Below are 63,780 nucleotides of genomic sequence, written 5' to 3'. Positions count from 1 at the left end.
AGAGAGAAAGAGAGAGAAGGAGACTTTCATTTAAATTGCTGCAAAGAGGGGCGCCTGGGTGGCGCAGTCGGTTAAGCGTCCGACTTCAGCCAGGTCACGATCTCGCAGTCCGGGAGTTCGAGCCCCGCGTCAGGCCCTGGGCTGATGGCTCAGAGCCTGGAGCCTGTTTCCGATTCTGTGTCTCCCTCTCTCTCTGCCCCTCCCCCGTTCATGCTCTGTCTCTCTCTGTCCTAAAAATAAATAAACGTTGGAAAAAAAAATTAAAAAAAAAATAAAAATTAAATTGCTGCAAAGATTTAACAGCTTTTAGACACTGAGGAATTTCTCTTTTATGATAAACCCGCAACACTCTTGTCAATGACATTTAAGTGCACTCGTATTTGAGTAGCGGTAACGAGGTTAAAAATGTTCAACAGACTGACATTATATTAAACTTTTATCCATTAAATTCAACAGATGTTTACCAAGTTTCTACCGTGCACAAGGCACGATACTTGGTAAGATTCCGTGGGGAAGAAAAAAGAGGTACATATAATCCCTTAAAGAGGTGAACATCAGGAATGCTGCCAGGACAGGTAACTGAGCCTGAGACACAGTATAAGCTCCAGAAGAGACAACAAGTGCTGTGCAACCCACGAAGGAAAAAGAGGTTACATCTTGTGGAAACTCATTAGAACATCTATTCTTTGATTTCACATGCCAACCTGCTGGCCACGGTGACTCGGAATATGTAGCGACAGGTGCCTTGAGCAAGTACACAAAAACAATGGGTTTAAAAAATATATTAATGGTAATTAAATAAATGAAAACAACAGAAGGCAGTGGCAATTTAACCTAAGTTTATAGACATTTTATCTTTTTCAAGTTTATTTATTTTGACAGGGAAAGAGAACGCATGTGTGTGGGTGAGCAGGGGAGGGGCAGAGAGAGAGAGAGAGAGAGAGAGAGAGAATCCCAAGCAGGCTCTACACTCCCCTCTGACTTGGGGCTCCGCTCTCATGACACGAGACCATGGCCCGAGCTGAAATCAAGAGTCAGACGCTTAAGTGACTGAGCCCCAAGGCGCTTCATAAATTTGTAGACGTTTTAATATTGCACATTTAACAAGGTAGGTTTTAGGGAAAACATTAGCATAATTTTATCATCATACCAGTTGTTTCCATTTGTGTATCTTAGGTATTTGTACATATTTAAGATGCGCAATTCTGGGAAGAGCACTTTTCTTCAATGCATAGAAAGGAGAAGAGTTCATGTCAGAGCGTGAGCATGAGCACGGCCTGTGTGACACACGCACATCTCCTACTTAACCTACGTTAACCAGGTTTCCTAACCCGGGAAATGAGAAATAACAATGAGTAATAAAGCCTATTTCATGGGTGGTTGAGAGGATGAAGTGAAACGCTCTAGGGAATTGACAGCAGCTGTCACAAAGTAAGGGCTCAAGAAACAGCGGCTTTTTTTTTAACTTTTTTTTTTTAACGTTGATTTATTTTTGAGACAGAGAGAGACAGAACATGAACGGGGGAGGGTCAGAGAGAGAGAGGGAGACACAGAATCTGAAGCAGGCTCCAGGCTCTGAGCTGTCAGCACAGAGCCTGACGCGGGGCTTGAACTCACGAACCACAAGATCATGACCTGAGCCGAAGTTGGACGCTTAACCGACTGAGCCACCCAGGCGCCCCAAGAAACAGCGGCTCTTAAAACCATCTTCCTCATTTTGCTTCCTACCTCATCCCCAGTTCTCCCCCATCACCAAAAGCCTTTATATTCGTACGATATTGGTTTGAAAGACCAAGAAACAGACAGACGAACTCCAAAGACATGAAAACCGGGAGACCACACAGCATCTCCTGAAAGTCTGGCACGAGGATGAGCAGACACAGGCTCCAAAGGCTGACAGCTGTGTCCCGGTCCTGCTGCTGCGGGCGTCAGAGCCACTGACGTGGGACAAGGACGGTACCTGCTTCCCTTGACCTGGAAGCATCAGGAGTCAGAGACACAATGGCTTCTGCCCTCGCACCCCCCTGCGGAAGATGGCCTAGGAGCACCGGGCAGCCTAGGGAGTCACCTCTTTGCCCGACCAGAAGCATGGAGCAGGGGCCACGGCAGGAATGGCAGGAATAGCATGAAGCACACCGGAATCGCATCGCGACGGCTCTGTAACCTACACTGTTCCCGGGACTGAAGCCCGCAGTGTAAGGCAGAACCTGCACATTCAGTCAAAGCGGAGCAGCAGCAGGCTCGGGCAGACAGGCTCCAGGGATCCTCACCTAATCACCAAACACCCAGGAGACAAGAAAAACATCACCTCTCGTGCCCCAAACCAGGAGAGGCCCAATGGAAAGAAGACAAGACACTCAACCGGTGGCAATAATGAGGTGAACCAGATGTTCGGGTTATCCAACAAGGATATCAAAAGTGCTTCCGGAATCAGTGATAAATTCTCTCGAAAACAATGGAAAAAATGGAAAATCTCTGCGGACAGAAGTTTTGCAAAAGAACCAGGTAGAAATTCCACGACTGAAAAAGCACATTCACCAAAATAAAAAAGCTTGCTGGAGAGTCTCCCTAGTGACGAACACAGAAGAGACTCGGGGACAACAGCAATCTAGGGAGCTAACTAACATCTGTATCATCACAATCTCCGAAGGAGATGGGGGGAGTGTGGGGGATTGAGAAAATACTGGAGGAGTGATTGAAAAATCCGTAGGTATTACAGCTATCGCCTCTGACAACCGAGATAAAATGGCACCACCTTGCATAAAACGTAGGCCATCTGCATCTTAGCATTCCTTCAACCCCTCTCTCTTCATGCTACGGTCATTGTAATCTACCTGCGTACAGTATGACTCTTGCAGGACAATGTTATATTGCAGTCCCATGTAAAGAAACCACAAGAATATATGAAATACTTTGTGTTCTAGGTATTTGCCTTTTCAGGTTCTTAACGATTTGCATTTCCGTCTGGCATCATGTCAACAACCAAGGGCACAGTTACTCTCGCTGCTCTAAAGTCCTCATTTGCTAATTCCCACATCTCAGTCATTGTGGCATCGGTCTTGGTTGGTTGTCTTCTCTCTGAAACTGGGTCACGTTATTCTGGTTCCTCTTATGTTGCATAATTTGGATGGAATCCTAAATATTACACGGAGGTGGGTCTGGATTTGGAATATTCCTCCGGAGAAGGCTGATGTGTCGGTCTCAGCAGGCCGCTAATTTGGTCAGACTCAAACTGCAGATTCTCTTAGGCAATGGATTAAATCTTGGTTGGGTTCTCGAATCCTCAGCTGTTCTGTGTTCAGTCGGCCCCCACCCACGAGTGCGGTTCAGGGGTCAGGCGAGGACAAGGGCAGAGCTGAAGCACAAAACTTGGGGCTCGCCATCTCAGATCTCTCCTATTCCCTTTTCCAGGGGCCGTGGTTGGCCACAATGACCGTGGCCTCTTCAGGCCCCCTTTCTGCCAGCCTTTGGCCTGCCCACTGGGTACTGATTTTGTTCTGCCCTCAGGAAAAAAAACTAAAGAAAGAAAAACGGGAGGTTACCTCCAGCTGGTCTCCCCTTCCAAGTCTTACATCAATCCAGAATCTGCCTGCTTTCGTTCACTCTCCAGTGTTGTCTGATTGTGGGCGGAATCTATTGATCAGGTTGTCCAGAATCTAGAGCTGGGCTCAGTTACAGCTTGCTCCGCAATGGAAGCATAAACCTCCTCGAGGTTTTGAGGGGAAATTTAGTCAAAACTCAAAATGAGGTTTGAACGAGTGCCATTTTTCAAGCATTCTTTCCAAATAAGACCCTGTTTTGCTTATCCATTTGGTTCATGGATGCTTCCCGGTACCATTTTCTTCATATACATCCTGTATATTTCTTATTAGAGAGTATCACATTGTATCAGACTGAAATTGTCATTTAAAAATTTCCTTTGTAATGTTTATTTTTGAGAATGAGAGAGAGAGAGAGAGAGAGAGAGAGAGAGCGAGCATGAGTGGGGTAGGGGCAGAGAGAGAGGGAGACACAGAATCGGAAGACGGCTCCAGGCTCCCGGCTGTCAGCACAGAGCCTGATGGGGGGGCTCGAACTCACAGACCTTGAGATCATGACCTGAGCTGAAGTTGGACGAAGTCTGAGCACCCAGGCGCCCCTGGTTGTGTTTCATTTGCCTGGACTTCCTTGGCATTAATTTGCTAATTTATGGAAGCCTCATTTGAGAGGTGCCTTTCCCTCCCTGTGGCACAAAGAATCCACAGCTTTTTTTCCCGAACGCACAACACTGTGTACTTCACTTCAGATCAGTTGAGATCACCTGTGGTCCAGCTCAGTTCCCGGTCTGCCTTGTGGTCACTGTCCCGTTCAGTTCTTCAGGTAGGATCACTGATTTTAGGTTGGTTCCAAATCTGTGTCTTCAGCATAGAGCTCAAACGCTGGCAACATGATACCTTATGTTCCGCCCTTGCTGATTTCATATGCTGATGATTCTCAAAACTCTGCACGGACAATTTAGTGACAGAATGGGAGACGGGTTCAAGCTATCTTCTCTGCTGTCCTTTTTTTTTTTTTTTTTTTTTTTTAATGTTTGAGAGAGAGAGAGACAGAGACAGAGAATCCCAAGCAGGCTCTGTGATGTCAGCCCAGAGCCCAACAAAGGGCTGGATCCCATTAACCATGAGATCATGACCTGGGCCAAAATCAAGAGTCAGATGCTTAGCCAACTGAGCCACCCAGGAGCCCATCTTTTTTTTTTTTTTTTTTTTTTTTTTAAGTAGGCTTCACACCCGATGTGGGGCTTGAACTCACAACCCTGAGATCAAAACCAAAGCTGAGATCAACAGTCAGACAATTAACTGACTGAGCCACCCAGGCACCCTTGTCCTTTTCTTTATAAAAAATCTTTTTACTAGACTGAATCAGCTCTGAATGGAATTTCCCACAAACATGCAGAAATAACCTAACATTGAAGTTTTCTTTAATTATATAGTTACCTGCACTAAATTTGGGGGGATAAAATAAGGGAGAGAAACTAAAATGAGAAATAAAAAAATAAAAGCACAGTATTAAGCTTTATAAATGGATTTATTTTTAAAAATTAATTTCAGATATTAAAATCAATCAGAAACATTTAAATCAACTTCTCTTTTAAAGATATACAGACTACTTCTTCTGTTCATTATATTCTGAATCTCCATAAGTTTCCATGAAAATGTATTAAGCTATCCAAGTATTTGGCTTATCTCTAATGTCTAAGAGGAACTTGATGCTATTGAAAAGAATACAAAAATATTCTTTTCCAGAGGTGATCTCATCTTAAATTTCATTTACGAAAACAAGAAGTCCCTTTAATCATATGCTATGAAGAGTGGCAATCCTTGAGAAAATGACTCATTGCAGACAAAATAATTAGCTATTTCACTGGACTACATAATCCTCTCCAAAAAAAAAAAAACCAAACAAACAAACAAAAAAAACCAATCAATGCTTCCCCAAAGAAGTTACGAGAGACCAAGAGCACACTAAAAATTCTTTATTGTCATTATTAAATGCATTATATAAACATGATAAGTGGAATATACTATACATTCGATGGAACACATATAGCCTTTATCAGGGTAAAAAAAATACATAGCCAAGAATGGAAAGCAGCATACATTAAAAAAAAAAGTGAACAGCTCTCATATATTACTGTCACTATACAATGTGCCAGGATGTTCTACAACCTTTCTATTAAACAAAAGGGAACTAAACATTATGGATGGTTTAAAGGAGTTAAATGCCAGATATTCCACACACAGAAGGAGAAAATATTAGCATCCTGGAATCATCTTTATTCCTGGTCCATTTTCTGCCCACTGGAAAAAATTGCACTGTTTTGCCTTCCCAAGAGGACACACGAAAAAATTCTTTCCGTTATTGGGTCCAATCTTCAACACCGTTCTCATGATAGAGCGTTTGCCATGGTTGCAGCATGGGAAGGACAGATCCGCCCACTACAGGGTTAAAACAGAAGGATTGGGAAGTTTGGATGCAGGTTAGAAACACGTACAGCCTAAGCCTGGGTGCATCTGGTTAGCGCAGCCCGTGTTCCCTGCCACTGTTAATCTGACATTGGAAAATAGACAGAAGTCATTAGTGCTTGCCCTTGAAAAAAGCTTACATCCCGTACGAAGCATCTCTCCTGCAAATTTGCTTGAATCACACAAAAAACTGCCAAAATGCTCAGCTTCTCTTTGTCTACAGACATGTTTACAGGGGTTCTCTTGCTTTACCGAAAATAATTGAGAACGATCAGCATCTTGCTGTAAAGCCATCACCAGTGCTTCTGCTATGTTAAACCGATTAAGATCAAAGATTTGTTATGATTTTAATACTCAACTTCCTTCTTTCATCTCTTAGGAATAAAAAGAATCCAATACAGAATTACATGGATGAATTTAGGCAGATTCCATTGTATTACTCTTATAAACGTTGGCCTCAAGGGAACTATAAAGCAGGCTGTAATATTATTAATTTTCTACCTAGTATTTTTTCCATTGTATCTACGAAAGCTCCTTGAGGGAATGTTGTCAGTTCAGCAGGATGCAGTCACTGCTCATGCAGGGGTTCAGACCCAGTCATTATCCAGTTTTCCTTGGAAAATTCCTTAGGAAGGTACCGCACTGAAGACAGAGGTTTTCAAGCTCAGTAAGCCCAATCAGAAAATTTTTGCTCCAGCACTGAGACAGATCAGTATTTGCTGTTATGCACCAGATGTAGCAGTTGGTTGGAGAAATATGTATTTAAACATTGAAACCACAGTCAGCATAGTGAGAGACTCACATTCTGAGAAACACAGAAGGTGAGTCGGAGGAAGACGGACTCCAGACTCTAGGGTCCTGTCCTGTCTTCACTTCCAGGGACACGCTCCCAGAATGGCAAGGGGGGAGGAATCGCCCTACATCTAAATTGTTATTGTGCAAGCTTGTGCGATAGGATTCACTACGTTTACTGTAAATCCAAGGTTTGTCTGTGATTTTTCCCCGTGTACTTCTCCCCAGGGCATACACCAAAGGCTCTGTGGAAGGGAGGAAAAACACGTTTGTGTCCTGAATTATTCGCCACCTGCGTAAATCACTCAAGTCCCTTTCTACCTTTATAAACCAAGGACCACACATCTGCACCTGTGGTTACACACGGGCTACACCAGAATCATCTAACGGCTATTATTTGATTAGTTTTTCAGTTTCTCATGAAGCTCCTTGAGTTTTCTGTTCTTCAACATTCAGGCTTTAGACTGAATGTCAGTGTGGCTCTTTAAAATTTAAAGGTGAACAAATTAAATAAATAAAACTTAAAGGTGAAAGCGGAAAACAAGATCGCTACTCATTACATCTTAATAATGGAAGCATGTGATGACAGTACAGCGAGCTTGAAAAAATCTTACACGTACTTGGAAAAATCCGCACTGCGCTTGTCTAGGTAGAGGACAAGCGTAAAACTGCCTGCCCTTGTTTTCGCCATCCTTCTGCACAACTCGTAGAACACACAGGAGCTTGTGTTTACCGCAGCGAGGACTGCCAGCATTTAATGCACAGGTACCATCTGTCATGTTAATTCCAAGTTCACTGTAACGACAGGTTACAAAGTTACTACAGCCCAACAGCGCTAAAGGGATAATCCCCACCACCTTCCCCTGCATTAGAATTCTGCTTGTACAGGGGGTACCCGGCTGCCTCCGTCGGTTAACTGTCAGACTTCAGCTCAGGTCATGATCTCATGGTCTGTGGGTTCGAGCCCCACATGAGGCTCTGTGTTGTCATGACAGCTCAGAGCTTGGAGCCTGTTTCAGAAATCTGTGTCTTCTTCTCTCTGTGCCCCTCCTGGACTCACGCTCTCTTTCTCTCTCTCTCTCTCTCTCTCAAAAAATAAACATAAAAAAAAAAAAAAAAAGAATTCTGCTTGTACAAAGACAAGGTGCCAAAAAGGGGACCAGGGTCAATGGCAGGTCATTCCACACACTGCTACCACATCTGTTTAATTCCTGTTTTTTCTCAGGTAATCCTAACTTACCTCCAAAGCCACCTGTGCACCCAAAGCATGCAATTAAAATTTCTGAACAGCTGAAATGTGTACCCAGCACACCTACTTTCCTTAGTGTTTATTTGTGATAACTGGTTCTTCCCTTACTCAGTAGTATAGGGTGGCCACATTCATTTCCTCTAAAATATTCTCAAGTTCAGTAGCTCCCCAGCCCCCAAAGCAACTAGAATGACAGTCTTCTCTAATTATTTCCTCATCGGTAGCAAGCTCTTGTGGATGGCTGTGACAAGGCCAAAAAGATCACTCTTTCTATCGTCCATTTTAAAGACAATTTTCTACACTTTTCTTTGATCAAGGCTACTATAATAGTTGCAGTCATATTTCAGCAAGGCCTGGGCTGCCTGGCAGAGAAGAAATGTGTATTTTGTCAAGCCAGTAGGGAAGCTTTATTCTCCCCCACAATTAGGATCAACTGTATCTGGAGGTTATTCCCGCATACAGGGGACGAAGGTCAGAAGCCGGACTTCTACTGGTATCGTAGAAGCAAATTTTCTCTTAGAAAAAGAGCTTCATGGGTATTTTAACCTTTTTATATTCTGCATATTTTTATAATGCCTTTATGAGAGTTAGTCTCTTTAATAAACCAGTTGAAGAGAAACAGAGCTCACATTAATTGAAGAAGTCGTTTTTTTTTTAATTTTTTTTTCAACATTTATTTATTTTTGAGACAGAGAGAGACAGAGCATGAATGGGGGAGGGGCAGATAGAGAGGGAAACACAGAATAGAAAGCAGGCTCCAGGCTCTGAGCCATCAGCCCAGAGCCTGACACGGGGCTCGAACTCACGGTTCACGAGATCGTGACCTGAGCTGAAGTCGGACACTCAAGCGACTGAGCCACCCAGGTGCCCCCAGAAGTCCTTCTTAATATCACTATTTTAAAACTTTTTAATGATAAAAAAAAATTCATCCTTTCTTATTTTTTTGGTTAAAATATCATCCTTAAATAATCTTTAGAAATACCTAAAAATTATAAACAGTTCTCATTTCTTGCTTCCTAAACTACATACTTTATTTATTTTTTAAATTTTTTGAGTTCATTTATTTATTTTGAGAGAGAGAAAGAGAGAGCAAGCACAGGCAGGGGAGGGGCACAGAGAGGGAGAGACAGAATCTCAAGCAGGATCTGCACTGTCAGCTCAGAGCCTGACACGGGGTTCGAACTCACGAACCACAAGATCAGGACCTGGGCTGAGACAGAGTCGGACGCTTAACCAACTGAGCCACCCAGGCACCCCCTAAAGTACATTCTTCATATACATGTTCCAGTAATGATGCTTCAAGGCCTATGTAAGTGAAATGTTCAGAGTTTGAGGTATTTTTTCTTTCCATTTTCACTGAGACACAGCTGACATAGAAGAGATATTTTATTTGTGATGAAACTGGTTTAAACTCCTCCGTAAGACAGACGCTTAAGTAAATTGCTTTAAATTGAGTCAAATATTCTGAGGGTAGTCTCCGAAGCTGTTCATGCAGTAGGCATTGCTAAGGAAATCATTACCGTTAAGTTTTGCCAGCAACTGTTTTGTTTGTACGTCCGTCAGGGTGGAGGACAGTTGCTTCTACTTTAGAATCCTAGGTATTAACATCCAGAAAGAGCAAAGCTGGAAGGCAACAGGATCTTCTTTTCCAGACTCCCTCCATTTTTCTGATGCCCCTTCCAAAAGAGGGTATATTAAAATTTTAACTTCAAGAGAAGCTAAATATCTAGGTGGTTGCAGAGAAGTCAAGAAACATCAAAAACGCAAGGCCGCCTGGGTGGCTCAGGCGGTTAAGCGTCTGACATTGGCTCAGGTCGTGATCTCACTACTCATGAGTTCAAGCCCCGAGTCGGGCTCTGCGCTGACGGCTCAGAGCCTGGGGCCTGCTTGGAATTGTGTCTCCCTCTCTCTCTCTGCCCCTCTCCCACTCACGCTCAGTCTCTGTCTCTCAAAAATAAATACGTTAAAAAAAAATTTAAAAAAAAAAAAAAAAAAGAAATACTGAAACCAAAGCAAGTGGATCATAAATGTGCTTTTAAAGAAACTGTCAAGAGAAAGAAAAAAAGGTAAAGAATATTGATAGGAGTGAAGTGATGCTCTCTTATAAAAAAAAAAATACACACTTTTAAACAGTTTTCTACATTATTATGGAAATGGCTGTCTTAGATAACAATTAGTTGAACACTTCCAAACCATCTGCTTCAACCTAGAAATCTCCAGAGTTCCATACAGCCAAGAGAGGTTTAAACTCTCTTTCCTAGTAAAGCTTTCCTGGGGAGGGGCAAAGTGGAAGGGTGGAAGGTAGGATTCAGTTGGGGATAAAAGGCTCCAGGGGTCCCCTCTGGCTCCTCATTTCTGTCTTTCATTCCATTTTCTTCCTTGGTATAAAGCTAAAGAAAAACAACAGCCATAAGCTCTCTTATCCCTGGCACTCAGGGTATGGGCTGCTGACTGGAAGCATCGGCATCACCTGGGAGAGCCTGAGAAACACAGAATTAGGGGAGCCTGGGAGGCTCAGCCTGCGAAGCGTCCGACTCTTGGTTTCAGCTCAGGTCATGATCTCACAGTTTGTGGGATCGAGCCCCTTGTCAGACTCAGCACTGGTAGTGTGGCAGAGTCTGCTTGTGATTCTCTCTCTCTCTGTCTCTCTGCTCCTCCCCCCTTCTTTCTCTCTCTCAAAATAAATAAATAAATTTAAAAAAGAAAAAGTAAAGGAAATACAGAATTATCCACCCTGCTCCAGATCGCCTGCTGAATTAGAATCTGCATGTTAACAAGATTCCCAGGTGATTCGTATGCACATTGAGTAGCGAAGCTCTGAGTGAACATAACCGAGATATTGATGCCACCTGTGATCTCATCAACTCTAAATATGCACAGCTAATCTTAATTTTATGATAGAAAACATTATCCAGGATAATTAAATGTTCTGACGAATCGAGGACTTCCTGGTTCCTCTTTGTTTCCATCATTAAGAACTTTGTAAACTGTAGCAGAACATTTTCTCAGGTAAATTTAGCATAAGAAGAGTTTAACTTATTTTATAATTAGGACCATCACTTTGAACATTAATAGACTATAAATGGTCTGTTAATGGATCGGGGTTGACAAATGTTTTCAGATAGCACATATTTTCGGCCTGTGGGTCTAACAGTCTCCGTTGCAACTACTCAATTCCGTCTGATATTGTAGCATGAAAAGCGGCCAAGGAAACTATGGAAACCAATGGGAATGGAATGTGTTCCGATAAAACTTTATTTATAAAATCAGGTGGGAGGCTGGATTTGGCTCTGCCAACCGTAGTTTCCTAAAGTAAGTCATTTGAACTGAGCAGCGCTTGATGCATAATAGGTTTTCAATAAATATTTGTTAATGAATACATAAATAACACTGAAGACAGATCAGATAAAAACTCTTCTCAAGAGAGAATACATCACCACGCACAACTGTGTAATTTTAAAATGGATAGGTTTTCAATGCTCAATTCATCATGGCTTAACTAATTTTACAGACAGGGTGATTCTTTATAATAAAACCACTGTCTACATTTTTTTGAACCCTTCAGTCTCACCAAATGTAGATTTTGTAGCTCAGTGGCATTTCAAGAATGAAAACAAACACAGGGAGGTAAAATGACTCATCCTAGCTGGCCCCAGGTGGTTCTCTTGGGGATCGAATACCCTGAAGGTTACAGGAAGCATGAAGAAGGGGTGTGTCCCTGGTGTCAGAGGTGGCACTGCCAACCTTGATGTAGCAGACGTGAGAAAATGGCAGTGATTCTGCCGGTTTCATTTCCTCACCCAAGCAAACCTCTGCACCAGCTCAGGAGAAACCTTCACCCAAACAAACACATGGATTCTCTGAATATGTACCACTGTGTTGTGCTCTGTATTTACACTAATTGGATCAAAGACTTTAAACTGTTTCTAGCAGGTACTCTGAACTGCTAAAAAACTGGTTCGACCATCTAATTCATAATCCGGTCACTGGATAAAACTCCGGTATATCCAAAGACCAATCCGAAAATATGCCTCGTCAACAGAGCATGTATCATGTAGTGATGGGATCAGTAATTAAGAGAACAAAAGGCGAATTAATTACCATATAATTATTAAAGAAAAAAAAATAAACTGCCTATAAATTCTCTGAGTGGACCACCTGTTTCCACGTATTATGTTGTGAGCTTCTGCTGGGCATCTTGTCCACAAGATGAACACTGAAGCTGCCAGACAAGGAGAAAAATGAAATAAATGACAGTAATTTGCAATTTATTCCTTGTAAAGTAGCTGGGTGCAGAAGGGCTGCTGGGTGAATGTATTTCATCACTTGACATTTATTCCTGCTAGTTGATCTTGATTGATTTTAGAGTCTCAGTCCTGGGGTTCTTATATTCAACACATACATAGGCTGCGGCGTTTCTAAGTAATGTTATGCACTGTGATTAATCATATGACCCTATTACTAATGGCTTATGAAGAAATCATTTAAATTTAAGGTTACAGTAATGTTTTTTTAAATCCCTAATTCATTAGTTAAATTGTCTAAGATTTTCTACAAAGCACTAAGGAAACAAAAATATGCCAAGATATTTCATCTGAGTACAAAGAATGCCACAACACTAAAATGATCACATCTACATCTTTGCTCTTAAGCTACAGAAAAGACTTAACAAATGACTTTCTTACAGGATGGTCTCCCAACTCATGCTCCAGACCCTACCTCCTCCGTGACCTCTGATTAGGGCTCATTAGATGTTAATTGGGATTAAAATGTAAAGTTAGTCCTGATCCAGTCATTTAAATGCTTGGCCTCCATAGCTTAATTCAAACATCTGTCATTTCTTAGTATTATGGACACAAGTTAAAACAGATATTATAAATGACTGTGAATGAGATTTTTTGAGAGACGGTCAAGGAGAAATCATCACGACTAACCTATGGCAAATTTAGTGTCGGGAGAGGAAACTGGAGACAAAATCATGTACTGACCACACACCGCCTCAGAAATCTGTTAGCAAGTAAGCTCGAACGAAGGGTTCCGAGAGTCTGGTCTGGGCCTGCACATCAAGTGGCCCCTGGTGGTGCGGCCCAAGGGAAGAACCTTCCCCTCAGCCAGGACACAGCCCATCGGTGGAGAAGCCAGTGACACAAATCCCGCCTGCGATCGCATGAAATCCCATGCACACCAACTCTCCCTCCGCCTCTCTCCCACTGGCAAGACAACACCCACGGGAAGGAAACGCTCCAACTTCGCTTCATTTAAAAACGCAGGGTGTACGGCACCTGCTTTCTGAAGGAAAAAGGAAAACACAGCTTGAAAAAGACGACTGTGGAGACATGTCTCTCTCTGATGGAGGCCCAAGAGCAGGTGGCCAGAGTAGAGAAGCCCCAGATAAAGACCTACACGAGAGAGTGTGGACAGGTAGTTCTAGGTGCTGCCGTAATCACAGAAGGGGGACATCGTTTAGTAAAATTTCTCTATCTCCAGCGACAGCCATCGGGAGGCTGCTTCTAGATGGGAAGGTCAGAGTCTCAAAACCTACCTGGTCTGCCTGTATTCACGAATTTGCAATGACAACTTCTCAAGTTCAGCTACAACTGTGGCACCCACGCTCTCTGGGCCTTCGTGGCTGAAACACACACCATCCCACACGGCTGGAATACAGCCACCTTCTTCGGCAGCAATGCTGCTCAAAGTATCTCCTCTCTCTCTCTTTAGAAGACACATACTAAACTCTCATGACTAATAGTCTCCCTTTCGGAAGAACTATCTTTCTTTGGAAGGAAATATAAAAAAAATGCAGGGGCACCTGGGTGGCTCAGTTGGCTAAGTTTCTGACTTCGGCTCAGGTCATGATCTCACAGCATGTGAGTTCTAGCCCCACTTTGGGCTCTGTGCTGACAGCCTGCTTCGGATTCTGTGTCCCCCTCTCTCTCTGCCCTCCACTTCGCATTCTGTCTCTCTCTCAAACATTAAAATTTTTTTTTAAATAATGCTAACAGTGGTAATTGCTATCGGGTGGTATTTTTCTTTATACTTTCCAGTATTTTCCAAATATTCTGTACTGAACACGTACATGGTTACAGTCAGAATAAAGTAACTTTGGGGGTGCCTGGGTGGCTGAGTTGGTTAAGAGTCAGACCCTTGATTTTGGCTGAGGTTGTGATTTTGCGGTTTTGTGAGTTTGAGCCCCACGTCGGGCTCTGCACTGACAACTAGGAGCCTACTTGAGATTCTCTCCGTCTCTCTGCCCCTCCCCAACTCGTGCTGTCTCTCTCTCTCAAAATGAATAAACTTAAAAAAAAAAAAAAAAAAAGAACTTTTTACAGAGAGATGTAGAAGATTCTGTTTTTCATTCTCTTCCCTTCCCTAACATCATAAGCTAGAGAAAACATGGGAAGGAGATGGCTATAGTCATCTTTCCGGGTTTGATTCACCTTCCCAAAACCAATGCAGCTTCCTTAGCAGGGGCCGACTCTTCTGCCTTCTCAAAACTTAATGCAAATACCTTCAAGATCAAGGTTAGAGGTATCATACCTGTTGGAAAATCCAGGGCTACCGCTTTTGAGGTCTGGTGATGAGGAGTGGGTTGTTTTTAACTTTTTATAGGCTGGACTAAATAATGTGGACTGAGAACAGGCCGTAGGTGATCCGTTTACTCTGTTAGATGGTTGAGTTCTATGGTTTGCTCTCTCCTTGGAAGGGTGCAGTGGATCCCTAAAACACACATCAGTCGGAGGAGAGTTTTGAAATTCTCTATCTAGCATCCCACTTTGGCTTGTTTCTCCTTCCAAAGCACTGGATTTATTGCTGAAATCAGTCAAGACAAGGGTTGTAGTTCCAAATACTGTTCTCCTGTTGACCTTCACCTCTGTACTTGGTTTTCCAAAACTATTACAAGGATACTTCACTAAGCTGTCAAACACAATAGAATTGTCTTCACTGTTGATTACTGAATCTGGAAGGAGAGAGAAATGATACTTCAGAGTTCCTAGAAGTGTGATAATATATCGACTATTTGAAACATCTTTTAAAAAAAATTTTTTTTTTTTACATTTATTTATTTTTGAGAAACAGAGTGAGACAAAGCGTGAGTGGGGGAGGGGCAGAGAGAGAAGGAGACACAGAATCCCAAGCAGGCTCCAGGCTCTGAGCTGTCAGCGCAGAGCCCGATGCGGGGCTCGAACCCACGAACCTCAAGATCATGACCTGGGCCAAAGTCGGATGCTCAACCGACTGAGCCACCCAGGTGCCCCGAAACATCTTTTTATATCGTTAAAACTTTTAGTTCACTTATGATGGTGAAGGCATAGAACTATCAACACAGTTAGTTTGGACAATTCAGGATTAACTTCTCGTTAGGAAATAAAGTGTCATAGAAAGGGCAATATTTCACCAACTCCTAGCAGCGCAGAGGTGGCTTTAACAGAGATTTATATTTGCTTGTTATTATTTTTTACCATCTAAAAGTCATTCGGCTACCAATTTTGTTCCTATTAGGCAACACAATAAAGCAGTGGTAATTAAGGGATGGTATATAGATCGGCAGTTAGCGGCCTGTCTCTGGATTATCAGGAATGTCTCTGTGAATGACACGTAATGGGAAAGGCTTACTGAAATTAAACAAAGATGAATTACAAAGACCTGACATTAATTAAAAATGTTTCTTTTTTAAAAATATAATTTATTGTCAAACTGGCTAACATACAGCGTGCTCTTGGTTTTGGGGACAGATTTCTGTGGTTCATCACTTACATACAACACCCAGTGCTGATCCCAACAAGGGCCCTCCTCAGTGCCCATCACCCATTTTCCCCTTTCTGTGAATGGCACATAATGGGAAAGCCTTATTAAAATTGGACAAAGATGAATTACAAAGACTTGACACTAATTAAAAATGCTTCAACAAAGCATCCTAGCATTTTGGAATCCATACTATGTTCTAAATTGTAGTCTTTCGTACTCAGAAAAATAACAAGAAAATAGTTAATGGGATGCAGAGAGGCGTTTCAGAATGTTGGAATGAATGAGGAGGCCTCAGACTGTGGTCTTCTGAGGGCTCTGTGCTGAAAGATACTGAACGGGGGGGGGGGGGGGGGGGGGGGGGGAGTGGATAGAAAGAGGAGGCGTGGTCCCTTCCAGCAACGCTGTGTTCTCGCCCAGAGAACAAAACACCCTGTGACAGCGACCACAATGTGGGGTCCATAAGTCAAGAATGAACTTTCTCATCTCTAATTGAAGGGAGAGAGAACACTTTGAGAACACAATAGAAACTGCATCAATGAGCTGGTTCCTAATCACGGGTTCGCTCTGAGGTTTTACATTCTCTGAACGCATGAAATTGTGAGCTGTAAAAAGAGTTATTTTGAAGGATTTCAATGAAATCAGTACAATTGTCTGGGTAAAGATTTTAATAACAAGGGGTAGGAAGGATAAAGAAGAGAAAAAATTCAGCATTTTTCTGTTCCACCTGCAAAGATATTCTTACAGAAATCCTCCCTTTCAGTTTATGAAGTGCTTGGACTGAATAACAAACTCAAAAGTTGCTGAAATCTGCATAAAACAAAGCTTTATTGAATAATTCATTAGAAATAGTAGAGAACAGATGTGATCATCTCAGTTTTTTGAGATACAAAGGCACATACTCTTTTAGCACAAGCATGTTTTCACTCCTCGTTTAAGAAAAAAAAAAGGACTGAACAGAATATTAGCATGGTTTACATGCAAAGGCTGGCAATTCCTTTAAACCTTGCAGAAAGAAAGCATTTTACTTAGGAAATATCAAGATGGAACAAGATATATAGCTTTGTATAATTAGCCGCCTTTGAACTCAAAATCAAAATTCAGTCTTACCGATAGGTCTTGAAGTCAGGCAAGCATCACAAGCCTTCGAAGACGGCCTGTTTATGAGCGTGCAGACCACACACGTCCACTGCTCTTCGGATTTCCGAGCCACATGGTCCCCTCTGCTGGATGGCCAGGTGACCGTAGTGTTTCTCCTTGGCAGCGTGCTACCAGAAAATTTTGTAACGTTAACCATTACCACTCTTACGGTTGCCTTGTTCCTATACATTCAGGGTATTTTAGAAACTCTTACAGAAACATTAACACCCAAATGTGTACAAGCCCTAACTATCTCAGAATAAAATGTTTCCGCTTGCGTCCCGCTGACTGCTATTAAAGACAGAAATAACAATAAATGTTTTTGTTTACAGTCAGAGCTGTGGTTTTGTTTTTTTAAAACCCTCTAAGAACATTTGACATAACCACTAGGAAGCATTTCTCAAATAATGTTTTAAGTAAGCGGCACTCTTCCCAAACCAACCTAAGATATCTCTGTTCAACCCAATTGGTGGGTGGGGATGAAGCAAAGACTTGGGCAGAAATTAGAACGTGGAAAGCAGAACGAGAAACATTTTACACTTCCTTCATGTCCAGGTCTCTCCAGAATTTCTCAACATTATCCACTAAGAACTACACCAAATAGCTGATCTGTAACGAAGAAAAAGATCCCCAGCCTCGGCGTACTTTCCTTCAGGTAAATCTGTTTCATGTTAGATATCTAATAATAGATTAGTAAGAAAACAGTAAAACCAACCCTGATTTTTGGACACAAAAGTGAATCGTGATTTCCCAACTGGAGTTCCTGACTGGTTATTTGTCGTTACACAAAATGCCTTCAAAAGCTCTGATAAAGTCCTACTCTTAAACACATCGTGCCGGGACGCCTGAGGGGCTCAGTCGGTTGAGCGTCCGACTTGGGCTCAGGTCACCATCTCATGGTTCACGACCTCGGGCCCCACGTCACGCTCTCTGCTGTCAGCTCAGAGCCCGCTTCAGATCCTCTGTCCCCCCCTGTCTCTCCCCCTCTCCCGCTCACTCTCTTTCTCAGTCTCTTGCTTTCTAAATAAATGAATAAATACACTTACAAAACAACAGCACTCCATTCTGTAGAGCATGTCACGTGGGTAAACACCATGGAAGCATCACAGGTCCCTTTATTCCCAACATTAATACAGAAAAAGCTCTTTTGGTAAAAGCCACGGTGCCTTACATCTCACAACACAAGTTCTTTGACTCCCAGAGGTACCTGGTCTCCTGTAACATTTTGCTCCTTACATATAATTACACCAGTTGTTGAATTCACCCTTGTCTGGTGAAATAACAAACAACATAAGCAAATCTGGAAATCAGACACATGTCACTGTGGCCCTTTGATGTTTACTGACTTTTTTCTTATTCCTATGGAATACCAGACCTTCCACAGAATTTGCTTCACCTAACTCCTGCCCTCCTCCCAACTTACTCTGAAAGGCAGCAAGACGTATTTATTCATAATTAAATAAACACAATTTAAGTAATCCTCAGATTTTCAACAAGCTCCAATTTTTCACCTCTCTTATCTTCTAGCCTATAGATTTCACTAACCATAAGCATATATTCACTGTGACCTACACACGGCAGCTTTGGAAGCATTTTTCCCCTTACTGCTCCACTGTTAATCACTACCGAGAAATTCTTTCCAATCCCCACTTGGATGTGCAACAGGAATTTCCAATTTCATGTAGTAGCGGACTGCGGAACGGTGTCCTGAAGGCATCGCATCATAATGCCAGGAACCTGTAAAGGTGAATTTACAAAGAGGACCTTTGCAGATGTCCTCTTGACATGGGGGAGATTACCCTGGATTATCTGGGTGGTCCCTTACTCCAAACACAAGTGTCCTTGGAAGAGAGAGGCAGAGGCAATCTGATGCCCATGCAAGAGAAGGCGATGTGACCAGAGAGGCAGAGACTGGAGTGACGCAAACCACAAGCGAAGGAAGCCGGGCAACGGCCGGAGGCTGGAAAAGGCAGTGGGTTCTCCTCTAGCGCCTCTGGAGGGAACACAGCCCTGCCCACACCTGTGGCCCCAGTGAAACTGCTGTTGAGCCTCTGGCATCCACAAGTGGGCGAGAATACATTTCAGTTGCTTTAAACTATCAGGTTTGTGGTAGTTTGTTATGGCAACCACAGGAAGCTAGTGCAAATAAAACGTATGATCACTTCCCCAGCCCCAACACACACACACACACACACACACACACACACACACACACACACACTCCTTTGCAACTGCCAGTCTGTCTCATCTCAGTAAACGCCATCACTGTGCACTCCACCCGTCAGGCCAAACACCCTCAAGAAGTCATTCCTAACACTTCTTACCCTCACATCCCACATCCAGTGCACCAGCAAATCGCGTAGGCTCCGCTCCAGGGGCAGACGTACCCTGAAGCCCAAGAAGCTTCCACAGCTCAGTGTGTTCTCCTCTAGGGACCGGAGTGGGGACCGGGAACAACGCAAGCAGGAACCCCAGCTGCCTGCCGGGGGCCGACAGCACCCTCGGCGGTGTCTGCCCCAGGGTTCTTGGTAGGCAAGGCCCGTGCCCCGCCAGCACTATCCCGCACCTGCCCGGTGCCAGGGACCACGTGCCCTGGTGGCGTCGGGAGTGCTGCACCGTCTCGACTTTCAGGAGAAGGACCTGAGACAGCCCGCCCATCCTTCGCTCAAGGGCCAGGGTGACCCAGGCTGCGAGGCCATTCACCACGCGCACCACCCTACCACCAGCCCAGGACCAGCCTGGAAGAGGTGAGACGTCAGAGGCAGCCGAGGGAGAGCCGAGGGCTGGCTGTCTCCTCCAAGGTCCTCGGGCCACCAGCATCAGCATCGTGTGGGAACTTGTCTGACACCCAGACTCTCAGGCCAGGTCCTCCCCGGGCCTTCGACTTCGGGGCCGAGGCCCAGCCATCTGTGCGGACAGCCCTCCACAAAACTGTGGTGCACACGGACGTTTTAGGAACCGTCGCTCCGAGGGCCTCCCCACAGACAGCAAGTAGCGCTTGAGCAAAACGGTACAGGGCAAGCGAGAGATGTGCCACCACTGATAGCCGATTGTGAAGCCAAAGCACGATCTGCTCGTCTATCGATAATGGAAAAATACGATGCTGTTGATGGTGAAACTACAAGGCAAGAAGTAGGCAAGGAGCCAAAACATGGAAGAAGGTAGTCACCCAGCCGCGGCAGGTAGCTGAGAGAGTCTTACTTGTCTGATGTCCGCGGTGTTTAAAAACTAAAATTTGTTGTCTATTTCTTATTCTAAATATTCACAGTAGGAGCAAACTTTGCATTCATACTTTTTAATATATTTTCTTTTCATAAAGAAGTCCCCTAAATTGTTTAAGTTTCAGTCCTTAACCCTACCTGAACTTCTAAATATAGCCTAAGGGGCGCCTGGGTGGCTCAGTCAGTTAAGCGTCTGACTTTGGCTCAGGTCGTAATCCCACAGGTCATGGGTTCGAGCCCCACATCAGGCTCTGTGCTGACAGCTCAGAGCCTGGAGCCTGCTTCGGATTCTGTGTCTCCCTCTCTCTGCCCCTCCCCCACTCGCACTGTCTCTCTCTCTCTCTCTCTCAAAATAAATACATAAAAATCAAACCATTAAAAAAAATAAAATAAAAAGAGCCTAAACTGAACCATTTTTTACCACCCCACCCCACCCCACCCCAGCCAAGCTGCCATCATTTACCACTGGCACTAGTGAGGGCACCCAGATGTCATTCCTTCACTCTGGTCACACCACAGTCCCTTTTCCACACAGGGGCCGCAAGATCCTCGTAAAACACAAGTCAGTTTACGTCATCCGTCTGCTCAAAACCTTCCAGTGGCTTCCCGGCTAACTCAAAGTCAGTGGACCCCACGCTGCCCACGGTGATCACTTGACATATGAATCGGTTACTTCTCTCCTGTTCCACACCTCCGATGGCATCCCAGCGTACTCAGAATAAAACCGCAACTTCTTCTCATGGCCGGGCGGGCCCTGCGATGTGGAGCAGCCCTGTGCCCACATTCACTCTGCTCCGCTCAGTCACGCCTGCCTTCTTTCTCTCCGTGACACCAGAGACTTCTTCATGCTTCTCCAGTCGCCTTCTCCTCCGCCCCTGATCTTTACAAGACATGAGACCTTCTCAAAAGTCTCCTCAGGGACTTCATCCACCCAACCTACTGAAAATGGGCTTCCCTGTCACCACGTGTCCCCTCACTGAGACTGATGCTTCTCCCGAGCACTGCGTGTCATTATCTGACATCTTACGCATACATGGACATAGAGCCTTTTCTTAAGAAGATCTCCTCCCACTGCAATATAGAGTTCCACAGATATGCCACAAAGAGAGGTTTAATGAACAAATTTTGTCCTACGTTATCTACTGAATTTGCTTTCTGGAAGATCACCATTTCTTGCTTGTCATCCGTCAAGCCCCACCTGCTCTAACGGCCTGGATGTCCCTCTCTAAATCACTTCCCAGGGCTCTTCCAAAGTGCTCCTTTTCTTCTTCTCATCAGCAAAGTGAAGGCAACCTCAAGGTTTTCTCCGGGACTTTCCCTGCTTCTCTTAGGACATACTGTCAGTGACTGCAAACACTAGCGGGTTCAACTATGATCTCAGGTTATCAGGTAATGGGGAGGGGCTGTGTTCTCAGAAACCAAAGACTTAAGATACAGGTGGAGGATGAGGGTGTCGCCAAGGAAATCTTTGCACTTCTCAATGGAAACTACGTACAAGTATGGGAAACAACTCATTTTGCTTTGTCGAAACAAAACAGACTATTTTTTCAAAGGTAGAAATGTACACGTTAATTAAAAAAGAAAGTGAGGCAAAATAAAGCACCATTTAAAGAAGGTTTGAATAAAAAGAACACCCAGGGGCGCCTGGGTGGCTCAGTCAGTTACACGTCTGACTTCAGCTCAGGTCGTGATCTCACAGCTTGTGGGTTTGAGTCCCAGGTCTGGTTCTGTGCTGACAGCTCAGAGCCTGAAGCCTGCTTCAGATTCTGTCTGTCTCTCTCTCTCTCTCTACCCCTCCCCTGCTCACACACCCTCTCTCTCTCTCTCTCTCTCTCTCGAAAAATAAACATTGAATAAAAAGAACATCCATGCTGCTGCCCAACTGCTATTTCAATGGAACCAACTGCTACTCCATTCTAATCGGGCCCCTTCCTCACGGGGCACTGGTACTTCCCGGGGTGACTCCAGTCTCACCGGGACCCTCCCTCATGGGGCACGGGGCCTTCCTGGGAGCCCTCCAGAACATGCTTCTTCTGCTGAAAGGAATTTACTATCATGAGTCTTGAGAGAACAGGCTTAAGCAGGAAGCACCTTAGATCTGCCTTTATTCTTTCCACCTGTTCTGTCTGTGGAGTGCCCGGCCAAGGGCGCCTCAGTGGGTTCCGGTTCCCGAGACTGGAGCTTTTACACCTTTTTTACTAATGCCATGAATTACACCAATGTTCGTTTTGGCTACAAGACCCACAGATTCCCATGCTAGTGCAAGATAATTTGAGCTGGGTTTCCTTCCTTGTACTCAGAAGAATCCCTTTTAAATTATGCTTTTAAACATGACAATTGTGTGATCAAACTCGCTTCCCGAAACAAGGCTGGCAACACTAATCCGTTAGAGATTTTCCTCATTCATGTCTCCTAAGTGCCTTGTGATTGCTCCGTTTCCCCTCAGACATCTCTGCCAGCTCAGACCCGCCTTAAGAAGTGGCTCGTAGGGGCGCCTGGGGGGCTCAGTCGGTTAAGTGTCCGACTTGGGCTCAGGTCATGATCTCGTGGTCGCTGAGTCCGAGCCCCTTGTCGGACTCTGTGCTGACGGCTCGGAGCCTGGAGCCTGCTTCGGATTCTGTGTCTCCCTCTCTCTCTGCCCTTCCCCCCTTACACTCTCTCTCAAAAATAAATAAACATTAGAAAAAAAAAAAAAGAACTGGCTTGTGAACATCAGTAACTTCTCATTAACTAGCAACCAATTCTCAATACTTTCCAAATTAGATGGTTTTCAGAGACCTGAACGTGTCTCCTGGTAGGAACAAACACCCCCCCCACCTCCCCCCCGGCAGCTCTTCACATGCATGTTCCTGCCTCGTGTCTTGGAGGAATCCCTTCCACAGAGCTCAAAGGTCACGTTCTTCACCTCTCCTTGCCCTCCCCAAAGTGGAAGAACGACTCCACTGCTATTGGTTCAAAAGTGCCCTCTGCAGCACTTCCATTCCAAACCCGGGGAGGGGGGGAGGCGGTTAATGATCTACTTACTCATTCACTCCCCACCTTGGGCTCTGACGGGCTAAATTTTAACTGTTTTTTTTATGTTTATTAATTTTGAGAAAGAGAGAAAGAGCATGCACACACGTGTGAGCAGGGAGGGGCAGAGACAGAGGGAAAGAGAGAATCCCAAGCAGACACAGAGCAGACCCTGACACAGGGCTTGCTCCCACGAACCGGGAAATCGTGACATTGAGCCCAAACCAAGAGTCGGACGCTGACCGACCGAGCCACCCAAGCGCCCCTAAACTTTGTCTATGTATTTGCAGTACCTGAATTATAACAGACACTAATTAAGACAGTAGTAACAAATTTTCAAACATTTATAAAACAAAGACTAGCACCGAAAAGGAAAAGACAGCAGTTTCCTCATAAGGAAAAAACACTCACCTGTATATATTACGCTAGCTCGTATACAAAGAGCCAACAATAAATGGTGTAAGTATTCAGTGTGGCGTAATCCATAAACACTAAAATTGGGGGAGGGCTTCATGAAGGAGTTAAATAAACTTTGTGTGATTCAAAGAATAAAAGGGATCAATGCTGTTGGGCTTTTATGTTTCTTCAACTAAATTTGAGATGACTTTAACTTAGGATGAGAAAATGGAATCAACATTAAAAATGTTCAAAAACTCATCCAGAAAATGAACAGAATACACTTCGGTATAGAAATCTCTAAGAATAGGACAAATGCTACTAGTTTTCAAATGTCTTATTATACACACATTTGTTTGTCAATATACAGTTGCTCTTCCAAATGATGTCTTAGCTGAATGCCAATGCGTAAGTCAGAAGTAGCTTAGGAGAGAGGACGGATTGCAGGGCTCAGAATATTTGCAGCAGAGCAAGGCCTCCCCTAGCTCATAGATGCCCCTACGTCTGTTGCAGGGAACCCTTCAGTCTTTAAAACCTAGTTTCCAACAACTTTTGGAATCAACATTTACATGATAATCAACATATTTCTTTGATCATGTGGAAGAATACTTTTTTTTTTAAACCCCCAAAACTATCAATTCACAGAAAACAAATATAGAACATCGATCATCTATTCAGGAGACAAACATTTATCCAATGTCCTTCTGCCAGATACCGCGTCCTACACATTTGGTCGGATAAGAGTACACCTATAACACTAAAACTAAGAAAGCCATAAATCTGCACAATAAATATATTATCTAAATATACCTCAGATCTTGGTGTCAGTACGGTGGGGTGAAGAAGCCGAGAGGAAGAAGCTGTGAGTGGTTGGGGAGCTTAGAACAAGAGAAGGGGGGGATGAAAAGGAAACCACAGGGGCAGGGAGGGCGGGGAGACTGCCGCAGACACACAGGGGAAGGTGCAGATGGGGGCCTCCCCCAAAGATCGCCTCCGGCCCATCACCTCCAGCCCGTGGGCCTAAGCCTGCCATTGGGCAAGATGGCGCCTCCCTCCCCAGGGTCCACAGCTGCTTCCTTCCCTGCTTGGGCACTTATTCCTCAGCACATCACTGTGTCTTCCTGGCTCACTCTTTTGCTCCTACTCTGGATATTCCCTGAAGCTCAGACCTTGGTTCCTGCCTCTCTACATTCCCTGTGAACTGATTTCTTTTGAGTATTTCACTTAGTAAGGGCACCTGGGTGGCTCAGCCAGTTGAGCGTTGGACTCCTTCCTGGTTTGGGCTCAGGTCATGATCCAGGGTCATGGGATCCAGCCCCGCGTCAGGCTCCTCACTGAGGATGGAACCTGCTTAAGATTCTCTCTCTCCCTCTGTGCCTCTCCCCTGCTGGTGCTCCCTCTCCCTCTCTCCAACATGAATAAATAAATAAACAAAACGAAGACTTGCCCGTAATAACCATCAAGCCATGACCTGCCAACTGTGACAGGGCCCATAACACATCTCTTCAGACAGTCCACTGTTGCTTTACATGGACAAAATTCATCTTTTCTACTCTGTCCCAACTCTCTCAGACCCTCTGAGTGAACATTTCTATTATTTGGTCTGAAACTTCTTACATCACCTTACATAGCAAACCTGTCAAAATTCTCGCTGACTTTTAAGATGTTTAACCAAAGTCCCGCTCCTCTTCTCCGTTCCCAGGGTCCTGGCCTCAGGCCCGGCAACCGTCACTGCACCAGCTTCTTGGCCTCCCCACCCCAATGAAGAGTCCTTAATCTCCTGAGTTAGGCAATACATCAACCATTCCCAGAACAGCTAATAATTCCTAGTCTTTGATCCCATTCTGCCTGTAAAACTGGCTTTTATGATCCACCAACCCAGAGCCTCCTGTGGCTTGGCCAGTGTAACCGTCATCCCTCGACCATGTCGTGATTATTCATTAACGGTCAGGGTCTCTCTGCTCCACCTTCCCAATGGTGTTTGTTTTCTCAGTTCACCAAAGTGCCAACTGTCTTTTAAAAGTAAACTTCAGGGGCGCCTGGCGGGCTCAGTCGGTTAAGCATCAGACTTCGGCTCAGGTCATGATCTCGCGGTTCGTGAGTTCAAGTCCTGCGTCGGGCTCTGTGCTGACGGCTCAGAGCCTGGAGCCTGCGTCAGATTCTGTGTCTCCCTCTCTTTCTCTCTGCCCCTTCCTTGCTCATGCTCTGTCTCTCGCTCAAAAATAAAACATTAAAAAAAAAAGGAAAAGCAAACTTCACACTTTTTCTATGACATCTTTCCAGCTTTGTGTGTACATATAAACACTTAACATCCCTGAACTCTTACAGCACTTCATGTGCTTTGTGTCTGTACTGGTTATTTTGGCTTATGATCACATACACTCCTTCATATTATTACTTTTTAAATGTTTATTTATTTTGAGAGACGGAGAGAGAAAGTGTGAGCAGAAGAAGAGCAGAGACAGAGGGAGAGAAAGAAAATCCCAAGCAGGCTCATGCTCGGCGCGGAGCTCGACGTGGGGCTCGACGCCACAGACTGTGAGATCATGACCTGAGCTGAAATCAAGAGCGAGACACCTGGGTCAGCCACCCAGGCGCCCAACACTCCTTTATATTATTGATATTTGTCCCAGGCTTTCCCAAAGGGACCTAAAGCCTTTTACCAGGGTAACTGAGCACTGGGGAAGAGGAAGTAATCAGACCTTTTGGGGACCACTGGACACTGGCTCCAAACAGAGGCTAATTCAAAGAGACTCAAAACAGCACTGCGCTCCACTGACAAAGTAGGGGCTTAGAGAGGTCAGGTGATCAATGGAGTCGTCGCTCAGACCCATCTCAGTGGGTCCCTGAACCTATCCTGTGGTTATTTCCCTAGTTCTGGAAGGTGTAATTGGAATAGACATGCTCAGCAGCTGGAAGAGTCACCGCATTCTTGTTTAGCAAGCAGCCAATTATTTAACGAATAAGACAAGAATTTTGTAAAGAGATGTGGCTTAGGTTTTTTAATATTATTTCTAACTAAAGCAAAAACCTTTGAAGAGAGTTGCATTTGTCCAATTATTGACCTATCTACACCTCCTGGTAATCATTTTACAAACAAGATAAAAACCAAACGCTGGATATTAACATCTGAACTGCATTTGTTCTACTGAATCCAGAAGTGGTCCATTTATCGTCTTCAGCTTATCCTGATTTTTGTTGTGGTTGTTGTTTTAATTTGACAGAGAGAGAGAGAGAGAGAGAGAGAGTGCGCGAGAGCGAGCGTGAGCGGGGGATGGGAGAGAGAGAGAGGGAGAGAGAGAGAAAGAGAAAGAGAGAGAAAAGGGGAAAGAGAAAGAGACTGAGAATCTTAAGCAGGCTCCATACTCAGGGCGGAGTCCGATGAGGGGCTCGATCCCACGACCCTGGAATCATTACCTGAGCTGAAATCAAGAGTCGGGCGCTCAACTGACTGAGACACTCAGGAGCCCTATCCTAGTGTTTTGATAATGTTATTTACCATTTCCTTCCAAGGGTTCAAATGTCTTTGAATTATGTTCTTACTAATAGCTTTTGAGTTAGCCAATTAGGGCAAATGGTATATACGTTTACATTAGGTAACTCACCATATGTCAACATGTTGAGGATTTTCTTTTTGACAGCGAGGACAGAAATATGTCATCCTGTTATTCTCTCCTAAGCGACACACAGTTATTTTGCAACAGCAATGACAACAGTTAGGACGCTTGTAAACCTTACAGTGTTTAGAGATAACAGATCCAGTTTTCCGGCACTAAAAACAAACAAACAAAAAACCAAACATTATAATATTTCTATAAGACAGTGTTGCTAAGGAGCCAAAGATACATTCTTGAAAGTCATTTCTGAAAATAATTTGGTTAAAATTTACATGCTTGTACATATGTCCATATAATCTTTTCTTTTCATCTGAGAAAAAGGTATTGACAAGACTCAGCAATATTTGTCAAACAACATTTGTGTGAAATAATTAAGTCATTATTTTACAACTTATTAGTATTCAAAATTATCCTTTGCATAGCATTATCTTTTTATCTAAATGGGATATAAAAGTTCTACAATGTAAAATGTCTCTCATGCTTTTAAGGTTTTTTTTTTTAATTAAACATAATTATGTGGTTATGAGAAAAAGACTAGATTAGCTTGAAATCTGATTTATTTTTAGAACACTAAAGCTGCTCACTTTCTTTCAACAGACAAAAACAAAACATTATTTCTAGGGCCAAAAACTTGAGATCATCTTCTTTGTTGATCTGACAACACTTTTTCACTTTTCATCTTACAAATTCACTAAAAAAGAAAATAAAAATTCAAATGCCTTCCTAGCCAAGAACATGTTCCATTTGGTATACATTCTAACTCAAAAGATATTTTGATATTCCCTGTCACAGTTTTATTCTACTCACATATATATACTTAAAGCTCCTAAAAAGAGGATGTTTTGGGTTTACATCAGCACTGTGAAAATCTCAAGACCCAGAAATATGACTCACCATATTTAAGATGAAAATTACACAAACAACCTCTATCGATTTAAACGAAGTATTAAAATACCCAACTTAACAGGGGCAGAAAATGGATAGTTCTCTATAATCACCTTCCCTGGAAGAATAAGTAAGCATACAGAATATTAAAATAGTTATGGGGTGGGGCTCCTGGGTGGCTCAGTCAGTTAAGCGCCCGACTTCAGCTCAGGCCATGATCTCGTGGTTTTTGAGTTCAAGCCCCGCGTTGGGCTCTGTGCTGATATTTCAGAGTCTGGAGCTTGCTTCAGATTCTGTGTCTCCTTCTCTCTCTGCCTCTCCTCTGCTCCCACTCTATGTCTCTCAAAAATAAACATTTAAAAAAACTAAAAAAAAAAAAGTTATGGGGTGCCTGGGTGGCTCAGTAGGTTAAGCGTCCAACTCTTGATTTTGGCTAAGGTTACGATCTCGTGGTTCATGAGATCGAGCCCTACATCAGGGTCTACACTGACAGTGCAGAGCTTGCTTGGGATTCTCTCTTTCCCTCTCCCTTTGCTCATTCCCCACTCACCTCTGTCTCTGTCTCTCTCTCTCTCAAGAAGTAAAATAGTCATAATACTCAAGGCACACACGTAAAGCAGGAGGTTCAGTAACACTCCAGGCCAATTAATGAAGACTCCTATCATAGCTGCCTTTCTGAACAGAGTGAAAATAAAAATTTTGAATACAGAAAATGGACAGTGGAGAAAAAATGACACATTCATGATACCTTGTTTAAAAGATAAAATTTGTTTTTTGAACACTATACGCACATGTATACGCATATTTACAACTTCAAAATTTACACGTTAGCAAGTACTTATTTCATTCTCAAAATAGTCTTTCTGATAGATGGAGAAAATTTATTATCCCATTTTACAGATGAGGAAACTAAACCTAAATTACCTACATGTTGTAAAACACACAGACAGCAAGTGGCAAAATCTGACTGAACGGAGGACTATTTATTCCAAAGAATTGAGTTCTCTCTCTAGAGTTCTTACATTTTACTTTTATATACCCCAAAACAGAATGAGACTGTAAGTAAAATGCTAACATGGCTGTTTCCCCACCTTAGTCTACATTTAAAATAATTACCGTGAGACAAGTTTGGACTGAGCCGTGACATAAAATTTCCAGATGTTCATTATGCCCACACATCACTCTCCCTTATTGTACCTCTACACACTGGCCACTAGATGGCTACATACAGCCAAAACATTTTTGGTGCAACGAAAAGGGAAGTGGTTGACATTTCACAAGTAGAAAAAGTTTTGCTCTTACCCTATAAAAAAGAACACTGAAGTCACGTATCATTTTCACCAGGTGATGGGTCTGTTCATCTGTTAACTGACAAGCCTTCAAATAGAAAAACAAGTGAGGACAGTTTCATAATTTGCTCATTACTCTACAAAAATAATACCAGTTGCCAGTTCTAAGAGAACTCTCAACAGATTTCAAATACATGCATACTTTCCAGAACTCTATTTCTCGCACATTTATTTAGTGTCAGTAACGATGGTTTTATTTTTACGTGATAGGACTACGGATTAAAAACTGCCACTCTTATTTACAAATTTTATATCTAAATTCAAGTATTTATTGAATATCTCTTCTGTTTCAGACATCTTCAAAGTCCCAGCATTGTTTATCAGCCACCTGGAAGAGTCCTGCTGGATTTGCAAAAAGAAAACAAGAAAGAAAAGAAAGAAAAGAAAGAAAGAAAGAAAGAGAGAGAGAAAGAAAGAAAGGAAGGAAGGAAGGAAGGAAGGAAGGAAGGAAGGAAGGAAGGAAGGAAAGAAAGAAAGAAAGAAAGAAAGAAAAAGAAAGAAAGAAAGGAAAGAAAGAAAGGAAAGAAAGAAAGAAAGAAAAAGAAAGAAAGAAAGAGAGAAAGAGAGAAAGAGAGAAAGAGAGAAAGAGAGAAAGAGAGAAAGAAAGAAAGAAAGAAAGAAAGAAAGAAAGAAAGAAAGAAAGAAAACAAAAGGAAAAAGAAGGAAGGGGAAGGAAGGGGAAGGGAGGGAAAAATCAGCACAGGAATAGATGACCATCAAGGACACTATTCGGCCTAAAAAAGATATGAATTTACATACATGCATTAATATCAGAGCACTTATTAACACATGGAAGAACTCAGAAATAGACCTTCCTGAAGAAATTTTTGTGACACAGCCTGGCGTAAATCTGTTATCCTTGTAGAATTATTCCCCATGTGCATTTGGTTTCAATGGTGAGGCCAGGAAAAATTCTGATGACTTATCCTTGTTTATGTACGTGAATGTATACATACATCTATATACAAGAGAAACTCATTTATCAGTGACCATAAAACCTAAAATCATCTAATCGACATAAACAGTATGAAAGTATTCTGTATATTTTTCATTTATTTAAAGCTTAAAACACATACGCTTCTACAACACACTTGTCTCTTCCCATATCTTATATAACAGATTCACTCATACGTTGCAATGTTAAACTGTACTTTTTTCAATAACCGTGCATGTGCTCTTAAGGGGCGAAGAGCTAAACTTGAGAACTGCCGTTAATTTTTAAACTCCCAGACATTAGGGGCAGATGATCCTTTACTAGATGAATGGCTGGCTGGATATACAAGTAAGAAGTGAATTCTTAGATTATTAGAGATAATAACAATACTCCGGGTTCTTTTTTTCAAAAACGTTTTCCATAGAGGTCTGGGTAATTTTAAAAAGCTCATTCTTATTAAAAATCTGTTTTATTAATTGCTCCCATGTTACAGAAATTTAAGTAACCTGTTCCAAGAGTCAAAAAGCAGAATCTAATCTAGAAAAGTCATTAACTGGTTTCTTTTAAGACTTATTTCTTACTGGACTCGATTTAATAAAAACTACGAAATAATTACACAAAAATCAAAAGGTACCTTTGGATTCGTAGAAGATGATTTAGTTTAAAGAGACTAGTTGGATATAGGTAAAAGCCCTCAGGTAGATTTCTTCCCTAGAAACTAAAATATACATAGCCTTCTACCTGGGTCTGAGTTGTAAGCTCTCTGACCTTCTTACAACTTTGCCCTATAAATCACCATTCTCTTTCCTACAGATTTAACCTGCCCTTCTTTACCATTTTTTTTCTCATTTAAGTAAGTCTGTGTCTCTTCTGTTGAAGAACAAGGAAAAAACAACCAAACCCGGTCCTTGTCCTGAAAACGCGCCCCTCCCCAGAAATCTGTATTTTCCCTTCATTCCAGTCTAAGCTAGTTAACAAATGCTCCAAATTTTGTTTCCATCCCCCCACTAACCTCTTTCTCCTCAACCTCTTCCTTGCTTATCCCACCAACAAAGCATTTGCTAACGTCAGAACAGCTACACGCAGGAATACGTGTGTGGAGTGTGAATTTAATAGGCTGGGTTCAAAAAGCAAGCTGTGAGCTTACTTCGTTCATACTCCCCAACAGGTATTCCTTTGATGCCTTCCATGTGCTAGACGCTGCATTCTAGGTGCTTGGCTACCTCAATGCGCAAAATGGACACCTTCCTCCTAAGAGACTGCATGGCCGCAGGGGGCGGGGGCAGATTTTAAGTAGTTAAGTATAACAAGTGAAAGTTAGGTTGATCAAAAAGTGATCCGTGGCATGGGGATAATAAAAACCAAGGCAAGTTAGGGACGATGGGGGACATGAGGTGGGGACAAAGGGATGCACAGGGCAATTTTAAACAGAGTGGTCGGGGGACACCTGGGTGGCTCAGTCGCACAAGAGTCCAACTCTTCATCTCGGCTCAGGTCACACATGATCTCACGGCTGTGGGTTGAAGCCCTGCGTCTGGCTCGTCGCTGACCGCTAGCATGCTTGGGATTCTCTGTCTCCCTTCCTGTCTGTCCCTTCCTCACCCACTCTCTCTCAAAATAAATAAATAAACTTAAAAACAATAGAGTGGTCTGTGTTGGCCTCATTAAGAAGCTGACGACAACAAACACCCTCAAAGTCTCTGTTTGGGGAGAATGTTTTACTGCAACACAGACTCAAGTGTCACACATTGGTCCCTTAACAGTATTTAAAAATACAGAAATCATTTAAAAAAAAAAATACTTATATCACCTACTTTGACAGCTGGGTTGAGGCCACTGTCAAAGAGAGCTTCATTTTTGATGATGTTCCCCACCCCAGGCAATACTTTCTGGTCCATTAACACGTCACACAACATCCGTCCTTTTTGCTTTTTAACTTCACTCTCTGCTCTTGAGAAACTAAATTTAGGCGAACATACATCTAATTCTTCCATCATTCTTATTCTCTGTTGGCTTTCTGTAGAGTTTCTGTAGAAAGGAAATATAAAAGACATTCATCGTAAGTCTTCACACAGTGTCATTTAAAATGATCTCGGATACACACACCTTCCGTTAATCAGGGCAGAAGAGTTCTAGAGCCCAACAATAAAGACCCTAACAAGCTAGATTATCCGATGCCTCTTCCAAAATGAGTGTTTATCAGTTATAAACCATTTTTAAAACATCTACCTGTCTCCACATTTCAAACCGCAGCTCTAACTCTAGACTTTTCCAGCTGAAGTACTTTCATTTTCTTCTCCTTTTTACCTGAATTCTACCGATGAGTCAAAGAAACAAATGAGATCTTCAGTGAGCTGGACTTCAAGAACAGGAGAAACTCCATTTTTATTTTTATACTCCAGTGGATTAATCATGATGGAGCCTTTCATTCCAAAATGAATCCTGAAACAACATCAGACCCATTTTTGAGTGGCAGAAAGTATACTGTATATCTAGTTTTTGTTCCTTCGTTTCACTTTTTGGATTATAAGAAAACAAATGATAGTCAAGACAGGCGCTTTCAGAGGGCAAACGATGTAGTTCATATTATATATTCTTCTGTTATGGCATTGTATCCTTATAAAACTAAGTGTGACAATCAGTTTTTCAAACCACAAATAAAATAAATTCCTAGGAAAATAATAGGGCCCCACAATAAGCTCAGGAACACATACCCTGTTCTTCTTTTCTTGTCAGATGAAGTACTTTTATTCACAGAACAATCTAGCGTCTCCACTTTCTCTCAGATTCAAAGGCTTTGGATGAGATGAGGCTAGATTTAAATTGCCTCTAGTTGTTTCTGTTTTGTTTGTTTTTTATATAAATTCTATAAAGCCACTAACGTTCAAATTCTGTATTTCTAGCCACAATGGATGGCAAGTGTTTACCGACTCCAAAATGGTATCTACGGTTTAAGACCCTGTTTTGTTCCCCCTTGCTCCGGGATGCACAATGAAGCAATTTTTTTTTTAAATTTTAAAAATTTTTTAACGTAAGCAAAATCTTACGTTATCAAAAGAGAACAAGTCAAAATGCTATTGTCTTCAGTTCTTTTAGTTTTCTTTTACTTTTATACGTATTGGGAAGAGGGGATTTATAAGTATTTACGGTTAGCTTGAAAGCCACAATGCAGTGATGAAAAACTTGGAACCTTTCAGTGTTTATAGGATTGATTAGCATGTCCAGTAAAAACACGCATGCACGCACACGTGAAAGAAAGCAAGAGAAAAAGTGGTTTTGTGAGGCCTCTGACGATGGAGATCGCAAATGATTCTCGAGATGAAATACTGTGTTCCGCCTTTCCGATCCTTCTCCTTACAGCTTTGTTGAGTTAATAAATATGGCTCTTTTGACAGCAAATGTTACCGCACGGTGCTTCTAATTCCGAGGCACCATGTTACCGTATTGTACAAGGTTAACCAGTCTAACTTTAAAAATGTGGGTTTTAAACTCTGTGTGCCCTACTATCAATCACAAATGCATTTTACATGCCCCATAGTTCCTGACAGGAAAAATGTGTGCCTGTAAGTACTCCATAATTTAGCTTCTGGAGGTTCAACCCCAGCGGAAGGTATACAGCTGTCATGCCCAGAAGCCATCACATCTAAAATCTTTTTAGTTGCATGGCTCATAAAGTGGATTCTAAATCACCTTCTGTAATGAAACTGCATCCACATAAAATATCTCAAAGGTTAAGACCCAAACGAATTGCGGCAGTAGCCCCAATAAGAGCCCTGAATCAAATTAAGTAGGCTTCTTTTTTTTTTTTTTTTTGTGGTCTTATACATCTATTCAATTTAGAAGAAAATGTGCGTACAGAAGTGTATTTAGTTCATTTTTATTTCTTTTAATTGAACCCCAGAACGTTGTCACTACTGAGTCCCAACGTACCACATTTTGTGTTAAGTACCCTTGACACTAAACTAAGAAAAACATACCAGCATCGTGAAAATTTCTGAGGCACGCTAAGCATCTGTACTGTTTTTAAAATTGCCATACTGATCTTTTATAGACCAGGACATAGGCTCATTATCACATTTACATTCAAGAGTTAGGTATGTTTTTTAAGACTCATTATCATCAACCCGTTAGGAAAATTTTATTAGATCTTTGTTTCTATCTCCGGATCCTGTCAAGCTCCTTCCACCCCCAGTCAGACGGGTTACCCAAGATCATTTACTCTGCGTAGTATGACTGCCTGCCAACAGGGGGCCTTAGGCCCAACTTTGAGTTCACCTCTTGTCCCTCCCTCAAGATCTCATGCCTTGACATAGCTGATGCAGAAATGCACAACTGAGTCAAGCTGGGTCCATGAGTATCCAGTCTCTGGATTCATCAGCATTCTCCTGACGAATTTATGCATTCGGGATGCAGACAGATCAGTTTCTTGTGAGTACTAGGAGATCTAATGTGGGAACGGTCTCCGGGAATATTACCCAACATGGGCAGCAGAGAAGCCGAGAGAGGCCTGTCTGCAGAAAGGGAGATTGCAGCAGATGACAGTGAGAGACCGAATCAAAAGCTGCAGAGTCCTCAGAGCATTTCGTCTTTGCTTCCAGTTCTCCCTGAAACCCGACTGTCCTATCTTCAGGTACGATACTCCGTATTCTTATAATAAACAATCACTGAACTCAGTGGAGTTTGGCTTCTGTCACCTGCAGCCAAAGTTCTGATATAAAAGAATTAGGTCCAAACTAAAAAGTGAAGTGATACTGGGAAAATTCCTCTAGTTAGAAATAACCTCCTAACACAGACCAGTAAGTAATACCTGATCCTGTTTTCAACAGCAGCCACATCCCATCAGAAAGATCGGAACATCCTTACACAAACATAAACAGCATCAGCGACGGTGTCAGAGGTTCACCTCGGTGACAACTGTACATTGCTAACAAGACAATTGCTCATGAAAATTAGCAAGTAGTCAGAAGTGACCTAAGGATAATAACAGGTGTAAAATAGTTGAATACAATTATTGTAAAGGTTATGGTACGGATTTAAAGAAAGAAGTTATAAAACAATCTGGACTTAACGATGCGAAAGCAGCAGCAGGGAGTTCTGCATCTGCTGAGGCTATGGAAGCTGAAAGCACATAGAGCTCGTCTCCCGATACAGAGAGAAAACTGTTATTATTGACAAAATGCTAAGTTCTCTTGAGCCCGTCAGAGACATGGGGCTGCCAGGTAAGCCAAATTCCGAAGAGTCCCGAGTCCCTCCATGTGGACACACAGACACACAAATTACTTAACTGTAGAAATGGGTAAGAAGGAAACTGCTGAATCTAAGAACCTCTAACTCCTGAGTGTGGCTGCTGGAACAGCTGAGAATTCCTGGAGTCCCAGCTACGGAGAGCACGGGCTCGTGTGTGAGGGCTGGCGTGTGAGCTCTGTCGCACGGCGTGCAGCAGTGGGGCGGGAGAAAGGGGAGTCCTGGGAGGGGACTGAAGGAGGCCCCCCGGTGGCACGGCACCTGTCTGTAGCCGAGGGAGAGGTACAAACAAAAAGCCCGGGGTCCTCAGGGGTAACGGGAGCCCCCCGCACCCACAGGAAGTCCGCTCCTTGGAGCTAAAACAGGCAGGCTGCCACCGGGGAGGGCAGGAAACTCTTGGCCAGCGGGCTCAGGCCAAACGCACCGTGCCTGAGGACAAGCAGAGCAAAAGCCGTCAGTCTTTAGGGGCGAGACTGGGAATCAGCTTCGTCAAGGATTCCTGCAGGGATACGACGAGACATCTGTTCCACTTAGAAGAAAGAAAGGCCCTTTGACTAGAGACCACCCCCACATGGAAGTAAGAATGTGGCTGCCTTGGGGAAAGAGAGGGTCAGCAGCTCTGGGCAAAGTGCAACCCTGAGGTCCAAATGCACAGTGGCCTAGAAGAACCACTTTCCCCATCACGCACCTCTCACTGGACGACAGGCAACAGCAGTGGTGGGGGTGGGGGTGGGGAGGAGAAGCGTGTGGAGGAATCCCCGGACACAAATATGCAGGGTCTGTAAAAGCTGAGAGCAGGCCAAAAACACAGAGAACCAGCCGCAGCCACACCAGGCCATGCTCGAGGCATAAGGTTTGAGCAGCAGCTCAAGTTTTCGATGTCACTGTCCCCAAAGCCAATGACAACACAACAGGATCCAAACCAAGCTCAACTCCTCAATCTCCCACATGACCTGATGGAAGAGGCCTGACTATTTTTGAGCTCAAATATTATTTACCCGTCTCTACTGTTGCTCTCAACAGGGTTATCTGGGATCCAAAAAAATTATGGCACATAAAAATAGGAGATAAAGAACAAAAAACAAGAAAGAAAAACAAAGGGACTCAATGTCAAGAGATAAAGCAGTCAACAGAAACAGATCCAAAGATGTGCCAGATGTTGAATTATGAAGCAGGTATATTTAAATCATTTTAACAATTAAAATTACAGTTATCAGTTGAGAATAGCAGGCCAGGTCAATCTGTTATGATAAGGTCCCTAACCTTACACAATTTTTTTAAAATTTTTTTATGTTTATTTTTGAAAGAGAGAGAGAGAGAGAGAGAGAGACAGAGCATGAGTGTGGGAGGGGTAAGAGCTCTGAGATGTCAGCACAGAGCCCAACGCAGGGCTCGAACTCATGAACCACGAGCGAGATCATGACCTGAGCTGAAGTCGGACGCTCAACCGACTGAGCCACCCAGGTGCCCCCCATTCCACAGCTATTATGGTGCTGCGCATGGGTTTTATATTAACACGTCTCTGGGCTTTTATAACCTCACACAGAGGTTTGGATAAATACTACACAATCAGAGCCGAGGCAGGCCACGCACGGGCCGTTCTCTACTGTATGACCAGGTGCAGACGCCTGTGCTTTCTGCTCATGATAGATTTCCATACGCTTTCAAAAGGGATATAAAAAAGCACCAGTAGGGGCATCGAGGTGGCTCGGTCGGTTGAGCGACTTTGGCTCAGGTCACGATCTCACAGTCTGTGCGTTCGAGCACCGCGTCAGGCTCTGTGCTGACAGCTCAGAGCCTGGAGCCTGCTTCAGATTCTGTGTCTCCCTCCCCTGCTCGTGCTCCATCTCTTTCTCTCTCAAAAATAAACATTAAAATATTTTTTAAAAAATGAGTAAATGTTGAAAAATTAAAAAAAAAAAAAAAAAGCCCCAGTAACCAAGATCCAGCAAATCCACATCTAGGAATTTATCCTAAGGAAACATCACAATGGTAAAAGATACATGCTCAAGGATGTTCACTACAGAGGTATTTATTAGAGCGAAAAATGGGGTGAAATGCTAATCAGCAGTGAGATATACATAATCTAGTGGAATACTATGCAAAATAATAAGGCACACGTATATTTTGACACCAACATGCATACTGTGTAAAACAAAAGCCTCACATAATTAAAATTCCCATTTATATAAAGACCGTAATACATAAATATCATATGATCCGTGCACATGTGATATAAACTGTGTATGAATATATGGTATATATACAATTTGCATTTTATCTATGATGTGTACAAACATTGTTAAGAGTGCCCTTTTTTGGTGATTGTAATTATGGGTGGTATTTACTTTTGCCGTTAGGCTTTTTGGAACTCTCTTAATGTTTTATAATTGATTTATGCATTACTTTTAAAATAAGGAAAAAAGTTGCAATAAGATGGCGTGTATTATTAAGTAAAACAGGAAAAGGCAGGCAGGACTGGTAATCACGCAGGCCATCAGGTGCAGGGGGAAAAGGGAGCGAAAGAGGTGAAGATTTCCAGATTTTCTCCAGTTACGCCTGACAGGACCATCACGACCGAAATAGAAAATAAAAATGTCAACAATTTATCATCTCACGAACTAAAGACGTTTAATTTTCTGCCCACAGATTACTTCTAATGGTGAGTGCTCTTATTTTCTCTTCCGTTCTCTCCTCCTTCCTTCCTTCTTTCTTTCCTTCGTTTAAGTCGGAGGTACAACTGACAGAGAGCATTATATTAGTTCCACCTGTACAACAGAATGACTCAGTGTTTGTATACATTGCAAAACGATCAGTGAGTCTAGTTAACATAGGTCACCAAATACAGTTAAGAAAATGTTTTTCCTGTGACGAGAACTTTTAAGATCTACTCTCTTAGCAACTTTCAAACATGCAATACAGTGTTATTAAACGCTGTAGTCCCCATGCTGTATGTTATATCACAGGATGTATTTAGAGAAAATACACGGTAAACTGCAAGTCTGTACCTTTGGATAGTGGTCAGTTTTCTTAACTTGCAGGTAACAGAAACCCAATTGAAACAGGTTTAGGAATACTGAGCTCATGGAATCGGAGGGGAAGTCTGAAGAATCAAGCACAGCAAAGGCAGGAAAGAAGCCGGATCGCAGGAATGGATGGAAGGAGGGGCTAAAGCCTTTGTGCAGGCTGGTTTTATCCTGCACCACCTCACAAGCCCGGGAACATGGCCGCCGACAAGTCCTGAGGCCTCATATCCCAGCTTGCCTACATCACAGAGCCTTCAGATGAGAAAGTCTCACAGCAGAACCCACACTGACCCAACCCACTGTGTGAGAGAGAAGGTTCAGTAACACTGTGTCAGAGTCAACAGGAACTCTGCAGTTAGTGTGGCCAGACGACCAGTTTCCAGAAGAAGTGCTATCCTTAAGAGACAAGTCAGCAAGGGAGGCAGACACATCGTAGGAGTGACTCCTCTTAAAGTACATGATTTCATTTAGAATCTCTCCCCACGCTTCGGTTTTTCTAACATGTTAAGTGACAGATCGCAAGAACCACGTCTAAGCTGGAAAACCCTTTTGTGAGTAGCGTAGGATAGATTCCTTAAAGGCTGTTCAGCAAACATGTTGTCTCATGCAAATCTGTTTAGAGGATAGTATCACTTAAACTCCAATAAATTACAAAATCGATAATGTATACAGGTTCTCTAAAATGGCAAAGCCTCCGAAACGTTTCAGATAACAGTTTCCGAAAATGATACAAGCCACTGGAGTCATATAAGTCACAAGCTGGAAATAGCGAAGTGCTTTGGAAAGAGAGATTCATTAAAAAAATATCTTTTGAATGTTGGTCCAAGATGTAACAGCTGGGTTCAGTTTGATGGAGAATGGCAGCTTGGAGGGTGTGTGTGTCTGTGTGCCCACACAGTACCGTGTGCTGGTGCATGCACCCACAGTTAAGGGAGGTGATACTTGGGAGCGAGACCGCCAACGTATACATTTATTCCTGCTTGCTCTTTACGGCTCGGCCTCCTCTAATGAGTATTTGCCACGTGTATAGCCAAAAACTTAAAATGATTTTTGTTTTGTTATAGGTGACAAGCTTCTTTAAAGTGTTCAGAAGGAGTGCAGGTATTAGTCACACAGGACGCCACAACTGGGCTCCAAAAAATAAACGCGTAGCAAATAAGTTCAGTCTTCTATGGCACTCACAGGAACGTTTGAGCACTTTGATACGTCTTTTAGTAACAGAAATACTCACTCTAATTTGTATCCCTCTGAAGTGTGGATGTTTGCAAGGTAGATCCTCTTACAGAGTGCCAGGCCACATTCTACTTCCATTATGCGTGAATACCAGGAAGATTCATGGCCTGCCCTGTAAGATGTATTAAAGCCCAGGGCACTTTTAACTGTAAAAAGCTGCGCATTAAGGGATAAATGGAAGCGATCACTAAGTGGGTTTCCTGCTACCTGCTCTCTAAGATGCAGAGCAGCCCAGTGGGTAGCAAAACGAGGTCAGAAATGAACACTACATTTCTATCTCGCGCCCACAGACTCACAACTTCACGCAGCGATCACATGTCTTTGACGGTCACCCATTCTAAGAAGCGCAGGTTGGGAGTGTATATATGCATATGTGTGTGTGTATTTTTAACTTATATTAAATTGTGAAGGGGGATACAGTTGATTTTAGGTTACTCGGCTCGTATTCAAATAGCTGATCTGCCACCGACCTTGAATTATTACATCAAATAGTCGTTAGGGCTGTAGGAAATTGAAAGGAAGCCAGACACTGCACTTTTCTCCATCCATACATGGAGACACGTAGTTCCCGGGGATGGTACCAGTTCAGTTCGTTTAAAGAGGTGATTGCCCTTGTTTAGAACTTCAGGGAACACTTACTGACAGCCGAGCACTGAGAAATGATTCCCCCTTTCTCAGTCTGCTGGAGAATGCCTGATAAAAACGTCCCTCTCATCCTACAGAAATAAATCTGCACCTAACACCAGAGAATCAATAACATATCAGTGTTTCAACTACCTTACGTGGGCTCCACTGTGTCCCGCTCAGTTCAGAGTCAAGAGTTTTCAATCACATCCATCTACCAAAACGATAATGCAGCCTTCCGTGGGTCATTACTGCGTGAACCAGTAAGCATATGCTGATGCGATCATTTCCAGACTAAGACAAAACCATGAAGTGATACTTGTCCAAGGACAGCAGCTGCTGACAACAAAGAGAGCCCATTTCAAAGGAAAAGCCATGTCATCAACTCCGAAGTTCTCTAAACGTGTGGGAGACGAGGTGCAGTAAATAACCATCATCCAGTCATATGATCTCCTCGTGACCATCAGCCGCCTTCAGTTAGAAACACGAGGTCTCTAGGAACAGGACTCTCCTGTCAAGGTGAAATCGCTCAGTATCTTAAAGACACGTTGAGGGGCGTCTGGGTGGCGCAGTCGGTTAAGCGTCCGACTTCAGCCAGGTCACGATCTCGCGGTCCGTGAGTTCGAGCCCCGCGTCAGGCTCTGGGCTGATGGCTCAGAGCCTGGAGCCTGTTTCCGATTCTGTGTCTCCCTCTCTCTCTGCCCCTCCCCCGTTCATGCTCTGTCTCTCTCTGTCCCAAAAATAAATAAACGTTGAAAAAAAAATTAAAAAAAAAAAAGACACGTTGAAAGAGATTCAAGAAGGCGCTACCCTTCTTTACAGTTTGCGATACCTTAGGCTAAACTCTGAGAAGACAAAGATACAAATCCACAGGCCTCTCTCATTTTCCTGCAAACGTTAAACAGGGGATCACGCTCTGGCAGGTACAAACATTGTGACATTTTTGTAGTTAGGTCAACCAAGGTAGCGGACTGCTCATCGTTCGCTGCCAACACATTAGCAATGACTTCGCAAAAGCGCTGTGAAAGAATGGAGAATTTGTGGCTTCTGTGCACAGTTTTGGAATTCTACAAGTAAGTTTCTGATTGCATACAAGACTTCAGAAAAAGAAGGGAGATGGAAAAATATAAAAATCTACAGACAGGCTTAAACCAAACTAGGAGCTGTTAGAAATGCAGAGAAACTGCTGTCACTGATACGATAAATGCCTGGTGAAAACAGGAGTCCCCGTGTGGGGAATCTGCAAAGAGCAACGCCCCGCTGCGCTCCTGCAACATCTCCCAGAAGCCCGTCCAGCCTATCGGTTTTTCTTAAAAGAAAGAAATTGACTAGCCTTCCAAGTAACGATGACATCACAATTTATTCTGCTGCTGCTTATGGCTTTCCATGATAGAATCTCAACCTCTTATACGAGAGCCCTCTTAAAAATGGAGTACTTTCTGCATGATTAAATGTGACACCCGGCGAACTACAAGAAAAGCCTCCTACACATCTTTCAACGGACAGAGATAAGATGCATTGTACAGGTTTATCTTACCGTAAAGCTTTTGGTCCAAAGTACATAAAGAGCTCTTTCCCCAAAGTTTGTACACCACTGTAAACGTGTCCGTTAAACAGTCTCGAGAAGTTCTGGCTGGAATCTTTATTATTATTCAGTGCAGCAGCCTGGTAGAGAATACATACACACATGTAAACACACATACAAACTCTAAACAAAATGACAATTCCATTCTTCAATGTACTTATAATACTTCCTACCCAGGTGCATCCCAATGAAAAGAATAATCTCCAGCAAGTCAAGCAATGTAATCAGCTGTTTACATACATCTTGTCAAATTGCTAGGTAGTCATTTAAAAGAGGGAGGCCTAAATAAATAAATAAATAAATAAGTGGAAAAGAAAGTAATTGGCTCACAATCAAAATGAGTTTCTTCCAGGACCATATGGCTCTGTGAAAAGAAAGCACAGAAAAATGATGGGAGTGTTTTAAAACTAAACATAGGATAGAGCCTTCCATTGACCAGAAGCCTAGTCAATGTCCCAGTAGAGCATTCGGATCGAAACAGCTAAAAATAGTGGATAAAATATGAAAACAAAGTATTTTTACCTGTCATGATGAACTCAGAAGGCAGGAAGGCACAATAAGAGGTTGCAAAGCAAGAAGGAGTGGGAGGGACCCCCAAAGACGTCAGCAGGTTTTTACCAGAAGGGCACTGCTGGGCCCCAAGGACTGAGAGTGGCCGTTTCCCTGGTCTTGTTGGGGGTAGGGCATCAGTGGTGACGCCTGGGGCTCCCCCAAGAAAGGGATCTAATGCCAGACCTGGTCTTCTCTTCCTCCCCAACCACAATGTTAACAATAAAGGAAAAAGAAACCCACTTCCTCCCATCACCCTGCAAAACCAAACAATCTATTATTAGGATCACAATCCATGTACTAAACACGGGAAGGATGGAGGAAGTTATAAACAAAGTATCAGCCCTTCTGTGCAGAAGGGACAGGAATGCAACTGTTTAGACATTAGTAAGGCTCTTTTTCTCTGTGGGCAGTGGGTATCCTGGTATGGTCCGTATCCTTACTCTTCCTTCTTGAGATATGCTTTGGAAGTTATCATTTAAATTTGCCCTCAAAATATAGTAAACAAATTAAAACTAAGGTCTAACTATAAGATACCATAAGTACATATAATTATATTTACACATTAACCCTTAATCTCCTATCTTCACACACTTCTTTCTTTCCTTTTTCTCAAAAGGACCTCAGCATTCTCAGAAGGTCCAGGGTAAAATCTTGGTTGTGGGTGACGTAGTGGTGGTGGGGGTGACAGGGAGATAATTACAAAACAACTTTAGATAGAGTCGAGGAGCAAATCCCAACTTGCCCTCCACTTATGGTCAAAGGATACTGTTCAGTGATTCTCAAACTTGTGGTTTACAGACATCTGTCATTCTAAATATTTAAGATGATATGTCCACTCTATACTTTAGTTTACGAAATTAGCCCTTGTGAAAAAAGACACATAGTATTTAGTTCAAAGGAACAGAGGGATAATGGATTTACAAACAAATAAAAATAAAAAAGACTGAAAACATCTAGGGACTGAGTTTTGTCCCCTCCAATGACGCTCTAACCTCCAGTTAGAGCGTTCGACTGCGTTTGACAAGAGGGCCTTTATGAGGTGCTTAGGGTTAATGAAGTCATAAGGGTGAGGGCCCTGATCCAGCAGGATTAGGATCCTTACAAGGAGAGAGAGCGGAGTTTGCGCTCAGTCCCCTGTGCTCAGAGGAGACACCACCTGGGAAGGAAGCCGGAAGACAGCTTGCACCAGAAACCCAACTGGCCTGAACCTTGCTTGAGCTTGGACTTCTGGTCTCCAGAACTGTAAGAAAATAAATGTCCGCAAGCCTCCCGGTCTACGGCATTCGTCATGGTGGCCCAAGCCGACTGGGGCAGGAGCAGACACCGCCCTCCCACCCAGGCCACGTTCAGTGATCATGGCGACAGCGGGCTGCAGATCCCCCCAACTGCCCGAAGCTCGGGGAACGGGCTTCACATCCCTCCTTCACGCCATAAGAACGGGGGGTCATCACAGGCTCAGAGCGACCAACCAACAGATGCACAGGGGGTAATTACAAGTGGCAGCCTTCCAATTCTGCCCAAACCACAAAAGAACCGGTGGGAGGTGGGGCATCCGGGTGGCCCAGTGGGTTAAGCGTCTGACTGCGGCTCAGGTCACCATCTCAAGGTTCAAGAGTTCGAGCCCTGCGTCAGGCTCTGAGCTGACAGCGCGGAGCCCGGAGCCTGCGTCTCCCTCTCTCTCTCCCCCTCTGTCTCCGTCTCTCTCTCTCTCTCAAAAATAATAACAAAAAATAAACGTTAAAAAAAAAAGTACCCGTGGGAGGTTCTAGCTACGGAAGCGCATGTCACATCCTCAGAACATCTGCCTCTCAGTCCCCTTCTCCTTCTTGGTTGAACCCCGGGGCCCAGGTGATGACCAGGCCCTATCGCGGCAGGTGACTTTCTCTCGGTGAGAGAAAAATACGCTTGCGCGTCTGCCTCATTTTCGTAAGTGAACCTGTTACAGCCCCGAACTGAGAAGGCACGGGAGTCTGCCTAAGAGAAGACTTGCCCTCCTCACATCTACGTGCTTGGAGCCAGGTGCCGACTAAGACAGTCTGTCTCAGTGCAGGTTCCCAAGACAAGCAATCAGGAGGTAAAAAGCGCTTCTAAACCAGCCAGGACACCTCTGACGTGACGATACACAGAGCAGATACAGATCTGTTAGGGGTGGCCTTTGCCTCAACATAGATTAGGTTTTACACATTTTTGGATCTTGGATTTAAGGTCCTGGAGACATTAAAAAAACCTTCATTTCTAAATTCATGTTTTCCCCACCACCTCCCATGTCAACAATCCCTTATTCTCGCCCAATACCCGTCACTAGCAAGCGGTTTCAGCCATGCCCTCTGAAGTCCTCTGGCTTCTGTTAAGCTTCCGGCAGAGGCTGGGTGATCAACGCGAGCCCATTTCACACACACAGCCCTAGACACCACAGGGGTTTTCCAGGCCTCTTGGCCAAGAGGGAATTGGTGACCACTGCCACCACAGTGCTTTAATCTCCTTGAACCCTGCAAGTTTTACAAGCGCGTCTCTAACTCACCCTCTCTCCAGTGTGTCGGGAAGGCAATGGTCTGTCCTACCCCCACCCCCCTGGGCTGCGTAAGAATGGCCCTCGGGCCTGGAACGTTTCCTGTCTAGAGACAGACGGCCCCGCACAGCCTGTGCTCCCCTTGTTGCCTTGGGGGGCAGTATCCTTCCCTCTTCCAGGCCTGATGTACAGGCCTGTGTGCATCAATGGCTCTCGGGCACGACCCCAGCTTTCTGCATTGCACCCCCGAGGGGGATGGAGAGGGGTCCTTCCACCTCAGCACAAAGTGGGGTGCGCGCACAGGCACAGTGTGCGTGTCAACGGCACGGCAGACCCACTGGCCGTGGGGACCCAGGCATTGCAAGGGACTCGATCCTGTCTGGCCTCAGGCTCTGAGCACCTACCGTACCACCTGACCCTGGTGTACAAGGTGTCTTTTCTCAACAACTTGGAATCAGGCACCAGTAACTTCCAGCGGCACTTAGCCTCGCTCACGCTCCTGTTAATACAATCTATCCTGCGGCACAGACTGATGCCCTAGTGAACAGTGAAACACAGTAGCTCACTCAGTGGCCAGCGGAAGATTTTCCTGCTCACTTGCACATCACTGTTTCACACTGTGCTGCCCGGAAGCTAATTGTGCCCCGTTTTGCTGCCCCACCCGCAACGGGAAACCCCATGACTGAGCTCGTCCACCACTTCCCCGTGCCCTCCTTCCCTCTACTGAATCCCAACTTTACCAGGTTTTATGACGGTTCCCGGCAAAGGGACAGACACGGTAACCTTGAAACAGACAGGTTGTCACAACACCTAATAAAACAGTAAATGAGTCCCAACTGTCTCGTGTGAAGTCTGCTCACGTCGCTAAATGAACGGCTTTGACGAGAACTTACTCCATTCAGGTTAACGCGCTCACAGACAACTGCTACCACAGGTCAGCTATTCACTTGGCTGTGTCTTCAATTTGACACCCTCTGGCAACAACAAAGGTGGCACGTGACATTGGAAAGACGTCCCTCGCACTGAAAATGTACCCTTCGTGGCTGCTCGTGGGATTCGTTCGTTGTAGAAAAGCTAACTGACCCTCCACTACGTATTACACCTTGTTCTAGATCCTGAGGAAGCATCGGTGAAAAACAAAAACAAAGAGACAAACTAACACAAAAATTAAAAACCTCCTGCCTTCACGGAGTTTATAGTCTTCTGGGCAGGGAAGAGTGAGCAATGAATATAATGACAGTGCATTAGAACATTTGGAAAAGAAATCGAGATGGGAAAGAGAGATCAAGACTAGGGGAACGTGTCACAGGTTACAATTCTAGATGAGGCAGTCATAATCTCATGAAGAAAATGACATCTGAACAGGTCTGAAAGGGGTTTCGAGTGAGTCATGATCTGGACATAGGGAACGGTGATGCAAAGGTCCTGCGGCAAGGTGTTTCTGAAGTATGAGGGACAGTGAGCAGGTCAGGATGGCTGGTGCACAGAGAACAGGGGAAGGTGTAGACAGACAAAGCCTGACACTGTGAGAATCAGAACATGTGGCCCACAGGGTCCATTCTACGGTCTGGCGGTTTCTCTGACAAAAATGAGAGAGAAGAAAAATATGATCTAACATTACTTTTTAAAATGCTCCCTCTGGGGGCACCTGGGTGGCTTAGGCAGTTAAGGGTCTGACTCTTGATCTTGGCTTGAGTCACGATCTCACGGTTCGGAGATCAAGCCCCGTGTCAGGCTCTATGCTGACAGCACGGAGCCTGCTTGGGATTCTCTCTCCCTACCCCTCCCCTACTCACTCCCTCAATCTCTAAATAAATAAATAAATAAATAAATAAATAAATACTAAATAAAAAAGTTCTCTCTGGGTGCTGGGCGGGATCTCTGGCTAAGGGGATCAGGATAGAAGCTGGAAAAGATCTCAGAAGAACAGTTGCAACAATCCGGACAAGAGACGAAGGAAATCTGGGCAATGTCATAGCAGCAGAGGTGCTGCAAAGTGGCCAGAGTTTTGGATGTATTTTTGGATGTATTTTGAAGGTGGAAGGGAGACGATTTGCTGGTACATTGAACAGGGGAGAGTTTGGGCCTGGATTATTGGAAAGACAGCAGAGCTACCAACTGAGATGAAGATTTGGGCAGAAGGGAATAGCAGAGGAAGGTGAGGGTTAGGCTTTGGTAAGTTAAGGTGAGATGTCGAGCAGGCAGTCGGGTATGAGTCTGGAGGTCAGGGAAGAGGTCGAGCCTACAGATGTAAATCTGTCCAGTCGTCAGCACTGCAGCGGCTTCTCAAGCTTTGAGACTGGATGAAATCAGCAAGAGAAGGAGTCCGGCTCAAGAAGAGAAGGGGCCCAAGAGCTGAGGGCTAGGGCACGCCAACGGCACGGTGGTGGGGAGAGGAGGAGGGGCCAGCAGACCGTCAGAGGAAAGCGGGCCAAGAACGGCACAGGAGAGAAGACGGCCAGCAAGGCAGGAACAAAACCAAGCCAGGGTGGTGTCCCAGAAGCCACGGATGAAACACCGCCAAGAAGACACGTGCCCGGGACGGCCAACACATCAAGCAGGATGGAGACTGCGACCCGGCCACCGGATTTAGCAATACGGAAGTGATCCGTGACAAGGGTTTTGGAGAAGTGACAGGAAGCAAACGCCTGGCTGAAGTGGGTTTAAGGGGCTACGCGCAGAGGCATCAGAGGCGGCGAGGTAGCGTGAACACAGGCCGCCGTAAAGGGCAAACAGAAACGCGGTGACGGCTGAGGGCAAGCAGAGGCGAGAGGGTCTGTTTGCTTGCAGACGGGCCATCTCAGTGGAGCGGAACGCAGTGACACGGGGGACAGGATGGCTGGAGCAATGTCTCCACCGGGAAGGAGGGACACACAGGGCGCATGGCACCTGTTGGTCTTGACAGGAACAAGGACAGCCCATCTACAGCATCAGGAAGGAAGGCGTATTACACAGGTCCAGGTGCTGCCAGGGGCCTGTGGTTGCACACATTCTCTCGTGGTGATGAATTTTCTCAGTAAAACGGGAATCAAGGTACCAGCTAAGAGACAGGCAGGCCCCAAGGCCCTTGTTCCTGTACAGTCACACGTAGCACCTAATAGTAAGACTCAATTTTGCCAGATTCTGACATTATGTCTCCAGCGTCATCACTCGCAGGGAGAAGCCCATGGCTTCACACAAATGGTGCCGCTCATTGCACCCTGGAGACAGCCAAGAAAAAATGTCATTCACACCTCACTGTCAGGACCACATTAGGTATCCTTAATTACTGACACCAACCTAAAGCTCATCAGTTGACGGTGTTAATATTAAAAGTAAGTACCTGTTTGTATTTGTCTACACAATCTTGCACTTACCAGGATCATAATTTTCCCCGATTTTTATTTTACTCTATGCGTTCTGAAAACCTAGATTATTCTCTAGGAAGCTTCCCACTCCCTAAGGACTACTGCTCACTGTTCAATGACTAGACTGGACCATCCATAGCTGCCCCATTATCAAAACATCTACATCTAATTCAGCAGTAATACCTCACTGGGCTTTGTTGTAGCTGGTTAAACACTTAAGCACAATTCTTAAGAAATTTGTGCCACTCATTCTTCTTCAACCACTCCATAACATATATTTCAGCAGAGACCAACTGAAAGAAACAATATAAATCTGATTAAAAAATAATAATAAGGGTTTCTAATAAAAAACCTCTACCTTTTTTATCCAAATAGTCAAATGCCCCAGAGCTCCTAATAATGTCTATTAAGAAGAAATTCAAGCCCAGTTTATCCTGATTTCTATCCCAATTCCCCACCCGCCGCCCTGCCAGGGAACATCTAACTATGTGCTAATGGGGTCTGTAAGGTCCTGTCTCTGGACTGCACAGAGCCTGCCTGCACTGTGGGAAATTGAGTTCCATATACAGCTTAGGGAGAGCAGAGCTGAAACATCCTTTATAACCAGTGTTAAAGGGTAGGCTAAAAAAAAAGTTTTTACTGCCAGGATTAATTCCTCAAGGCACCAGAGACTGTCCTGGTGCAGACATCTATATGCTCCTCAAATTACTGTCAACTATCAGAGATTTTAGAACACCTAATAGATCCAACCATGGGAAAAAGGTTATTTAGCAAAATAAAGTCTCAGCGGATGGCCCTCCAAAATTTTACAGATACTAGACCACCTATTTAATAGACAAAGGGGAGTACATGCCCTTGTAAATAAATTCTGTTGTGCATAGGAGGATGAATCCAAAAATATAAAGGCCAGTATACTTAAAATGCACGAGACCATTAAATCTCTTTGCACAGCTGTCAGTGAAAAGCGAAGTATGTGGTTCTGGCTGAAAGAGCCTCAAAGAGAACCACAAACCAAATCCTTAAAGGTGTAACCCAGGGCTCATTTTACTGATGTTTTGTCCTATTCTCCATGATTAAAAATAACACACAACATGACATCGAAAAAAGAAATGTTCTAACAGTTATGATACTAAGGTCTCTACAAACACTGAAAAAAGACGGTTACGGGCTGACGATGGGGAGCATCACAACACAGATATCAGCAGAAGGGCAAGCGGAGGAATGATGGCAGGTAGGGAAACAGTCGCCGTGGCAACAGATCTGCAACTGTCAAATGACTTCGGTTCAGCACAAACTCTTCCAGCTACAGATGCCGTGTGACCTTGGCTTGAATACATTCCAGAATCCGTTTTTTAATACTCGATGAGGTGCTTGGGAGTTAAAATGAAATGTGAGCATAACTTCTTCCTTGCTCACATACACAGATTGTATTTCTCTCTGGTGCTAGAATTTTCCCACCTGGGAAGCAGAATAATCTTGAGGCTTCTACCTGCCAAACCCGGCAACCACTATCATGGTACTTACGATGCACAAGGATTATTTGTCTGTGATTTGCATTTCTCCATTGTTTGTCTCTGGGCTCCTTGGGGACAGAGACTACAGCGTTTAACTAATATTCGTGAGCCCATCACACGCTGCCTGGAGTTAAGTAAACATCTGGGGGATCCATCAGATCCCTCCTCCTAAAACTAAGCGTGGCTTTAAACTACAGGCTTGCCCCAATCACCGTGTGGTACACCTAAAACTAATGTAACATTGTGCATCAACTACACTTCAATGATTAAAAAAAAAAAATACAGGCTCACTGTCTCCCCACCTACCATCGCCATCCTTGCTTAACCTTTCCCAAGATTTCTTGGCAAAAACTTCCACTCTACCACTGAACATGAAGAACACTCCAGTCTCTTGTTTTCTAATTTTCTGCAATGGAGTGAGGTTTAAATATGAGAGAACCAAATTCTCGTAAGGACCAAAAACTAGATGGGAGTAAAGTACTAATGTTTACCAGAACTGGCCATAAAGTAAGAAGAACTTTATGGGAAGGTTTAGGAATTCTGTTTAGGAATTCTTTATGGGGAGGGATTTAGGAAGGGACTGATGTATTTTCAGCAACCAGTCCTAGCACACCCTAGCTTTTATTGGAGATGTTTACTCAGCATTTCAAGGGTTGCTTTAAAAACACCCATTCTAATACTTCATTTGGGTTTTGAGGGAAATGATAAAGATCTTTTAGTTCAGTTGTCCATCATGTGGGCGTTGGACCCAAGGTAACTGTTTCCTGGTACACTATCATTTATAAAATAATCAGCTTTGGATAATATACGTGGCAAATAATAAAATTTTCCACTTGTGACTGACCATCTCAAGCACCTGCATATGTTTTTAACTGTTGTTGTTTTTTTTTTCTAATTCCATTTTAAGAGGTAATTCTGGTATACCAGTGATAGTTTGTGCCACTTATTCTGAAATCTATTGTGTATGAACTGGCCAAGGCTTTTGCAAGAAATCTAAGATTTGCAAGATATCCACTCATCCTACTGTAGAATGTGGGGTTATCACCTCTTTGTACAAGCTCCAGCTGGCCAGAAAAATTCAAAAATTAATTTCCACAAGCCTATTATCTCTGCTATAACCGTACACAATTGCCCAATATATGTTTGACTTTCTCACATTGACCCTTACAATCCTGTTACTGTGTTATTTGAACATTTCATCCTTTTTCTCCCCCTGAAAGAGACGAAATTCTCCTTTGCCACAATTTTAAGTAAGATTGAGAAGGGTTCACCTTCTCATTTTCAAGTGGCTTAATAATATGAAATCATCAAAACAACATACATCTTCAGAGACAGCACATGATTTATTGTGCTGATTACCATTTATCCTGCCTATCCATGGGTGAACAAGGAAGATGAACTTTTCAGAACAGAGCAAGACTTTTCCATAGATAAATGTTTCAACACCTTGCAACTATATATTTTCCCTACAGAGAAAAGAAAATACCATATTTACTTTCATAGTCTCTCCTTTTTTTTTCCCCACATGACTTTTTCCCACCTAATACAACAACATTTTTCTTAATCAGAGGTCACTTACCTACCAATTTAAACCATCTAAGAACCTAACTTTAAAATGGTCTCTAAATTCCAAAAGAGAGGTCTTTAGGTTCATATATCAAAACACATTCTACAGTTTTTTTAAAAGCAGAGCTTTCAAGCATTTACCTAAAGGCTAAATGCTTTGTGCACAATGTGAAGGCCCCAAATGATTACAAACCCTGCATTAGGAAATAGGGCATTCCTCCAATATATGGGTCTAGTGAGAAAGCCCTGATCTGGGGGGGAAAAAAGGAGCAAACATTGGGGCGCCTGGTGTCTCAGTCAGTTAAGGGTCCAACTTCAGCCTAGGTCATGATCTCACCATTCCTGAGTTCGAGTCCCACATCAGGCTCTGTGCTGACAGCTCAGACCCTGGAGACTGCTTCAGCTTCTGTGTGTCTCTCTCTCTGCCCCTTCCCCACTCACACTCTGTCTCTCTCAAAACTAAACATAAAAAAAAAAAAAAAAAAAAAGAGCAAACATTTACCAGGATATTTACCAGGGCATCTAAGATTACTTTGTTAGACACTAAGCTAAGAGTTTCATGCATCCTCTCATCTAATCCTGACCAAATAAGCAAAGGTTTCAGTATAAGCATTTCTATAGGAGGAAGTAACAAAAGAGCTAGAATTCAAAATCAAGACGGTCAGATGTTCTTTTCTCTACCTCAAACCAAATACTTCAGTGTCGGATTGCACTGATTAAGCCACAATGGTCACGGACAATCACCTTCCTTAGCCTGCTCACCTGTAAGATTGTTACCTGTTCTCCATTATCTTTGATTCCATGATTCCACATAATGCTGAATATGCTTATAATAATGATCCTCAGTCATTAAGGAACCATTAGTATGTACTTAAGGGAAGGAATCATATCATGCATGTTCCCGATCATGGTATCTCCCCGGCCAGGTAAATATTACGTTGCATGTTGTATAAAATTTTAAAACCCTTTTGGACTTAAAGGAATAAGCTCGTCTAGCTAGGAAATGAATCTGTGGATTAGTTCATCCCTTCATACAATGACAATAAAACAAGCTATCATTTTTCTCCCCACTATGAACAAAAGGAAGAAGGAAATCTTTTAGTCAATGTCTCCAGTATTTTCTTGTGGTAGGAATTTCCAAGTAACAAACATAACAAGATACACATACTCATAACAAAAGATTCCGAACTAAATTTAGTTTTATTTTTTTTTTCAACGTTTATTTATCTTTGAGACAGAGCATGAACAGCGGAGGGGCAGAGAGAGAGGGAGACACAGAATCGGAAACAGGCTCCAGGCTCTGAGCCATCAGCCCAGAGCCTGACGCGGGGCTCAAACTCACGACCTCGAGATCGTGACCTGGCTGAAGTCGGACGCTTAACCGACTGCGCCACCCAGGCGCCCCAGATTCCGAACTAAATTTAGTTTTAAATCCTTATGCATTTTGGACTATTCAAAACTTTGCTCTTCTCCATCCATGTAAATGTTTACTAAATGCCTACTCTCTTCACAACACTGTGAAGGACACAAAAAAAGATGAACAACATTCGCCAGCATACTGAATACATGTATCAAATCATAAGGAGTGACAGACCAGCCAGAGGGTCACGTTTCAAAGGAAAGGAATGCTTGCAAATAAACTGGGTTTCAGATCCAGTTTCGGGAAAGGAGATTAAAAACATATGCAGATTACATACCGACTTCACTAAAATATTGTACCCACCCAACAATTAAAATCGGAGGATTGACTCTTCACAGCTCGTCAAGCAGAAATGGTCATTGATATTCCAACACGGTTTCTTACCATACGGTTCCAGGAGCTCCAGCACAGTTTTTATGCAACGTGCTTATACAGTCGCCTAATTTTATGCTGACAAGACAGTGGATCAAAATTCGGAAAAATAATATAATGCATACACGAATTGCAGATGCTGAGATCTTGTATGGCTAGGCTTTCTTCTTCAAAATGAGGATGGGCTGTCACAAGGAGACACACATTAAAGTGTGTTCTCTGTGAACTCCAAACTGAAGCAAGGAGGAGGGAACATCATACGACAGGCTTAACTGGTTCAAAATGGCAGTAGCTACATAGGTAGGGGGTTGGGGGTGGTTTTTCAGTACAACGATTATCTGAATTCTTTTAAATGCCCATTATTTTAAATGCCCGGTTAATATTTAACTCTCCTTTGTATTTTCGCATGTTTAGCACAATGTAAAGAATACACAAGGCCGTTGTCAATTTATTTTTAAACTCTGCCTTGCGAAAACTAGTAGCATCTGAATACCTTTAATACCTTTAATACCTTTAATTCCATGCCATCAATGCCTGGGAAACGTGGGATCATCGGTAATGGTAATGAGCATTCTGGAAGTCTGGGGACAACCTACCACGTTTTGATTAAATTTACCATGGATCCAACAACCCTCTAAAATGCAAGAGACTTTTGAGGTTTATAAAGATTATTATTGTTGCTATTATTATATGATCAAAGGCCCAGCAAGTGAAACGATGGCAAAATATTTACAACTCTCCCAATAACCACAAAGAGATTATCATTAATTCCATATTAATTTTCAAATCCAGCTCCCATCAAACCAGATTTTTGATCCCAATCATAATGATGTATTCCAACTGTTAACACCTCCTTATGTCAAGATATGTTTAACAGCTTTAAGTGCACAGCTTTTTAAGAGGTATCGCTTATTTCATATTGCTGCCAACTGATGTTAACAAATGCCCAACAATTCATGAAGCATTCGTGTTATAGTATGAGGCTGCACTCTCTTGTTCGATCTAGATGTAGGACGGGAAGCCCTCAGAAGAGAATTATCAGTGTAGGTAAATCGAAGGTAAACAAAACTAGCTAAACAAAACAGCATAGGTAAACAAAACTAAAAATTGTGGGGAGATGCCACCAAAAACCCAAGGTCTCACTTTCCTAGTGAATTAGTCAGTACTACATTTTAAGAAATATGGTGTTCCTGCCGCTGAATTGGCCACTTTCCCTACTGAATCTTTTACAACGGAGAAAAGCTAGAGCTAAGAGAATCAGCTGTGGAGGGAAAGAGGGAGATCAAACCCTGAGGTTCAACCCCTTACCAGTCACGTGATCTTGTGCCATTTAATTAAACTCACTCTGAATCTCACATCCCTCAACTGTAGAATCATAGGGTTATTATTTCTCTCAGCTACATGAAACGTAAACGTTCTTCAAAGGCACTTGATGCCTTGCCACTAGAGATAATCACAACAAACTTAAAGGAAATGTTCATGCTATTTTGGCCTAAATACCAATGAGGGGATATCTATTTAAAACATTAAGTTGGATTCTCACAGCAGGAACTTTATCTTACTCGTCTTTGCATCCCCAGGAGCTAGCATAAAACCTAACATGAAATACATTACTGTTGAATATGTAAATCATGGTACCCATACACAATTCATGTTACTGCCTTTACTTGTGAAATAGCGACTCTGTCCCTTCCTCTTCACCTCTACCACCCGCCCCCGCCCCCCCCCCCCCACGCCCCTGGATTCCTGTGGCCCTCTCCTAAGGGAGGCTGCAGGATCTACTTGGACTTTCCTTCAGTCTTTCGTTTTTCCTTTTCAAGGCTGAGTGATCTTTCCAAAGTGTGAGTGGATCTCACCACACTCTGAAGACCCCCATTACTCCTAAGATAAATACAAAGTCCCTAACCAAGTCTACGAACATCTCCATGGTCTGGCTCCTGCCCAGCAACTCCAACTCTGTTTTATTTCAAATGGCCTTCCTTCTAGCTCTTTCTCCCTTTTCCAGTCACAATGGCTTTCTTCCAATCTCTCCAATGTCTGAAGCTCTCTTCCTTTGCAAACGCTCTGCCTGAAGTTGTTCTCCCCGCCAAACTTCCACAACTGAGTGTAATTGTACCTCCCCACCCAAGCCTTTCGGGACTTTCCTGAGCTCTTACAGAACCATGCAAGAAAGCCCTCAGGGAATTGACCAATTTATATTTACGTTCTTCCTTAACGACTGCCCGTGTATCTTCCCAACTAAAGTGTAGGCTCCACAAGGGGAAGCGTTTGTTTTTCTTCCCCAGGTGATTTTCATATTCGGAATTTTGTGGAATGCGTGATTTTTATAAACCTTGATATTACTGAGAGTTCACCCAAGATCAACCCGAGTTACCCTGACATGATTTTGAGAAACACTACACTAAAAACAAGAAGAGCACTTAATGCTTAATGCGGAGCACTTAAGGACGTATAAAGTTAAAAGGAATAAAATACAAGGACAAATGGAAGAACATACAAAACTTATTCTCTTTCCAAGTTTGAAAATGTATTTCCCCAGACCGAGAGCCTCATTTCTTTCAAGTTGTAAGCATATGCTAATTTCATAGCAAGCAACTTTTCTTCCTGGACCAAAGGCTAGGAGGAAGCTTTGCAGGAGAAATGAATGCACTATAATATTGCATACATCCGTGAAATACAATCATCCACACATCTAAAGGGCTTTTAAAGCATGACGGCTTAATCAGAATATTTTTAGTACCAGTTATAAATTCTTACCAAATGAATATCACACCATCTGCAATGAATGCCTTGAGTGGCCAGAAGCTGTGCTACAATTTATTTGAAAAAGAAAGAAATTCACTTAAGGGAACCAGAATTGGGTTTCACAGCCCCTTCATTAGATGGCAATATTAAGTTGAGTGGGAGGGTCAGGGCTAAATTTTCTATACGCAATTTTAGAATTATATGTTAGTTGTGATACACTTCTCAACTGCAGAATAGCAGGCAAGCGAGAAGCGAGAGTTTCGTGCTAGAAGCTTATTGTTTTAACCACACGAAAAAAATGTAGAGATCTGATAATACTAACAGCAGAAAACGCACCTATAGCTATACAGAGACCATCTTTTGGAGGGTTGTAAAAAGTTAAGCAAGGTGATTCTTAATGAAACATCTCCATCACTTCTTGCCTGGGCAGCTCTCTCTGGTGGCCTTCGCGCAGCGGTCCAGTAGTCCCTACAACGCAGGCGCGCGAGCACGGCCTTCCACCAGCAAAATCAAGTTAAAGTCTGGGAAACGCGGAGCCCCAGCGAGTCTGTTCCAGAGCAAAGAGATGACACTTTGGGCCCTGGAAACCTAATGGGGTCTTTATGCCACTTCCCCCCGCTGGCCCCATAGCAAATTATATTAACGGCTCACCTGGGAAGAGACCACACCCAGGCTCTGCAAGGCGCTTCCCCGCAAGTCCGTCACCGCCTGGCCCGGGCGCACTCGCGCCCGAATTTTCTCTCCATTTAGAGTACAGCCTGGTCCTTCCACCATCTCCCGGTCGGCACTGTGGCTCACTAGCTGCAGGGCCCTGCGGAGAAAGCCGCTGTGCACCTCAAGCTCTGCGCGGGCCCTCGCTGGCCCAGAGAGGAAGTTCAAATCTCCCGCGCATCCGGCCCCGCCCAAGCCCGCTTGGCCCCGCCCCCGTCACGCCCCCTGAGATCCGCCTGGCTCCGCCCCGGCCCCGCGGCTCTCAGCTCTGCCAGGCCCCTCCCCGTCCAGGGTGCACCAAGCCCACCCAACGCCGCTAAACTCTAAGAGCCCAGGCAACTGGGACGTCAGAAACTCCAACTTTTTGTTTTGAGGTTTTTGCTCTTGTCCTTGAACTACTCCATACACGCATGTTTTGTGACCTTGTCCTCTTAGTCTGCTCAAAAATTCAAGGTCGTCACAGCCTTGCAGGCTTTAGTTTTTGTATGCCCTCTTCAGATGTGGGTAAGGAGGAGGGTTTTTAGAACAAGCAGCTTGTATTTTTTCTCGGATAGAGTTAGCATGCTTTCGAAAATGTGGCTTTATATACCAAATATATTTTAGTGTCTCATATTAAAAACCCTTTCATTTTTTAGATGGCTAAGCTAAGTAAGTTGTACCCAAATTCATCAACCCTGTTATGGGTTGCTGCATGAATGCCATATGAAATCACTTTGTAAAAGCCAGGGGTCTATACAAATATGAGGGCAATGCATAGCTTTTCAAATTTATACGAAGATCTTCCATGTAAATACATGAAGCTAATGGCTCCATACAATTTTGTAAATAATGAAAAATCTTAAATCTTTTTTGAAAATTAAAATACAGCGCATTGAAACAAAATGTTACTTTGTGTGTGATTCAATAAGCCTATCACTGTGCTGCACTTAAACCAGAAGAATATATATTAGAGACTTGAATTCAAACATTTGAGAAGAATTCAACCTTTTTCTTTGTGGGGAGAGATTAATGGTCAAGGTAGCGTGATCACCTTCAAGATTCTTTGTACGTTAGTCCCTTGTTTAATTGTGTTTACTCTTCTAGGTCCAGTTACTGAATAATCAAGAAAGAATCCTGTTCATTACAGGCCAAATTCAGTCATCATCTCTGCCCCTTTGGTGCAGGAAAGTGCTATTTGCTTATCTCCTTCTCCCTTTTCATTAACTATTTATTGCTACCTTTTAAATTATCCCATTTGTTATGTCAAAGTTTCTGCAGGTCTGGAATTGGGCAGTGGTCTGGCTGGTTGGTTCCGCCTCCGAGTTTCTCAAGCATTTGCAGTGAAGAAGTTGGCCAAAGCTGCCACCGTCAAAGGCTTGACTTTAGCTGGAAAATCCACTTCTGAGGTGGCTCACTTGTGCAGCTATTGACAGGAGGCCTTGGTTTCTCATCTTCTGAGGGTTGCCTGGCTGTCCTCCTGACGTGCCAGCCGGGTTCCCCGGGAGGTGTGATCTACAAGAAAAGCCAAGGAGAAAGCTTGCAAGGATCTTTATTACCTAGTCTCCGAGGTGACACAACCACACCTTCACGATTTCTATTCCTTAGAATCCAGTCAGTCAGTATGGCCCATAAGGGTTTAGAGCTGGGGAATGAAGCTTTATCCCTTGAAGGGAGGAGTATTAAATAATTTGTGAACATATTTTAAAACCATCACAATGATCATTAATCTGAATGCTCCATCATGGACTTCTCATTTCTCTTCAGGTTGTGCTGGGTGCACATTTAGATCAAATATAATCTTTAGTTAGAATTAAGTTTACCATTCCCCACAGAGCTCAGTAAGAGTTGGGCAGGAACACTGAAAATACTAACAGACGTCACTGATGTGCCCCAAACAGCCAAGCCAGATTTTGTTTATACGTGACTATCCTCTGAGTCTTTTGATGCTTCTTTCTTATCCTTCCAAATCGGGGGTGGGGGGTGGGGAAGGGGCACCTGGGTGGCTCAGTAGGTAAAGCGTCCGACTTGGGCTTAGGTCATGATCTCACCGTTCGTGGGTTCAAGCCCCACACCAGGCTCTGTGCTGACAGCTCGGAGCCTGGAGCCTGCTTTGGATTCTGTGGCTCCCTCTCTCTCTGCCCCTCCCCTGCTCTCTCTGTCTCTGTCTCTCTATCTCAAGAATAAATAAACATTTAAAAAATTAAAAAGAACAGTAAAATCACATGGTGGTGCATCTGCAGTAGCTATAAAGAGCTGCTTCACCACTGCAAACAAACCAACCTTGGTTTACAGTCTCAGTGTTTCTCTCAAAACCGTCAGAAACCTCCTAAGTGCCATCCTTCCTGCACTTACCCTGTCACATTCTTATCAGAGTAATCTTCTTAAGCAGGATCTATTCACTGATGACTTCATAAAAATCATTTGTTTTCTTTAAACCTCACTTTCTTCATAGGTAAAATCAAATACAACTTTACTATAAGCATCCACATGATTGTTCTAATTCTCAAACATCACATACGAAAGCACTTTGAGAAATAGAAGACACTCTACAAATTGAAGGAATTAAGATAAATTCGACTTGCTACTCCTAGAGTATTTTCTGTACTTTTTGTTTTTTGCCCGGGCTGTTTTTCTTTAAATTTTTTTTTTTTTTTTTTTTGTATTTTAGAAAGAGTGAGTGAGCAGGGAAGAGAGGCAGAGACAGAGAGAATCTCAAGCAGGCTCCAAGCACAGCACAGAGCCCACAGAAAGGATTGATGCCACGACCCTGAGATCATGATCTAAGCCAAATAAAAAAACAGATACTCAGGACACCTGGGTGGTTCAGTCGGTTAAGCATCTGACTCTTGGTTTCTGCTCAGGTCATGATCTGACGGTTCATGAGTTTGAGCCCCGCATCAGGTTCTGTGCTTGGTATTCCCGCTCTCAATCTCTCTCTCTCTCTCTCTCTCTCTCTCTCTCTCTCTGCCCCTCCTCCACTCATGCGCACTCTTTCTCTCTCATAAATGAATAAATAAACTTTAAAAAAAAAAAAAAACAGACACTCAACCTACTGAGCTACCCAGGCGCCCCATACCTTTTATTCCCCTTTGAACTCTTCAACCCAGCTCACTGAAATCCGCCCAACTTTGAAGTCCTAGTTGAATGCATCTCCTCTAAAAAATCTTCCAGGTATGGTCAGAACTAATCTCTTGTCTTTTGAAGTTGGTTCTTCCACAGATTGTACCAAACTTCCCTTGTGTTAAAGTTAATTGGGTACCTACAAGTCTCCTACGAGCTTTGTCCTTGAAGACAGTAGAGTGGGTGTCCTGTTGATACTTCTTATAACACCCAGGATGTTCTTTTGCACATAATAGACATTCAACAAATATTTGTTGAATTGGATTATCATTATTAACTTATAAATGAAAATACCGGACTTCTCTGCCCCCAAATACCTTTCCTTATATCTTTAGTGTCATTCTCATGAATTGAGGTTTTATGTTTTCAGAAGTCCTTGTTAGAAATCAACGTCGACAAAACTAGGTAATACATCATTACCCTATGGCATATTTTCTTTTTTTTAATTTTTTTAAACAGTTATTTATTTTTGAGACAGACAGAGAGAGAGAGCATGAACAGGGGAGGGTCAGAGGAAGAGGGAGACATAGAATCTGAAACAGGCTCCAGGCTCTGAGCCGTCAGCACAGAACCCGACACGGGGCTCGAACTCACGGACCATGAGATCGTGACCTGAGCCAAAGTCGGACGCCCAACCGATTAAGCCACCCAGGCGCCCCGGCATATTTTCTTTATTAGATCAACAAGCCAAGAATCTTGATGCATCCTTGAGGAAATCAGACCAACCACATGTGCAGTCACTGGTGTTCATTCATTTGTGTGTATTTAGCTTCACAATAGCCCTGTATGATAGTCAGGATAGATAATATTAGTAGTTTATAGATAAAGAAGTTGAGTTTTAAACCAGTGGTTATTTTGCACGGTGACATTAGGGACCAAGAAAGATACAGAAATGAAACGTTTTCTGACTCCGATACCAATATTCTTTTCACTAACACCGCAGGTGAGCGTAAATGAAATAAAAATGTCTAAAACGTTGGAAAAGATAGCTTTCTCCGGGACCTCAAGTGGCTACTACATAAGACATGGGTCCACGGCATGAGTGGAGAATGTGTCGAAAAGGGTAAGGAATCACCAAAAAGAGATGGAGAGGGGCTGAAAATAAACATGAATTTTACTTGCAAAGACTTTCACTAATAAAAACATACTGAATCCTTGCTCCGTAGGAGACACTGAGTCAGGCTGTGCGGTAAGAAGGGATGTAGAGAAGCCTTTGCACACAAAAAATTACAATGTGGTTAGAGATACTGACATTTAAAAACCATAAAAGGAAAAGAGATCTCATGTACAACAAAGGACTTAGATGCTAAGGAAATTCATTGAAGGGACACATCACTCAGAAGTAAGATACTCTGGGGGCGGCTGAGTGGCTCAGTCAGTTGAGCGTCCGACTTCAGCTCAGGTCAGGATCTCACGGTCTGCAAGTTCGAGCCCCGCGTGGGGCTCTGTGCTGACAGCTCGAAGCCTGGAGCCTGCTTCAGATTCTGTGTCTCCCTCTCTCTCTGCCCCTCTCCTGCTCACACTCTGTCTCTCTCTCTCTCTCTCAAAAATAAATGAACATTAAAAAAAAAAAAGAAGAAGTAAGATACTGTGGAACATGTTCAGAGAAGAGATGGGGTCTGAGCCCATCCTTCAAGAAGGAGAGCCCTAGGCAAGTAGAAAGGTCAATTAAGAGAATTTTAAGTAACAGGAATACAGAAAAACAGGTGATGTATTTGAGACACAATGATTAAAGCAGAAATTGTCAGGGAGGGGAGTTGTGGCAGATAACACTGGAAAGATTCCTCTCCTCAGCCACATGGAGAACCCAGGACAATTGAAAAGGAGAATTCATTTTCCTGGGATATGGGCAGCCATGACACCTTTGAGCCGGTGTAGGGACCCCAAGCCCACGAATTCACCATACTTATTTCTTAAAACTGAAATTCAGAACTCCATTCCGACCATGGAGAAGACCGGGCTCTGCAGTTTGGAGCCCTTATTTGCTTATTTATTCCTCCTTGAGAAATAGATGGGTCACAATTGCTCACAGTAGGGAGGCAGATGCTTATATACTGCTGAGTTCATAATGCCTTGAAGAGTCCTTAGTTCAGAATCCCTCTGTTTTCACTAACAATAATCACAGATATTTATTTAGTGCTTCTATGTGCCAGGCAATGCTCAAAGTGTTCTGCAGACTCTTTTGATCCTCACAATAATCCTCTGAGATGAGTACTATTCTTATCTTCATTTTACAAATGAAGGAACTGGCACAGAGAGGTTAGGTAATTTGTTCAAGGCCACAGAGTTGGGATTCAACCAGGCAAGCCATGGTCTTAGCCAAATATTTTCAGCAACATCAATTATATTACACTGGCCTTCAACCAAATATTTTTAGCAATGACTTGAGAAATGGTGTTTTAGGGGAAAAGCAACCTTTTAGTTAGCCTTACATAGGCATTAAAGACAATTTTAAAAAACCTTCCTTTAGCATATTAAGTTTTGACATATTTTGGATAGTGAAAATTTGTTTTTAGCCCTCTCTTGACAAAGCCTGTGGGCAGATTTTTAGGTGGAATGATAAAAATGTAGCAAGGGGGAAATTTCTTTAATTTCTGTGTTTTACACAAATTACCTGAATATATTTAACAGATAGAAAGATAATATCAATCCTCTCTCAACATCCTCTTCATCTAAGCTCTGAATAGAGGAAACAGTCATTAGTGAACATTACGTGCAGGTGTTTTGGTGGTATTTCCTAAAGAGTCTCCAGTTTCCAGCCATTAAGAGAAACTTTTAACATTAGACTACCAGAAGAATAATAAAACGCACAGCAACAGAAACCATTTTGACAGTTTTAGTGTTGGAAGCACATACCAAATGTTGAGACTTTGCAGAGCGGTGGATTTTGTTCCACTGTGAAGGCTGGAGGTGCCAGGCGGCTGTTTTCTGCCAGGAAAGTCACAATCTAAATTGCAGAATCAACCATGGCCTCCTAGGTGATACACGAAACCACCCTGACATTACCTAGTCTATTCACTGTGTTGGGAAATCCAGGATTGTGGCGTTTTGCAAAATTCTCCATGGAAGGGATTTTTTCTCATTTATGTTGTAATTTAAGCATAAGTAAGCAGAGGTAGTTTCTATGCATGAACTTGATTTGGAGGAAATTAATAACTAAATAGTTATTAAACAGTCACAGAAGCCAAAATAATCCCTTTGTGACTCCCTCCATGATACAGGATCGGATTGATTTCTTTTTTATTTTGAAATAGAACAGCGAGTTATTATTTTTTTGTTGTTGTTGTTAATATCTTGAGGCATCTTAATATCAGCCTCAGCCACCAGAGAATGTATTCCCGGTGAGGCAGGAAATGCACCATTTACTCATTCATTCAAAAAACAATCACTGGGCGGGGCACCTGGGTGGCTCAGTCGGTTAAGTGCCTGACTTCAGCTCAAGTCATGATCTCATGGTTCATGAGCTCAAGCCCTGCACCAGGCTCTGTGCTGACAGCTCAGAACCGGGAGCCTCCTTCAGGTTCTGTATCTCTCTCCCTCTGCCCATCCCCTCTTTGCACACACACTCTCTCACACACACTCAAAAAAAATTAAACATTAAAAAAATTTTTTTTAATTAAAAAAAACCCAAACAACTCTTGGTTTCAATTTAGGTCATGATCTCACGGTTTGTGAGTTTGAGCCCCGCATTGGGCTCTGCACTAACGGGAAGGAGCCTGCTTAGGATTCTCCTTGCCCCTCTCTCCGCCCCATCCCCGCTCCCCACTTTCTCTCTCAAAATAAATAAATAACCTTAAAAAAAACCATGATCATTGGGCACCTCATATGTTGCAGGAAAGATGCTAGATCCACAGGTACAGATCAAAGTCAGAGATCTAAGCAGCTCCCAG

The 63,780-nt window shown here is 43.3% G+C and overlaps 1 protein-coding gene across 1 annotated transcript; it reads right to left on the bottom strand.

Annotated features, from left to right (window-relative positions):
- Positions 1-5,498: 5,498 nt before the first annotated feature.
- Positions 5,499-56,947, bottom strand: NEIL3 (nei like DNA glycosylase 3). The gene is made up of 10 exons (XM_040489874.1): positions 56,732-56,947; positions 42,008-42,135; positions 32,651-32,785; positions 32,158-32,371; positions 29,363-29,437; positions 27,164-27,330; positions 16,900-17,057; positions 14,584-15,004; positions 7,418-7,592; positions 5,499-5,978 (listed from the first exon to the last, which is right to left on the bottom strand). Exons 1-10 carry the CDS (start codon positions 56,852-56,854, stop codon positions 5,796-5,798), a joined length of 1,779 nt encoding a protein of 592 aa, XP_040345808.1. The 5' UTR covers positions 56,855-56,947; the 3' UTR covers positions 5,499-5,795.
- Between the last annotated feature and the right edge of the window lie 6,833 nt (positions 56,948-63,780).

This window comes from Herpailurus yagouaroundi, unplaced genomic scaffold, assembly GCF_014898765.1.
Source record: "Herpailurus yagouaroundi ecotype Mexico unplaced genomic scaffold, PumYag 181, whole genome shotgun sequence".
Lineage (NCBI taxonomy): Eukaryota > Metazoa > Chordata > Mammalia > Carnivora > Felidae > Herpailurus > Herpailurus yagouaroundi.
The sequence above is the reverse complement of the archived record's forward strand: the minus strand, read 5'-3'. Positions and strand labels throughout refer to the sequence as shown.

What these genes read in the sequence shown, in the direction of transcription:
- NEIL3 (XM_040489874.1), bottom strand. Translation starts at nt 56,854, where the DNA reads ATGGTGGAAGGACCAGGCTGTACTCTAAATGGAGAGAAAATTCGGGCG. An exon ending in TGGGTGTGGTCTCTTCCCAG is followed by an intron (nt 42,136 to 56,731) that starts GTGAGCCGTTAA and finishes ATTCTCTACCAG; the next exon opens with GCTGCTGCACTGAATAATAA. An exon ending in GACTCATCGGTAGAATTCAG is followed by an intron (nt 32,372 to 32,650) that starts GTAAAAAGGAGA and finishes TCCTTTCTACAG; the next exon opens with AAACTCTACAGAAAGCCAAC.